This window comes from Suricata suricatta, chromosome 15 (assembly GCF_006229205.1).
Source record: "Suricata suricatta isolate VVHF042 chromosome 15, meerkat_22Aug2017_6uvM2_HiC, whole genome shotgun sequence".
Taxonomy (NCBI): Eukaryota; Metazoa; Chordata; class Mammalia; order Carnivora; family Herpestidae; genus Suricata; species Suricata suricatta.
Genome location: NC_043714.1, coordinates 38,068,514 through 38,140,602, shown reverse-complemented (window position 1 = coordinate 38,140,602; position 72,089 = coordinate 38,068,514). Strand labels below are relative to the sequence as shown.

The 72,089-nt window shown below is 43.2% G+C and overlaps 1 protein-coding gene and 1 long non-coding RNA gene across 4 annotated transcripts; one reads left to right on the top strand and one right to left on the bottom strand.

The window, feature by feature from the left end:
• Positions 1-28,675: 28,675 nt before the first annotated feature.
• PDP1 (pyruvate dehyrogenase phosphatase catalytic subunit 1) lies at positions 28,676-35,260 on the bottom strand. Of its 3 annotated transcripts, XM_029923422.1 has the most exons (3): positions 35,113-35,172; positions 30,584-30,738; positions 28,676-30,442 (listed from the first exon to the last, which is right to left on the bottom strand). In XM_029923422.1, exon 3 carries the CDS (start codon positions 30,396-30,398, stop codon positions 28,785-28,787), a length of 1,614 nt encoding a protein of 537 aa, XP_029779282.1. In that variant the 5' UTR covers positions 30,399-30,442; positions 30,584-30,738; positions 35,113-35,172; the 3' UTR covers positions 28,676-28,784. The 3 variants fall into 3 exon arrangements, with proteins under 3 accessions (XP_029779282.1, XP_029779283.1, XP_029779281.1); XM_029923423.1 differs by lacking the exon at positions 30,584-30,738 and having other exon boundaries at positions 35,113-35,260; XM_029923421.1 differs by lacking the exons at positions 30,584-30,738; positions 35,113-35,172 and adding an exon at positions 34,244-34,467.
• An 18,419-nt stretch (positions 35,261-53,679) lies between these two features.
• Positions 53,680-57,809, top strand: LOC115278675. Its single transcript, XR_003903024.1, has 3 exons — positions 53,680-53,736; positions 56,234-56,352; positions 57,748-57,809. It is a non-coding gene; the product is annotated as an uncharacterized LOC115278675 (long non-coding RNA).
• Positions 57,810-72,089: the final 14,280 nt, after the last annotated feature.

The window sequence follows — 72,089 nt, the reverse complement described above, 5'->3', positions numbered from 1 at the left end:
TTGCCGCAGTCCATCTTCTCAATTCAATTAGTTTTAGTGCTGAGTGTAATGTAAGCATTTTTAAAAATTGGGGCCAGAGTCTTTTACTGGTTTTCTTTTCTTTCCTTTTTTCTTTTTCGAATAAGTAGTAAAGTAAAACATCAATGCTAACTTCCAAATCCTTTAATGGAAAAACTCATCAACTAGGGAGTGTGGTACAAAAAATTCCTCTGGTAGTGCTCTTTTTTTTTTTTTTTTGGTAGTGCTTATTTTTAAAATTATTTTTTAACTATATGAATCATACATAAATCCATTCTCCTTATGAAAGAGAGAAATTACAGGCCTCTTTGAACAACACCACAGTCCTAAACCCCTCCATCTTCTCAGAGATAATCATGATTTCCTAATAGTGTGTCTTCTTCCACACTTCTCTTTAATTAATTAGGTAGGTGAGGATACTCCGTCTGAAGGGCACATTTCTATTACACTCGTCTGAACATCCAGGCCCAGGTCAGGCCTTATGAGACACTGCAAAGAGTGCTGTAAAACCTCCTTCAGACATTTGTTCCTTTATTTATTCTGCAGTATTTACTGAATTCTTTGTAAGTTCTAGGCACGTGGGCAAAGCTCTAGGCTAAGATGGCTTGCAAAGACATAAGCAGACAATTACAACACAGTATGATAAGGAGCCTGTCACAGAAGTGCCAGGTGCTCTGGGATCGTGGCACTCAGGAGTCAGGGATGGTTTCTTGGAGGAGGTAACAGGAAGCTACAATCTGAGTGATTAGAAGGAATTAATCGGGATGTCGCACCAGGGTGGCTCAGTTGGTTGAGAGTCAGACTCTTGGTTTTGGCTCAGGTCATGATCACACAGTTTCATGAGTTCAAGCCTCTTGTCGGACTCTGTGGTGGCAGCACAGAGCCTGCCCGGGACTCTCTGTTCCTCTCTCTCTGGACTTCCCTCACTTGCATTGTCTCTGTTGCTCTCAAAATAAATAAACTTTAAAAAGGCGGGGAGGGATTGACTGGGCAAATAGGGGCTTGGGGGTAGGTCAATGTGTGGGGTGTTTGGTGAAGCAGAAGTAGTTTCCAAGGCAAAGAAAAAGGTCCACTGGCTCAAATGAATAAAATACATTTTTTTAAAGTTCCATAAGCTAAAGTACGGTTGAGTAGAAAATCTGAAGGGGGTGTAACCAGATGTGAGGTGAGAGAGCTTGACAGGAACCATCATGTACCATGTGATGCTGTCTGGACTGGATCCCAGGACAGTGGGGAACCCCTCAATTTCGCTGGGTCCATGCTGTGTTTAGATTTGCCCCAGACATGGGTAAGTGTTAATAATATTAGCTACTGCTTCCATACTGCATTTCTTTAGCCAACATAGCTCACACTGTTATCAATAGTGATTGCTATCTAAGAACCAAGTTCCAAGAGAAGAAGAGAAGGCTGGCTGCAGTGGGCAATGTGACACTTGCCAGCCGACATGAAAGCCAATGCTCCTTCACCGAACCCTCCATCCCAGTCAGACCTGTGGAGTGCAACTGTGACTTTCATCCTTTTTCTTCTCGACCACCGGAGAACTGAGAAATGAGTTCAGGAGAAAAGACAGAGAAATCTACCCAGAAGCACAGAATCCAGACACTGAGGTCATCACTGGTCCTGTCCTGTCACGTGCACTTCTATTGCCCAGGTAAACCCCTGGACGTCAAGTGAGCAGAGATGTCAGGCGAGAGAGGCCAAGCTCCATGAAGCTCGTACATGATGCCCAGAGCCTTGCTGCTTTCGGGGTCTGCTTCAGCCCGTGAGCAGGAAGTGAGAGGGGAAAAAGGACTCCAGTTTTTACTGTGTGCTCTTGACTAGGCCACTCCTAATTTTTCCATTACATCTTCCTTTCCACATCTTATATTTCACATCTTCATTGTTAAAGTGGAGGGAGGATGGGAGAGCGTGAAGGAGACGTCACCGTTTTTTCTAGCTCAAACATCCAATGATCCCTGCCTTTGGCAAACTAGCCCCAAAACAGCCCCAGAGGAGCCTGGGTCTCTTTGACTCCCTCTGGGAAAATCACTGCCTCCGTAGGGTGTTAGAGAGAGCACTGCACCAGTCCCAGCCTGATCTCTACCTGGGGATGAAGCCACACAAGCAACTAGCAAGAAGACAGAGATAAAGTGAATGAGACCTTTTGAAATATTAATTGAGGCACTTTTTCCCCTCATTGTTAAAATCAGACCACACTTACCATGCTAGGGAAAGGAAGACATAACAGAACCCTGTGAGAACAGTTCCATTCTTGGGTTTGAGTTCCAAGTGTCTTGGCTTCAAATGCAAGAACAAATCAATAGGGGTGTTGGAGTAGATTTCTTTGGATTCTGAAAGCCTAGCTTTAAATATCCGGTGCCAAACCCAGAGGATTTGGAGCCTAGAACAGGGGTCAGCAAACTTCTCTGTAAAGGGTCCTTGTCTCGACTGCTCAACCCTGTGTTATAACAGGGAGGTCACAGACAGTACGCAAGCAAATGGGTGTGGTCTTGTTCCAATACAACTTTATTTATAAAAAAAAAAAAAGGCTGTTGCCAGATTTGCCACACAAATCAGAGTTTGCCCACTCTGCCCTAGAGTGTATTCGGGTAACCACAGACCAAGGAAGAGTAAGATCCTTTTGCGGTCTAGGAAGAAAGTCTTTGAAGGGATTGGAAAAGGAAAGGGAGAAAATTTAAATTTTAGTGTTGTGTTCAACTCTTTGCCCTCATGTCTGTGTTGAACTTGAGTGGGAGGGAGAATGGGTAATAAATCCTGGATAGTCTTAAGATTTGGGGACAGAGGGCCTTCACTGGGGCCAAGTGGATACTTGGTCCGCAGAGGAAGCCCACCCAGTTCCCAGAGCAGTCCCCAAGATTGGCCTCACCAAGAGAATGGACAAGCGACATCAATTTTGGGTGCCCAGGGAAAAGAGCCTGTGGAGGACAAAACCGTCTTCCCTGACACCATCAGTGTGTTTTGTTTGTGCAGGTGTCATTGCTTCCAAGCAGGCATTGACATCATGGGGACAGAGGTGGAGAAGTCCTGAGTATATGGGCCTAAGGTTTCTGATATATTTCTTTTCACGGCTGCTGCTTATTCTCAGGGTAAGTGATCATCCAACATCTGACACAGTGCTTGCATGTAGTCATTTGAATTAATTAATTAGTTAATGAATACCTCTACCATTTCCTCTTGGTTCAGTTCCTTGCTCATCTCACATTGCCCCATAACAATTACCATGCCGCATTGTAATTATGTGTTGAGCTGTTTGTCTCCCCTGATGAGCTCAAGAGAAAGGACTGTGTCTTCTTTGTTTTTATAGCTTCAAATGTATGTAAATAGATAAAGCGGAAAATGAATCTCAAAGCTGGAGCATGGGGGGGGGGGGGTGTCGTGCTTTGCTCAGGGCTGGCAGAGTCCAGGCAGGCGGTGAGAGTAAGTCTTCTGCCCGCCGCACGGTGCCCCCCGGCAACATGGTTTCCCGGCACTCTCTCACACCCCATTTAAATACCTAGACCGCAAACTAAACCGTTGAAGACATCTTTTTCGATGGAATATTATAGCGCTTTAAGGTATTTTTGTGTTTTCATCTACCCCAGTTTATTTCCACACAGGGACTCTCCAAGTTTAGGCTGGTGAATTAACATGAAATTTTGCACAGAAAATGCATGACGGACACAAATTGGTTGGGGATAAAGAACCTGCTCCATCACCAGAGGAGGGAGCGACTCTTTCGTGCTCAGAGAAGACACTACAAACCCTGAAAAAGACAGGGCAGTTTTCACATGACGATGAGACGCACACACCAAAAAGGCAGCAACAGCATAATGGTGTAGAAAAAGACAAAACTCAACCTTCATCAAAAGTTATGGCAATTTCTGTTCAGAATATAGCGTTCACCGATCTCCAACAGCTGAAGCAGTTTTCACCAACTATAATAGCGAGTCGTAGAACCAGATGATGTGTTACATGGATGGCTCGCCCCTATTAGATTTCTATCGCTGCTGTAACACATTACCACACACTTAATGGCTTAAAACAACACACATTTATTACCTTACTCAGAAGTCTTGAAGTCAAGGTGTTGGCAGGGTTGTGTTCCTTGGGGAGGCTCTAGGGGAGAACCCATTTCTGTGCCTTTTCCTGCTTCTAGAGGCTGCCTGCATTGTCTCATGTCGCCTTCCTCAAACCACTTTAACTTCTGTTTCTACGGTCACATTTTTTCTCTCACTCTGACCTTCTCACCTTCCACTTGTTACAAAGACTTTTGTCATTACATTGGGACCACCTGTATAATCTAGAATAATCTCCCAATCTCAATGTCATTAATTTAATGACAACGGCACATTCCTTTTGCCTTGGGTGGGGACGAGTCCACAATACCACTCATGGCATGATGCCAAAAGCAGAGTGAGCCTGCCACAGGACAACTTCCCTGGATCTGCTTGACCCTGGGTGAGAAACTCAAGGTCTGGACCAACCCCCAAAATGGGCAGCTGCAGTACTTCTCATTCTTTCCTCTCCCCTTGCCCCACCTTGCTCTAAATTTGCTCAGAGACTGTCAGAACACAACTAGAAAAAAAGTGGGATTGGCACTGGGGGGCTGGCAGAGGCACACCCATGCTGGGAAATGTGTTTCCGACAAGTGAAGTGCCGGGGGCCGGGCTGGTGACCAGGGAGCCCTGGTAGAAGTGCATTCTGGGAGTTGCAGACTGGCATGTTCTGGTTCTGTTAGGGTAACTGAGAGCCGAGTAGTGGAAATGGGGATGCCGCCTGCCTCTGGCCAGGAGAGCTGCTTCAGATTGATGGCAGTTGGTCAGAGAACTGTGCACACCTCTGCCATCCATCTAAGGAGCTGAAAGGGGCTTTGGTCTTTCCTTCCTTGGTGTGGGAGTTCACATATACTGGTCAGAGGGATCTTTCCATATCGGAGCCACAACTGAGAGCTACATTCAAGTCCTATCCTTCGGCATTGTTAGGTTCAAGCAAAACAAGTGCTAAGGATTACCACTTCTGACATGGCAGCTTAGCTAAGTAGACCACTCTGCCCACTGAGGACAAGTCAAAGAGCTGGATGAGTTGCTTTTTTTTAAGCATCAAAGAACAAACAGGGTGGTGAGTAATTGCTGGGTTCAAATCTAGGAGAGGATAAGAACCCAGAGAGGTAAGCCCAGAACTCAAAGCTGCCTTTGTACTGAGAGTGTCTGCTGATCCAAAAGAAACAGTTGAAAACCAAGCCAATGGATTCCCAGGTTCAAGAAGGCAAAAGTCAAAATCTAGAACCCAGAAAAAAATATGTACTGTGTTAAAACATCTTTTTTTTTTAAAGCTGGGACCCTAAAGGGGCCACAGGCTCAGAATAAGGTGAACTGGAAGAAAACTGCAGTGACCTACAGCCTACTTTTGCCATGCCCAGGTGGTTGAGGAAAACTCAAGGCTTAAACTTAGATGAAGAGAGCCCTGGCACCCAACAAAAATAAACGAAAATACCCCCAGGATGGATATGTCTTCATCCTAGGGGTCCTCATTATTACTATACTTTTCCAAATACAATGATCAGCACATAGTGAAAGATAACTAGACATACTCAGAATCTGGAAACTGTAAGTTAAAAAGAGTAAAAAGACAAGACAACAGAAATAGACACCCAAAGACCTTACAATTTAATTCTTATATGCAAACTATAAAACAAGTATTCTCATTGCATATTTACAGAAATAAAACACAGGCAGAAAAATTTTTTAGCAGGGACCTAGAAATTACATTTAAAAAGTAATGGGGCAGAATTGAAAAAGAACCAGATACAATTTATAGAATTAAAAACTGCAGTAAACAACACTAATAGCTCAGTAGAAAGATTCAGTGGTAAGTTGTACATGGCTGAAGAGAGAATAGGCAGAGTGGAAGAAACTGTTAGAATGCAGCACAGAGAAACAAAGGTGGAAAACACAAAAGAGACTAAGAGACTCTGAGGATCCAGTGGGGAGATCTAACAAATTTTTTTGAAGTTCCACAAGAGGAGAGGGGAAAGAATGGGGCAGAGCCAATATCTGAATAAATTATTGTGATACAATTGGTAGGCACTCCCAAGTTAGGGACCTGATGAGCCCAGAGTGCAAAGAGGTCCTCTAGGGGGCGGTGTTGTCTAATGTCAAACACCAGTCTGAGCGTTTCAGACAGTGAAAAAGCCCAAATGCTCAACACCAATGGGAGAATAGGCAGTTATCTCGCTTGACTGACAAAGGTAGAGTGTTCCAACCTGAGAGAGTGGCATATGCAGAGACGGGAAGGCGAAGAAAGGGGAAGGGATGATGGGACTGAGGAGGGTTGGGGGAGGGGGAGGATTTGAATAACCCCTAAAAATATGAATGAGTTCCTCATCTGGGGTATAGACGCACATGATGAGATGATAGAGACCTCAAACAGATAGGTGAAATGGGAGGGAAGAACCTCATAGACCATACGGACATTCAAGTCCATTCTATGGGCTGTGGAAGGTATTAAAGGGTTCTAAGAAGGGAAGTGGCATGATCAGACTCAAGTGTTAGGAGAAGCACGCTAGGCAGAGTGCGGAGAATTGATCAGAGCTGGGAGAGCCATGGCTATCCTAAGTCATCCAGATGAGAGCTGAGGGTGACCTGCTTAGGTAATGGCATTTAAGACATGGCAATAGCTGGGGTGCCTGGGTGGCTCAGTGGGTTAAGCGTGGGACTCTTGATTTCAGCTCAGGTCATTCACATCAGGCTCTGTGCTGAGCGTGGAGCCTGCTTAGGATTCTCTCTCTGTCCCTTTCAACCCCTCACATCCTCTCTCTCTTTCTCAAAAAAAAAAAAAAAAAGAAAGAAAAGGAAAGGAAAGGAAAAAGAAATGGCAACAATACCTGATATTGGTGAAGGTGCAGGAAACAGGCATTCTCAAATGCTACTTGCTGAGATAGTTAATTGATGCAACTTAAGGGAAAGTAATTTAGGAATATGCAATAAAAGCTTAAAAATGAATGTAATCTTTAACCTAATAATTCCACTTCTAGGGTTGATCCTAGATAATTTAAGATGTACAGTTTATCTCAATATTAATCATAGGAGGAAAACAACCTAAATGTTCACCATTGGGGATCAATCAAACATTTGTACACACATAATATTTATAGGTATTAAGAATCATATTGTAAAAGATTCATTTTCCTCTTGGTACTTTTATCTTTTAATTTTTTTCTACAATTAACATGAATCACTTTTGTAATGAAGAATAAATCAATGAAAAATGTTTAGAGTTTGTGAAAACATCACAAGGAACATTTCTAAAGAACACAGGGAATAAGCTCCAAAAACAGAAATTATGCAAGGTGTATGCTTTGGCCTCTACATAATAAAAATTAAAAGTAGTATCATATGTATGAATGACTCCACCCAGGGGGAATGCAAGTAATACCATATTTTATTTATTTCTCAAATTAATCAGCACCAGTTTCAGTCCTCATCTTACAGCCGGGTGGAAAGTCATGGCCTTCTTTCTACCATGCGTCCCCTACAATCATCCGAGAAGTTTGTCATAGGCAGTTCAAAGCAGGATATTGGCAGGCATTTATTTCCAAGCAGAGAAGAATCCTAGTATCTTTAAGTCTACCCCAGAGCTGCTCCTTGCTTCACAAAGCATTTTTGCCAGCCTGGGTCTTTCTCTATCTGTCTGGCACGGCTGGTCCCTATGTCCCAAGGTCAGGCTGCAGTAGTCATGTCCTTCAAAGGGGAGCAGCCTTGTGAGCAATCCCACACTGATATCTGGGAGTCCAAAAGGGGAGGGTTTGTACAACTTCCCAAGTCAGATGGTCTCCAGGGGCGGCAATTCAGTGTCTTCCCACTTTTCTTCTCTGGCTCTCGGTCATCAAGTCTGCAGCCCTCAAGGTCACTTGATCAAGGCTATCCCTAAAGATATGCCAAAAGTTTCCATTTCTTGGTGGATGACAGAGCAGTGCTGTGTTCCGTGGAAGAAAAGACAATAGCTTCCTCCCTAACTCTTGCCCTGAAACAGCTCAGACTGTACCAAAAGCCCCAAAAGATTCTCTCAATTTCTTCATCTCTGGGCATAACCCTTGTCTGTGAGCCCACCAAGAGTCTCAAGAAATATAGCTAAGTTTCTGGCCTTAAACCCTGTGTAAGGAGCCAAAATAAAACAAAATAGAACAAACCCAAACAAACCAAACTAAAACCAAAACAAAATAACCTCTGCTCGTCCTTCACCTTCAACCCAAATTCCTCTTTCAACAACCAGTTACACAAATAAAGCTGCAGGTAGGTGAGCGGGTGCACAAAGAGATAGATTCTGGGCCCTGGGGATGGAGATGTTTGCTTTGTTCACGGTGTCGGAGTCCCAGCTCAGCAAGTCAAAAATGCCCAACACTTACCAAAAGTACAAAGAACAATCCTTGACCCATAAAATGCACCAATAAATGATCCTTCAAGAGCATCTTCTATCATCGGGTTAGACCTTCAACAGTGCGAATAGTGTTCAGAGTCTGGTGCTTATGACAAGGCAAAGATACGGGCTTCCCTCCTTGTTTTTTTTCCTTCCTTTGCAATCTCCTCTATTTCTCCCTTTCTTATCCATCTCCCCCATCTTTCTTTTCCTATTGATTCCTTACTAAATTCTATTATTAATTATAATAGCTTGAATGAATTCTGAGTTTTGCAGATAGAAAATGATGTAATCTGAAAACGATGATACACTTATCTCTTTTCCAATAACTCTTCCTTTCCTTTCTTATTGCACTTATCCTCAAGTTAATGTTATATATGAGAAGTGACAATGAAGAGCTCCATTTTATTCTTCATTTCAGAGGCAATAATTCTATTGTATACTTTTGTATACTGCATATATCTTCTATACCATATATACCTTCTATCTACCCTTCTATACCATATTTGGTAAATAGTCTTCTTTTTCTATTTTACTAAGACAGTTTTTGGGGGGCACCTGGTTAGCTCAGTTGGAGGATTGTGTGACTTTTGATCTGGGGCCATGAGTTCAAGCCCTGGATTGGATGTAGAAAGTACTTACATGAATAAACTTTAAAAAGAGATATTTTTTTAAAGCCAGAATTATGTTTCAAACATTATCAAATGCCATTTTGACATATATTGGTCTCTTTTTTATATGTACTAGAATTTTCATAAACCATACTGTTCTTAAGATCTACCATAGAAAATTTCCTAAATGTCCATTAATCAAGAATGGATAATTAAATGGTGGGGAATTCACACAATGGAATATTATATGGCCAGGAGTATGAGTGACTTATTCTACTATTGTGCAGAACAATATGGGTGAATCTCATAAATATACTAGTGAATAGAGGCAGCTAGGCAAAAATCTAATCTACTACACGATCCCATGTATATTAAGTACAAATGCAGGTACGGGTCATCCAAGGTTTCGGAAGTGGTAGTGATGACTGAACAGGAACAGGAAGTGGACCCCTGGAGTGCTGCTACCTTCGGTGTCTTACTCTGTGTCTGGTGCTGTGATGTGGGTGGGTTCAGTTTGTTAGAATCTGACTGCATAATGGAGGGAAGTGAGGACCGTTGCAGAGGGCAGGGGGTGAATTCCATCTAAAGGTAAAAGGTAAAAGTTCCAACTAATTGCTACAACTCAGGAATGTAATATGAAGAAGCCAGAAGTCTGTATTTTTACATGAACACTTCCTTTTAAATACTGCTTCTTAAAAATTAAAACCAAACACAAGCAAAAAACGCTGTAGCAGCCACACAGCATGTCTGAGGGCCAGGCGGAGCTTACGGAGCCCAGACTTGCAGCCTCTGTTTAGAATTTGGCAGGGTCAGGCAAAGCCCGGCTGATTAAAAGCTGATCAGTGTCTCTGGGGGGTTGGGTTTTCTCCCTGCTGGAGATTCTCTTCAGATACAGCAGAAAAGGGGCACTTACTAAAATGCCAAGCTTTCATTGTTACTTCCACGTATGCCCCTCCAAAACGTGGGAGGAACGGGTGAAAGAGAAGTTGGGGGTGCCCCTAAAGACCACCACCATCCCTTAATGTGCTATACTGTCCTCAGAAATGACTCCTCATCCATGGGTTGGTTTCTCAACGAAACGTGCCAAGAAAAAAAAAAGAGCCAGCATTTGAAACAGAATGGAATCTGCCACAGGGGGGCAGGATAACTCCATCCTGGCCGCAATCCCTAACCACCCGGGCTTCCAAAACCCCAGCCCCATCCCTGAAGGAGTCTGCAATGCAGGCCGAGGGGGAGAGGTTACAGAAGGCAGAAAATACATTTGGGACACTATGATCTCTGAAGTAGGACATAAATTGAACTAGAAAATAGCTAGACTCATATTTTGAGAAAAGATCAAGAGTGAAGTTCAACAAAAGAGGGAAATGTATTATCAAGGATCTTTCTGGTGTTTTTCCCATGGAGGTCTCAAAATGGGTAGTTTTCCTTTGTGGGTTAGCCAGGTAAATATCTTGTCACGGACTCTCCGGTGCCTGAGAACCCCAATCTAAGTGAAATCTGCTTTTATTAACAACAAACATCCAATATCTTTTTTTCTATTCAATAGAGGGGAGAACTGAATAAATAGACTAGAGCCACAAAAAGATCATTTACAAAAGTGTTCTGTTGGGTGAATTTTTTGGAAGTTAAGATGCATTTTTGCACAGAAACAAAGTGATATCTAAGGATTAAGTTAAACAAGTCAAAAGAAGCTATTTGGCCCATAATGAAACTAAAATATTATTTTTGCAATTAAGAATAGAAGATAACACGTCCTAAGAAAGAATCACTAAGGAAACATCAAACAAGTTGAACAATTCAGCAATCATTTATTAAATATTTGCTTTGTACAAGATGCAGTTGATTTGAATTCGATGTTTGGAAGATCAGCATTAGCTGATTAGTGGGGAGAGGAGAACAAAAGCCCCATGAAAGTGGGTGAAGAGGAAAAGGAAATGAGAAAGTAGAGCCAGGTGAGTTTGTTCTTTCTAGAACCTTGATGGGGGAAAAGGGAGAATGTTGTCATGATAAGCGGGGAAAGGACTCAGGACCAAGCAAGACAGAGGGAGAGGCAAAAATACAAGTTAAAGGGGGTAGAATTAATGGACCTACCTATGTTCTTGTGGCAAACGTTATTAGTTGCTCTCTGCTAATCAATCTTTGTCTATCTTAGTAAAAGCACCTTGGTGTTTTTAATGTTTATTTATTTGGGGGGAGGGTAGAGAGGGAGACAGAGTGGGAGAGAGAGAAGTGGGGAAGGTGCAGAGAAAAAAGGAGAGAGAGTGCCAAGCAGGCTCTGTGCGGTGCTCAAACTCACAGACCATGAGATCATGACCTGAGCCAAAATCAAGAGTCAGATACTTAACCAACTAAGCCACCCAGCACCCCAAGAGCACCTTGATTTTCATCAGGAGACCAATCACTTAGCTAAAAGACTGTATTTTCCATCATCCCTTGCAGCCAGATGTGGCGTTATTGATAAGTCTGGCCACTGAGACAGAAGTAGAAATTTTCGGCGGGACACTTAGGGAGATTGCTGATTCAGCTAGGAGAAAGCCCTCTGTCCTTCCTACAGCTGAAACATACAAATGTGAAACACTTAATTCTCACACATTATCTGAGCACACGCCAAAGTGTAATTGAGTCATTAATGAGGGGAGCCAGCAAGATGACAAAGCTAGTTCAGCCGGGAAAAGAAATCCTGAAATGGGAGTGCTAAGTTGGATAAAAGTGGCAAATGTTCCTCAAGGTAATATAACCATCTCTCCTGAGAAAAACTCATTTGCATCTTCCCCATTTTTAACAAATTAATGTCTAACTTTAGACTCTGAACCCTCATCAGCAGTAATGAAAGAGTAAGTTATTCACCGAATGAGAAGACCCTAGGGGGAGCGTGACAATGCTCTAGTATGACATCGACAGGACACACACCCTTTTGCTTTATTTCCAAGTTTTGGACAATTCTCCTCAACACCACCTTCTCTGTGCCTGCTGTCTGGAATGTGGGTGTAGTGGCCGGAGCTGCAGCAGCCATGTGGAGGAAGCCAGGAAGTACAGTGACAGGGCAGAAAGGGAAGAGGGGCCTGGGTCCCTGATGACTGTGTAGTCACTGCAATATCCCTGCACCACCTACTCCTGACTTCTTTTGGGGGGGAGGGCAATAAACTTCTCTCTCATTTAAGCCATTGCTATTTTTTATTTTTCTTATTTGTGGCCAAACTTTATCTTCTAAAGCAACAGAAGACAGACATCTAGAGAGAGAAAGAGTATTTAAATCACGCTGGGATCCTGTGGACCACTGCACTCTGAGGTTGCCTTCGGGCAGGGAAGCCTCTTAGTAAAATGTGCCAAAAAAGGTCTGGATGACTTAGGGGTTTCCAAAACACACACAAATAGTGAAATGCATTGTTTATCCCAGTGGGTAGTGATGACCTTCCTATAACCTGGAAGAAGAAACTGAAGATCTAACTCAGGACTAGAGAGGAACTAATATTCACAAAACTTGGATGGTGACACCCAATGAGAAGTCAGAATATTCATAAATTTGCTTAAATGTCCCCAAAAGCTTACTGAATTAAATTTCTCAGTACAATCCCACTTTGGACTTTCATGCTTTATTACTATATACCTTGTATGCTATATATCAAGGTATATTACTATTTACCTTGTGCAGTACACATGCCTTATACCTATGCATTAGTATTTCTTGATACACTCACACTTCTATATTACCCTACAGAACTGTATTCCCACAGCCACATCTGACATTCTGTTATACGTGACTTGAGAAATCTGCTAGAATAATTTTGACTCTGTGACTCTGTTTGCCTATGTGCTGACTTAACAATCTAAACTCCACCTTAAGATGTGATTCTACTCTGGAAAAGCTGAAAGGGGCTCTGATCAAGATTGATAGAGAGACAAGCTTTAAAACTGGAGAGGAGGTGGAGCACCTTGGTGACTCAGTCGATAAGCATCCAACGTCAGCTCAGGTCATGATCTCATAGTCCGTGGGTTTGAGACCCTCGTCGGGTTCTGTGCTGACAGATCAGAGCCTGGAGCCTGCTTCAGATTCTGTGTCTCCCTCTCTCTCTTCCCCTTCCCCACTCACTCTCTGTCTCTGTCTCTCAAAATAAAATAATAAAGACATAAAAAAACATTTAAAAAAACTGGAGAAGAGGTGGGAAATGTAGACACAGATAAATTTGTAGTCAAGGAAGTAGAAAATGAAGCAAGCTGTTCTAGATGGGTTTGGGAACTGAGTGAGGAACGCAAGACCATAAGCCTAAACCTCACAGGTGACTTGGCTTCGGCTTGGTATCCTCCTCCTCTTCCTCGGTTTCCTGCCGGTCCCAGTGCGGGGGAGGGGGGATGGGGGAGGAGGCGTGGGGAGGAGACGGGGAGGAGAAAGATCAGGCGGTTGTGCCTTAAGCCTCTACGCAGAGTAAATACAGTCCAATCCATAAATAAGATAACATTTAGCAAGTCGTGCAATCTTTGGCTAAGAGCCTAAAGCTTTAGTCACTTATTTTAAACTTATTTTAGATGAAATTCTGTTCCTGGTGCATGGTAGGCACTTAATACATGTTGAATGACTGGCCGAATACAAGGATTTGTTCTGTAACTTCCTTAATTCTGCAGAAGGTGCTGTTCAGAAGAAAAAACGGTCAAGTAAAGCGCCCCTTTAATGGCAAAGAATTTAAGCGTACCGCACCTGTGAAGCCCTGCGGAGCCTGCGTGTCCACGGCTCCTGTTTCCTCTCTTCGGAGGGTATACCTTCCACTTTCTTTAACAATACCTCCTTTTAAGTCAAAAAGAGCCAGAGAATGGTGTCCTGACAGAAAAGGATTGAGCATGAATGTCAGCATCTTACATAACATGTATTTTTATTCCACAACTTAAACTAATACCATTTTCCTTTAGTGTCTATATTTACTTTTGAGGACACCATATTTTTAAATAGCACGCTGTGCTGACTTGCTCTCTACTGTCCGGGCCACGCTGGGACTTTCTGATACCATCAGAGTGGCTGACCGTGCTTCTGTGTTTGGTGTTCATAAACACTAATGAGGTGATGTGGCATCTCTTGTGGAGAGACAGTGGGACGTACCCTTTGTCTCCCTCTGGATGTTAGACAATGATCAAATAAAAAAGAAGGCAGGAGGTAGGTTCTGGCGGCAGCCTCCCAGCCCTGGCCGCCTCTTCTCCTGAACAGGAAGCTCAATTTCTTGGTTGCTAAGGGAGGTTAAGCTCAGTTTGCCTTAAGAGGAGGGAAATCATTTCTTTCAGCAGCGAGTAAGTTTCTCTAGTATCTAAAGGAATGTAAGTGAGCCAAGGTAGGGAAAGACTTCTTCCTTAGGACATGGACAGAGGTGACCCTAAATGGAGAACAGACTGGATTTAGGACAGAGATGTCAGACCCAGTGAACTTAGAGTTTGAACTGCCTTGTAAAGTGACCAAATATAAACTTTGTACCCAGCTTCTGTCATGGTAGCCAGCGATCTCTCCGTTACCTTCCCTGCTGTTGTAAGAGCTGCTCACGCAGCGGACCCCAGATGAGTTACGTGTGTGGCTCAGATGTAGACCCAGCTCATCTCTGCAGAGATCCTACTGTGTGCAGACCTAGAGGCGGGCTTTCGAAGGGAGGTTCCATCTTCCTGAGTTAATTACCTCCACGCAGGCCCAAGTCCTGGAGAAGTGGGGACAACGTCAGGAAGTGGCTGTCCCCTCACCGCCCAAGTGGGCATGGCTGCCAGTCCATGGCTCTGCCTGTGGCCTCGGGTCAGAAAGCTTGAAGTGGGAGGTGGCGGGCAGTCCTCTTCCTCAGAAAGGGAAGTGATACAAATGAACAAATGAACGCGATGGAGGAAAGGGTGACGCAATGACGCTCCATCTCACATGTGGATGAGGAACCGAGCAAGGCACCACTGGCAAGCCACACCCAGCCACTGTCCACAGAAAGAAGATGATTTGCTAAAGGACCATAACATACTTTTTAAAGACTCCTTTTTACAAGCCCTAATTAAAATATATATATACACACATAAGCGCACAAACAACCCCACTAAGATAAAACCCCAAACCTGAGAAGCTTGATGTGGCTGAAAGGCAACTGGACAAAATCCTTTGGGATTCCGTTCTGTTAGCTTCTTCCTTTGCTGCCGGGGCAAGAGACGGGAGAGAGGGTTGTAAGGTGTTGGATCAGACTCACTCAAGGAGAGGCAAAGGGAAGGACTGTGGGGTGAGCAGGGCAGGAGAGAGCGAGGTCCCTAGGATTTACTGGGGTGTTTAAAGGTTAACCACGCATTATGACCTCGATGATGAGAGATTCTTAGAGATGTGAGTAGAACAGAAATACCTGTTTGAGCAGCAGTGCTTCTTCGAATATGAGGCTATACTGGGGGTCTTGTAACTGCAAGTATCCTCCGAACAAGAGAATGAAGCTGTCTTATCGCCCTTTTGTAAGCAGGTTAAATTGAGGAAAATGGAGTCATTCTCTTTGACTGTTTCAAGTCATTTCTTTGCCACTCCAGACTAATCATGCACCAACTTCTTCATAGTCTACAAATTATAGCAGGAGAATACTTCCACTTTTTTTTATTATTCAATTGAAATTAAGAGTTGTTATGTGAGGCGGCTTTCCAAGAATATAATCAGAGTGAATATAAAACTCGGCTACAAGAGCTGAATTCCAAGAGTTTAACAAGTGACAGCCCAAAGAGGTAGAAACTGTGCCGCAAATAAACCAGATGTGCATGTGTACATCATCTCTCAAAAATGCTGCTGGTGAAATGAAGACATGAATAGCCTCAACTTCAATGTGTAAAAAGTTTTAAACAACAAAACAAGATCATGTAACCTGCCTGCTGGAAGCTGTTCTGCTGCAGCACAGAGTTTGTTGAAAGGGCCTCATGGAAATAGAGTTTTCAAGGGTTCATAGGGGGGAACACAAAAAAACTAATCAGCCTGTCGACCCTGTCATATCAGCAGCAAAGAGGGGAAGACATCATTCTCAAGGTGGGTAATGAGAGGAAGAAATCAGCTACGTAAAAGAAATAAATATTCCATTTGCTGAGTATTTCAGTATGTGCTTTCGACGTAAAGGAAACAGAACCAGGTGGTTTGAAAGCAGAGACCGGGGGAGAAGGACACATTTTCAGTTTTGTGCTTTTTCAATTTCAGAGTATCTTTTAGCTATCCTCTTTCTAGAAGACTAGTACTTTTTTTAATTTAACAGATTTATTAAGGTATGATTCATATACCGTACAATTCACCCACTTAAAGCGTACAATTCGGTGTGTTTTAGTATATTCCGTGTTGTGCCGCCATCAGTGTAAGAACATTTCTTCACCCACCCCACCCCCAAGTCACCCTTACCCATTAGCAGTCACACTTCAGTTCCCCCTAACCCTCTCCCCAAACCTAGACAATCATTAATCTACTGTGTCTATAGGTTTCCCTATTCTGGACACTTCATAGAAATAGAACCATACAATATATGGCCTTTTGTAACTGGCTTTTTTAACTTAGTATAATGTTTTCCAGTTTCTCACACACACACACACACACACACACACACACACACACACAAATTCATCCTTTTTGTCAAATGATATCCTTTTTTAAAAATGTTTGTTTATGAGAGATGATTGTGCACAATCAGGCAAGGGACAGAGAGGGAAGGAGACACAGAATCCGAAGGAGGTTCCAGGCTCTGAGCCATCAGCACAGAGCCTGATGCGGGGCTCGAACTCACAAACTGCAAGATCATGACCTGAGCCAAAGTCAGACACTTAACTGACTGAGCCACCCTGGAGTCCCATCAAATGATATTCTATTATATGGATATACCACATTTAATTTATCCATTCATCACTTGATTGACATTTGAGTCATTTCCACTTTTTGGTTATTATAAATGCTGTGAAGATTTATGTACCAGTTTTGTGTGATATACATTTTCATTTATCTTGGGTATATACTTAGGTGTGGAATTGCTGGGTACTTTGGTAACTGTATATTTTAATCTTTTGAGGAACTACCTTGAAGAAATATCTATCCAAATCCTCTCCCTATTTTTAAATCGGATTAGTTGTCTTTTATTGAGTTGAGGGAACTCATTATATACTCTGGATACAAAGTCTGGATACTCTGGATAAGTCCCTTATCAGATGTATGATTTGCAAACATTTCCTTACTAGATTTATGTTCCATGTTGGGTCACTTTGGGGGTATAGTGTACAAGGAAGGTGTCCAGTGGCGTTGTATTGCATGTGCCTCTACAGTTGTACTAGCACCATTTGTTGAAAAGACACTGCATTGTCTTGAACCCTTGCTGAAAATCAGCGATGGCCAAGAGCAGTAGCTTCTGGTCTTCGGAGACTTTCCTCTATTAGGAAGCTAGAGCAAGGGCAATTAGGGCCCGATGTTCTTTTACTTTTTAATATTTTTAAATATTTTATTTTAGACAGACAGCAAGTACAAGCAGGGGAGAGGGACAGAGGAGGAGAGAGGAGAGAGAGAGAATCTTAAGTAGGCTCTATGCTCAGTGTAGAGTTGGACTCGGGGCTCGATCCTATGCCCCCAGGATCATGTCCTGAGCCGAAATCAAGAGTCAGACATTCAACCAACTGAACCTCCCAGGTGTCCGGGGCCCAATATTCTTGGCCTGCCACATCTAGGGTAGAGCCTATATCTTAGGTGTCAGGGCTGAGTGAAGGAAGGGGGCCCCCAATCCCTTGGCTGCACTCACCTGGAATTTTCGCCCCTGCACCACTGAGCTGAGGCGGATGAGAAATGCTGGCAGCCAGCACTCCAGGAGGGTTACCACAGTCCTTGGCTGGGAGCCAGGGCGATAGGAGGTCTTCGCAACTGGAACCGGCATGGAGGCTCCTCCACACTGAACTGGGGGTGGGGAGAGGCAAGGAGCAGTTCAGAGCTTAAGTGGCATAGAATCTCACGGTTCTTATTGAGATATATTAGATTTTCTTGGATAAATGATAAAGATTTTTTTTTTATCTGCCCTCAGGACACTCTCCAGAGACTTTCTTATTTTACATAGTTTTTACCAGTTACAGTTGTTTCACTGGTCTGAGAAGCTCCTCCTAACACCATCCAGAAACTGTCCTGGTATTTGCATTCAATATCTTAGCACAGAGGGAGAAAATAGTTCAAGTTAAGGTGAGAGCCAGAGAGCTCGGAAGCCAAAAAGAATCAGCTGGTCACGGTTACTTACCTCCGGGGGGTTTGTGGTGCAGCTCACTCGGGAGTTAGACCTCTCTCTGCGGAATCAGGGCTGGCAGAGCTGTGGGCAGTCATGTGTGACAGCCCAGCACCACTATGAGGCATGTGATGTTTCAGCCAGCTTGCCTCTCTGACCAGAGACCAGAAAGGATGTGGGTTGGAGAGATACGGTGAAAGTGGGGCGGGGCTGGGGCCTCAGCGGGCCAGGAAGCAGAGAAGTGGGAAGTGAACAGCCAAGATCAGGGACCGGCTCAAGCAGGGGGTTTTTGTTTGTAAAATATTTACCTATTTAAGGACTCTGTAAAGCAGTATCACAGTCACATTCTACTAACTTCCACTAAGGAATGGAAGTGCTCTCTGCTACTAAGTCAAAGGTGAAGGAAAAAGAATAAAAACAGTCCAAGTCTAATGACTTAATTTATCTTTTAATATGGAAATTAATCCGGTAAAAAAGAAACCAGACAACTAAATATTAGCATGTGTTCTATGTAATAGAAAAAAAATGAAGACATCAGTTATACATTTTTTGGCATGTCCAGAAAATAGATTACTATGTGATTATTTTAAAAAGATATTTTTCATATGTCTATTTTATTTTACTTATATATTTAAGGTCTACAAAATAATGATTTGGCATATGCACATACTGTGAAATGACCATCACAATCAAGCTAATTAACACATCCCTTACTTCACTGTTAAGCTCTTTGTGTGTGTGTGGGGAGAACACTTAAGATCTCTCTCAACACATTTCAAGTATACAATACAGTATTATTATAGTCCGCAAGCTCTATATTAGATTATCAGAACTTATTAATTCTGCAGAACTGAAACTTTGTACGCTTTGACAAGCATCTCCATTTTTTCTTCACTCCTTAGCCTTGGTAACCACAATTCTACTCTTTGCTCTTAGGAGTTTGAATTTTTTAGATTCCACATATGAAATTATTCAGTATTTGCCTTTCTGTCTCTAGCTTATTACACTTAGCATAATGTCCAGATTCTCCTGTTACTGCAAATGGCAGAATTTCCTTTCCTCTATGTGTGTGTGTGTGTGTGTGATATTTTCTTTCTCTGTTCATCTGTCAATGGACACTGGGCTACTGTGAGTAATGATATGACAGACATGGGAGTGCAGATATCTCTTTGGGATCCTGATTTTACTTCCTTTAGATATACACCTACAAGTGGGATTGCTGGATCATAAGGTAGTTCCATTTTTAATCCTTTGAGGAAACTCTATACTATTTTCCATATTGGCTGCACCCATTTACATTCCCACCAACATATAGAGTTCCCTTTCCTCTGCATCCTTGCCAACAGTTGTTTGTCTTTTTGATAATATCCCTTCTAATAGGTATGAGGTAATGTCTTGTGGTTTTGATTTGCATTTCCCTGATGACTAGTGATTTTGAGCACCTTTTCATATACTGTTGGCCTTTTATATGTTTTCTTTTGAGAAATGTCTATTTGGATCCTTTGCCCATTTTTTAACCAAGTTGTTTTTTGCCCAAATAACTCAAATGAGTTACTTATGTTTTGGATACTAACCCTTATCAGGTACATGGTTTGCAAATATTATCTCCAATTTTTTAGCTTATATCTTCACTCTGATGATTGTTTCTTTTGCTGTGCAGAAGCTTTTCAGTTTGATGCAATCTCACTGGTCTATTTTTGCTTCGGTTGCTTGTACTTTTGGCAACATATATCCAAAAAAAGTATTGCTCAGACCAATGTCAAGAAAAGCTTTCCCCGTGTTTTATCACATTCATAGTTCCAAGTCTTCTGCTTAAAATTTTAAACAATTTTTAGTTGATTTTTGTATATGTTGTGAAACAGGATCAATTTAATTTTCCACATGTAGATATCTAATTTTCCCATCACCATTTATTGAAGAGACTATCTTTTCTATATTGTGTGTTCTTCGCACCCTGTTGAAGATCAGTTGACTGATGACTGCATGCATTTGCTTCTGGCCTCTATTCTGTTTCATTAGTTTATGTTTTTATGTCAGCACAGTACTGTTCTGCTTACTAGCTTTGTAACACATATTGAAATCAGGAAATGTGATGCCTCCAGCTTTGTTCTTGCTCAAGATTGCTTTGGCTTTGTGGGTCTTTTGTTGGTTCCATAACTATTTGGGGATAGTTTTTTTCTATTTCTAAAATATTTTTTTAATGTTTTATTTAGTCTTGATACAGAGAGAGACAGAGCACGAGCAGGGGAGGGGCAGAAAGAGAGAGGAGACACAGATTCTGAAGCAGGCTCCAGGTTCTAAGCCGTCAGCACAGAGCCTGACGTGGGGCTCGAACCCAGGAACGTGAGATCATGACCTGAGCCAAAGTCAGAAATTTAACCAACTGAGCCACCCAGGCACCCTAGTTTTTTTCTATTTCTAGACAAAATGTCATTGGAATTTTGATAGGGATTACATTAATCTGTAGATTGCTTTGGGTAGTCTGGACATTTTAACAATATTAATCTTTCCAATTCATGAACATGGAATATCCAAAAAGATATATCATATTATTATTGAGTGGACAAACAGGCTACAAATCAATGTGTATAATCTGATTTTATTTTAAATGCATATATGCATATCAAAAGAGCAAAAGAAAGTTGTCTATATGATAGAAATAAAGCCTTAAATTTATTTTGAATTAGGCTTAAAATAATCAAACGTAAGTGGGATCATATTACAGAACTTGATTTTTTTTCACTCATTATATCTCAGAAATCTTTTCATAAGACTGCATGTAGATAGAGCTCCTTTTTTTTTGGTATTTATTTATTTATTTATTATTTATTATTTATTTTTGTAGCCCAAGTGACTTTTAAACATATGACATCATTGATCATTGCACATCTTGTTTACTAGAAAATATTCAAGTTACAGACATGGCCTTTTCAGGGAAAAGCTGAGTGAGCAATGTCTCTATGTCCAAATGTATGATTCTCAAGATTATAACAAGTTACTTCAAATCTTAGCATCTAAAACAATCAATAATTATTTCTTTTTTAAAATTTTAATGTTTATTTATTTTTGAGAGAAAGAGAGAGAACATGAGCAGGCAAGGGCAGAGAGAAGGAGACATAGAATCCAAAGCAGGCTCCAGGCTTTGAGTTGTCAGTACAGAGATGCAGGCCTTCAATCCACAATCCATGAGATCATGACCTGAGCTGAAGTTGGACACTAACAGACTGAGCCACCTAGGTGCCCCTGAACAGTTATTTCTTACAGCTTTGGAGGGGCTGGGATTTGAGAGCAGAAGTTCTAGCCCAGGGTCTCTCATGAGGTTGTAGTCATGGTGTCAGCCAGGGTTGTAGCCCTTGGAGACTTGACTGGGAACTGCAGGACGTGCTCTCAAGTTCACTCATATGACTGTTGGCAAGAGGCTGCAGTATCTTCCCACTAGCCCTCTATAAGGCTGCTCTCATCGCGGCTCCTTGCAGTGAGTGATCCAAAAGAAAGACAGTGAGGATGACAAGACAGAAGCTTCAGTGCCTTTTGTAATCTAATCTCAGGAGGGACATCACATTGCATCTGCTGTGTTCTATTGGTCACACAAACCAGTAGTTGGAGGCAGGGATCTCAGGAAGCCATCTTACAGATGGGTTACCAAATATACCAAGTGTCCTACACAATGAAGAAAGCCAATAAACAATTGCTAGATTTCACTGAACCAATTGGTGGCTGGCAATTCAATCCATATACAATGGTCTAAGACTTTGAAGAGGTGCTGTTTAGGTCACCCAAATCCAGTTGTCAAGTTGCCCCAAAACTGAGTAGAATTCAGTGATCCTGTGCTATGTTTACCAAGGAATTGAGAGAAATAAAAGTGGAACTGTTTAAACATACTAAGTTTGCATATGAGGTTACTAAATGTCACTGTAGACCCTGAATGACTAATGGCAGTATGGAAATTACACAGATGTTCTCTTGCTTAACTACCTATCCTACCTGATTTAGAATTCGTTGAGTCACCCACCTACAAGTGGCTAGAAGCCAGATTTGAGCCTGGCATGGCTCTGCTGACCTTGTTTTATACTTCCCCTTACTGCTGCTCCCAGCAACCCTTGCATCCATCCCATAATTGTCTTGGCCAGTATCTGCCTTCCCAAGTAGTTCTGTCTTTAAACTTATACTGGTAGAGGATGCTGCAGTCACTGTGGATTTACTTACAGCCTTTTTTCTGAAACTCCTGTCTTTCTACCTCTTCTCCCACCATGGTTCTTCCTCACACTGAATGTTCTAGTCATACTGTCACTCAGGATCTTCAGACAGATAGTATGATTTCATGTTTCTGTGTACTACTTCTCCCAGGAGTGTCATTCCAGGTCCGTTTCTGCCTAGCACACTTGTTTTCACCTTTCAATTCTCTGCTCAAGCATTGTCCTTTCTAATGAAATTTCCCTGACTCTCCAGGGAGGGAGGGAGGGAAATTTGTACCCGAGGCATACCAGGACAGAGTTAGTTACTCTCTTTTCTGGATTATTGTTGGAACTTTTACTTGTTTTAATTTCAGAACCATTCTTACTTAAGGGTAGTAATTTATTTTTACACATGCATCTTCCCAAGCAAACTGTGAACTCCTTGAAGGCAGATTCTACCTTTTACCCTCAACATCTATCCTCAGCACCTAGATTTCTGTAAAGATTTCAATGAATATTTCAACATATAAACTTAGGAACTAAGGAACTGCATGCCTGGATGCTGCAATGCACTGCAAAGTGAGAGACATCTCTGGTCTAACCAATAAAATAATTTTGTTTATACCCTCCGTCTGTCTGTGGGTGGCCCCATTCCTTATGTACTAGACTAACTGCTGGGATACATCAGTCTTTGTTTCTTCTGAGGATCTTTGCCTCTGCTTCTCAAGGGGTCACCTGCTTATGGCCCCTCAAGAGCCCTCAGGTCTTCTCAATCCTGAAGAGATCGTTCTGGTTATAGGGAGAGGCCAGGTGGTGTGACAGCTTAGAAGCTAAGAGGCCAAACAGACTAGCCAGCACAAGAATTAAATAAGAAAATGTATATGGTATACTTTCCACAGGACCTGACACAGAGACACATAGTAGGTGCTCAGGAAACAGTAGCTGTGGTTACTGTTAGCACTACTACAGCTGCAAGGTCAGTGCGCTTTCTGGTTATACCTGATGTCCTCTGAGCCGAAGAGCGAGCCACAGGCATCTGACATAGGATCACAAGTGGTGCTCTAAGAATGTGCTCTCTCTGGTCTGTTCAGTCTCACAGCTCTGTTTCTCCTGACACCAGGACTCAATGATTCAGTCTTGTCATCAGGCTAAATTAGGCTATTTAACCTGTGCCCAGGTTTAGAGCAAGGAAGACAACCTCTAAGCAAAGTTCTTTTGAGAAAATGTCCATCTAGGCAGCACAGATCCCTTTGCATACGGTCAGTTTCAAAGACTTTTCTTTTTCCGTCCTATCTAATGAGCCTAGACAGAACGGCCATGCTAATGGAAACTGTTTTGCATCCAACTGCTGCTGTCCTAGTATAAAACACACAATTTCATAAAGGCTCAAAGATGTTTAAAATCTTTAGCTTACCATTATTCAGCTCACTGCTGCCTTTCCTCTGTTTTGCTTTTGTCCCTGTCACTGGTCCAAGGTGTCAGAGGATCTGATGTTCCCTGCCTCCATTACCGCCTCTAATCACTACTGAGACTGCTGACACCATTCTCTCACCTTTTATTTTTTTTTTTTTCCCTTCCCTCTCAGGTCTCTTGTCAGGTTTCCCATTCTTCTCAGCTTTCCTTGAAGAAGGCTGGCCTCCTAGTCAACACTGCCAGCCAATTACAGTTCCTGTCCCTCAAGGAGACAAACCGAGTAATCCTCACAGACAAGATAAAATCTCACTTCTTTGACGCTCCCTGGCTGCTTGCCTTTGCTCAGTGCCCAAGGTTTGAGGTTTCTGAAAGGCTGAATGTGCTCACTAAACTTGCACTGAAGAAAAATTTGGTTGTACAGTTCGATCGTGGGTAGCAGACAAGTCTGTGAATTGGGTATGACTTAGAAAAAGCAGGGAAGTGTGCCTGAGGACAAGGTATTGGAAAACCTTTTCTTCCCACCAGCCCATGGCGTAGTCATGTGGACTAAGAGGAAATACCTGGTCCTTTTGGGGCTTGGTGCCCAATACTTTCAAATAGTAGCTACAGTTCTTGGCTTGGCGGGCCATCACGGGAACGCTTCTCCCATTCTGTGCCCACGGAGCAACCGGGGTCAAGGGTTGGATGCGGAACATTTAGCAAAGTAATGGAGGATCTGAATAACATTTTGAGTCAAACGGACTCATATGACAACTGAGCCTTTGAGTTCTCTACCAATGAATACAGAAGCCACCTCCCCTGAAGGACCCAACCTGTGAGGGGCCAATTTGTATACTGGCACCTTCTTTCTTTCAGTTCTTTGCAAAAAGAAACTAAATCAAGTTTTAGAAATCATTGAATCTTAACTATAAATGAAACTATAGCTACAGGAATAAATTATTTCTCTGCATTTGAGAAGTTAACTTTTGATGAATTGAAGAACTTCAAGTTTTGATTGTATATCACTAATGTAAAGTGCATGCTGAACACCCACTTTATATTCCTACTGTGTTGGCTCAAAGAGCCAAGGAAACCCAGGGCCCTGCCCTTGAAACACTGAAAATCTTGATGGATAAAGAAGATAAAGTTCAAAAATTATTAGACCAATTTAGAAACAGGTATGTGTATATTTTATGAACCTAAATATTGGTTAATTAAGCGAGCCTAAATTGTGTGGCCCTTAAAATATGGGCATTGGATAATCATTATTAATGGCACATGAAATGCATGATTTTTATCATCCTTAATATATCAGCTTAGCAGACTTGTAACTTGAGAGTTATTTGGAAAACAATGCTGTTTATTGTTAGGATTCCATCTGAGGTATAAATTTTGTCATAAGGACTGGGTAGAAAGGATTTAGTAGGATTAAGCTTGGTTCTCAAAGTAGATTCTGAAAAGAACAAAGGAAAAAACCTGCCTACGGTAACAAGTCAATTTAGATGCCGTTAAGATGTCTTCATTTACCAGGCTTGTCCAGGACTCAGCTTTTGCAGTTATTATTTATGAAAAAGGTAAGTAAACTACTGACCAAGGATAATTTACTTCCACATTTTTGCTAGACCTGAGGGCAAAATGAATAGTAACGCATATTCAAGCATATGCATTAACTGAAAAACCAAGGCCATCAAAAACCAAGACATTTTGTCTTTTCTTCTAGAATAGTCATTAACTCAATCACTTAATGAACTTAGAATTAACTCAACAAAATTCTCAGTGGGAGAGGAACACAGAGGTCAACAGCAAAGGACCACTCCTTAATCCCTTCAAACTTTTCACCATGAAAAATTTTCATCACTTGTTTATGGGGCGTTAAAAATTTTTTTTTAAGTTTGAGAGACAGACAGAAAGAGTGAGAAGGGGAGGGGCACAGAGAGGGAGAGAATTCCAAGCAGGATGTCAACTTGTCAACCCTTGTGGGGCTCAAACTCAAAGTGTGAGGTCATCACCAGAGCTGAAACCAAGAGTCGGACACTTAACTGAGCCACCCAGGCACCTGAGGGCATTTTTTTTTTAAGTCCTGACTTTGAGATACAGAGCCTAACACTCACCTGTAATTGTACTTGCAAAGTTACAGCTACACTTCCTGAGTGCTCCTGACGATTACTAATCTAAAGGTTGGCTTTAGAAGGGGAAAGGGAGGGGCTAATTATTGGGGTTGTGGTCATCAAATCTCAAACTACACATTTAAATTCTGTGCAGTTTATTGAATGTCAATTATTTTTTTAAAGTACTAATTATCTACTGGATTCTAAAGTTAAATATAATCTATGACTGTAGGAAGCATCTAATAAATCTTACTATGATTAAAAACCAACACAGGCATTCAGAAAGCAGATAGGAAGCTTTAATTCACTGTGGGCATTTCTCTGACCAATATTATAAACTTTACACGTCTTCATACAGATACATCTTTTATAAGACACAGGTTTTTTACCAAGTACTGTGAAACATACCACCATTCCACTTAGTTAAGGGAGTATTATAATTATCATGAGCCACTGATTAAATATAAATACAGAGGCTGATACATGTTAGAAAGTTTCCATAAAAAAAAAGTTTAAGGCTAAACTATGAAAGTTTACATGTGTTTTTTACTTTAAATTTCACATCACAGTGACAGCCAATTACAATAAAATTACAACTGCTTTTAGATGATAGTACATCCAGACTGCTAACATCCAGTTATTTTCATTTCCACAATGCCAACTCCACATTGCATTTTTGTTTCTAAAGAGTAGACCAGCTTTTGGACTGCAGACCAAGTTTCTTGTGCAAGAATAAGAATTACTATCTTGATTGTGACTACTGGAAACTAAAGTTATACACACTGTACTAAATAGAGACGAGACTATTAAGTATATAATAACATGGAACTCTTCAGTAGCCGTGTTCAAGAGAAATTCAAATAGTAGCCTGAAAATGGGTTTTTTCTTAATGTTTATTTATTTTTGAGAGAGACAGAGTAGTGTGGGGAAGGGGCAGAAAGAGAGGGAGATACAGAATCTGAAGCAGGCTCCAGACTCTGAGCTGTCAGTACAGAGCCTGACACGGGGCTCGAACTCATGAGCAGTAAGATCATGACCTGAGCTGAAGTCAGATGCTTAACCGACTGAGACACCCAGGAGCCCCTGAAAGTGGGTTTTAATCGTTACAGCCGTCTACATATATCTCATTAAAAAGATGACGTCACTGTCAAAACATTTAGAAATAATATATGGTAGAGTCTTCCCTCTACCAAGATGCTGCCTGGAAATGTTCCAAGCTGAATTAAGGGGGAAAAATGGGGAGGAAAAAAAACCCTCAGAAGATAAACATTATATGATGCTCTGAACTACAATCTTCCTGAGTCTGTTTTTCAACTGGAACAAGTTTTAGTCAGTTCTACATTGGTTTAGTGTCCACAGTCCAGAGGGAGTCCCTGAACGGCCAGTTCATATTCTACAGAAATTGGAAGGACTCCTAAACACCCCTCAACTAATTATACAAGGGAAAGCTGATCAGGTATTGTATTAAAATCTATGTGAATATCAAACATAGTCCTAGCCATTCTTTTACCAGTGATGCTAGAATAAGTGATGAAAATATATGCACAGCTGTACACAGATCACCATTAAACACAGGAACAAATGCCACTGATGCATACCAAATAAGCTCCCAAAAAGCCAATGTGAAGGTTTATTTTCATATATTTTGATACAGCATTAGAAGGGACTGCATTAATTACAGGGACTGCTGCATTAACACTTGATGCTACTAAGTGTTCTATTAAGCATCAGGCATGCACCACAGTTGCCTTTTAAAATGTCTCACATATATACCTTAAGATTCCTATTTATAAGCTACAATATGTTTAAAGCATCTAGTGATTTTTAAACCAAGTATTTTAACTGACCTATGGCTACATGGAGGAAAAACAAAACCTCCCTCCCTGGTCTCAACAACTGAAAGTAATATTAAATCTTACTCGCCTATTTGATATTTAAACTTAATTCCAAAGGTGGGAAACGTTCTCAGCACGACTAAATTGGAAGTATGATTTCCTGCAACGGTCCACCCACCACACACAGAATGTTAAGCCGTTGGGGGCTACGAGATAGGCATGACGTGCTGGTGGCTACAGATGACAATAATTGAATGGTCTCTTCTTTTTATTCTGGATCTTTTTATTTCACACATGAAACCATTTCATCAATACAACCTAAAAATAATTTTTTCTGTATTTAACTTCAATATAAGCATGGACCAAATTAAAAACACTGTCTTCAAGTGTGTGGCAAAACCGAAAAAGTTTGAATTACATTAGGTCGCCAGGGGTGGTAAAGAGAGTAGTTTGTTTTTCCATTTAAGAAGCATTCTGGTCAGATAATCACAAACAAAAATTCAGACTGCTTGGTTCTCAGTCATTTATGGCTTAAAGTACTGGATTTGAAAACCACTTCAAGCTAAAATAAATTTACATGAATAATGCATAGATTGTATATCTAGGAACTCATGCAATAAATAAATGTTCTCATGTACACGGGAATCTTAGTGACGAAAAGGGTCTGCAGGTATGAACAGAATGTTTCCTCCCTTTTACCAAGAGAATTCGCCCAGCAAGATCCTGGCTTTTGGTCTACTGAAGATCCTACTTGCCAGGTCATCTTGATTTTCTCGGATAGATAAAAAAAGCCAACGTCACAAGACATGTGCAACAAGGAACTGGCTCGACTCAACTGCAGGTGCCGTGAGGTCCGCACTTGGCAGAATGAGACTCTGGTGATCCTGCCACCCTGCCACAAAGTCAGTTTGGAGGACTTGACCAGCTAGAGTATCAAATGGGTAAATGTTTAGTGACGCACTGGAAACCTTTATTATATTAGTAGCTCTTACAAATTTATCTGCCTTTTAAATCTATTTCATTTGAGAACTTACAGGGTAGGATGCACCCGCTATTCCTGGTTTTGATATGCCCCGACAACGTGAGAATTGAACTGAACCACAATGATCGTTATGTCGTCTCTGTACATCCGAGCAAGCTCCTCAGGAAGGCTCAGCATTTTGGAGAGGCGTTCATGATCTACAGTTCCAAACTCGTTGTTGCCCACGGCGTGACGAATGAGGTGGGTTGCCGCATTCTGATCCTCGAATACCGAGGACATCTTGGCTCTCCTCTCTGTTAAAAGGCCATGCATCTGTCCTAGAGTCACCTTGTAGCCTCCAACAGCTATCGGCTGTTGGTGATGCATGCCCGTCAGGTACTCGCCCACAATCCTAACCACATCCTGCCTATGCATTGTCTCCCACAACCCATCAGTAGCCAACACCAGAAACTTATCCTGTGGCCTTAACCGGTGGTAAGTCACCTCTGGCTCAGCAGTGAGATAAGGAGGTGTGTAGTAATTAGGAGGGATAAACTTGGTATATTCATTGTCATTCAACTGATCGGGGCCAGATTCTATCACTCTCTTTTGCAAGTCAATGCTCCATTTGAACTTTACGTCTCCAAAAGCCCTAAAGGGCATCAGCAAGCCAAGCAGCCGATCCTGTTTCACCACACTCTTGGCCTCGTTCTTCGGGTGTTCCAGTTTCAGCCGTTCCAGTTCTCTTTCATTCTGAGCATTGTGGTCATTAGAGAGAGTGACTGCTGACCAAGAGCCGTCCTCTTCCTGCACACCCAGCATGGCTCTGCTATCACCGGTGTTGGCCACGTGAAGGTCAACACCATCCACATGGGCCACGCAAGCAGTGGCCCCTGAGAATGCCACTCGGAGCACCAGGTAATTGAGGAAAGAATTGGGATCACCGACTTGAGCCTCCAAAGAGATGTCGTTGTCAAGCCTCTTGAAAGCATTGATTAAAGCCTCCTTCACATCAATATCAGTGGACTCGCCGGTGTTGAGGTCTATAAGCTCTTGCCAGTAAGTCCTTAAGCTGTTGAAGTACAATTTGGACGCCTCCTTGCTGAAGTAATCATTGGGGTGCTTGTGCCACTGGAGAATGGGCAGCAGTGCCCGGCCACTCTCGACCGCATTTTCAATCTCCAGCAAAGTCTCATGGGGTAACAAGGAGACGGCAATGTAATAGAAGAGTCTCTCGCTGACCGCCTGGGAGCAAGCACAGCCAGCGTGGCCGTCAAAAACCCCCAAAAGCATCCCTCTGGTCTGCAGGCAAGTAGCTGCGCTTCTCCGGTCCTCGATGGGTGCATTTGCAGGCAGCTGATTGCTGTCAAATCCAAGGACGGAACTGACGTTTTTGCCATCGAATTCTGGCACTTTGAAGCTGTATTCATTGGCTTTCAGGATGCTGTTGACCTGCGGAGGCGTGAGGTAAAACCTCTGCGGCGTGGAGGCGTATCTCCTTCCCTGGGTGTACTGCCACCAGCTCTCCTTCGGCCTGCAGAAGGTGGCGTAGGCCGGGTGGGGTGCATATCGCAGGCGACTCTGGGGGACGTAGGGCGACGGACAGCAGAGGTGCTTGTGGTGGCAGTAGCACGCGGTGCCATAGACTCTGCTCAGCTCACAGTTCCGGATCAGAGGGAAAAAGAGTTGAGTTGGTGCTGGCATTGCATCAGAGAACAGCGGCAGGCTGGAGCTTCTGACGGGGATTCCTAGACAGCGATCACACAGACACACACACAGAGAAGAGTTATGTTCCAGAGCACTTCGTCCATCTCTGCTTTTACAACAAATATTTAGCAGGCGAAGCTACATGCTAAGCCCTGCGCGAGAAAGCACTTTATTTTATACACCTCGCCTGTATGATTTCCACAGGGGATATTCGGCGAAGCACAATTCTCAGTCACTTATGGAGCCAAGACTGTAGTCCAGCTTCACTTTTCTCTTTTCCTCATATTTGTGCAGCACAGACTGTGCGGAACGCACAGCAGATCTGGCTGGGAAAAAGCTGAGGAGATGAAGATTATATAACCATATGCAGTGGCAGTTCACCTGGCCAAACACTCTTCTCCCTCTCTATCCTTAAAAAGGCCCTGGATCGCCCATGATGAAAATCCCATTTCTAGATTTGTGGTCAGTTGTAACATTTGATTACACACGGTTATCCCCAACATGGTGTTAGAGCACAGCCCCAACACATGTATGTTTATGAATTATTCGCTAAGTTATATACATACACTCTCGAATTAATATAATGTTCATATATAGTATGAACATATATATGAAACATGATAGGAGAAAATTACATAATGAATAAAAACAGAAATTCCAGTATTCCTTTCCTGCAGCTCAGTGGACAGCCTTGCAAACTACGCTTCTCTAAACCACTGCACCAATTCGGTGAGCTTAGGGGCATAGGTCTGTCACCAACTTGCCAAATAATCCTAGAAATATGAGCTTACCTCTTTGGGCCTCACTTCCCTAGGCTGTAAGTGAACACATAGAAGCAGATGCTATCAAAGGCCTCTTCTGGGACACTATGCCTTTATAAGTGTTTGTTGAAGTGAGGCTTTGAAATCAAATGCAGGTTTCATTTATTCATTGTTTAATTACTATATGCTTTGTGATAAAAAGAAGCTTAAGTGTGCTAGTAGCTCTAAGGCTTTGCTACTAATGTAAATGGTCTCAGTCTGTAATTTAATTTACTTGCTAGCATTTCCCCCTGCTAATCAGCCAGAAGGGAAATCTACAGAAATACTATTTCCATCCATCATGGATCGAAGTAGAATTCAATCCCTAGAAAAATGTTTTCTCTTACATTTGAAATAAAAGTATGTATTTGCCCTAAGGAAGCAATAAAGAATAGTGAAATAATAGTCCTATAGTCTAAGGTTTGTATAAAAAATATATTAATCATGAATAAAAATCATTAACACTATGTGACACCGAAAATATTTTGCTGAACATTTATCTAGAAAATTTATTGAATGTGTATCATTAATCCAGACAATTTGTGCAAAGGGAAAAAAAACCCCTCTTCCTTCTCACTAACACTTATTTCCCCCAAATCCTTGAGGTATTGCTTCAAATAATTCATTTGGCCTATAAAGGAATAGATTTTAGAATGCTTTAAGGAAACAAATACAGTAAACAAAAAAGAATACCGAAAACAAAACCATTTGGGTTTTAAAGTCAGCAATTCCTTCTTAAAGTTGAATCCATTAAGGAAAAAAAATTTACAAATATCAGAGATTGTTAGCTATACATTACATTATTTTCAGGTATTCCCTTTTGTAGAGTAATTGGAGAAGTGGTAAGTGGGATGTGTGAGAGCAGAAAAAACCAAGCACCCTATCTATAATAACTTATTCTTATTTGCTTCTGTAATAAGCACTGCATAAGCAAGGCACACAGGACCCTTTGGCAAGTGACAGAAAGCACCATTATTTTACATGCACTATTTCAGAAAAGATTTGTTTTAAAAACTGAAGACTAGATTAGACGATAGAAGGTAAGGATTAGAAGTTTGGAAAGAAGATCAATAACTGGATAAGCATTCTGAAAATGCAGTAATGAGAAACACAAATTCCAGAAGAATAGGAATCTAGCAAGACTATCCGCTTAAATCACCGCACTTCAAACTGAATACCTGAAAGTTATCCAAAGGTTAAGGGTACATGATTGAGCCAGGAGATGGGCTCAAACGTTGTGCCACATGACGCTGGCTTCCAGACATAAACCATACCTCATTAGAGTTGCATGCAGAAAGCACGTTAACTCATTTCATGCTTTGTATACAGATGTTCTATTATTAAAAATATAAACAGATGCCCATTTTAAGAGAAATTTTCTCTGTAATTATATATTTTTTTAAGATTTTGTTTTTAAGTAATCTCTACACCCAGCATGGGGCTTGAACTCACAACCCTGAGAACAAGAGTCGCATGCTCCAGTGACTGAGCCAGCCAGGACCCCCCTCTCCATAACTTTAGATAAGTTTTAAAAGAAGCACAAATACAAACTTAACACTCTTACAGGAAGAAGAAATGTCTGCCTCTGTATGGAATGCAGACTGAATCAAAGTACTATTCTGTGTGTGTGAGTGTATGTATGTGTTTGCAAGAGGGGTTTGATAGATGAGGATCATCAAGGTTTCGTTGCATGTCTAATCAAGGAATAACAAGTTCAAGAAACCCGCACGTTTCTTAAATTCTTCCGTTTTGACAATTTTTCTGCTTTGTAGCAAAATGAATGAAGGATTGTGGCAAAAGAACTGATTCATGCAGCAGATGCTTTGAATATGTAAAATCAAACAGCAAGCACTCAGATAATATACTACATTTTTCCATCAAGGCGAAAGTTCTCGAGATTAAAAAAAAAAAAGGCAGAGTGGATTTTATCAACTGTATGTTTCAGTTACTCAGGAGCTTAGCATATGGACTGAGGCTGTATCCCAATTCCCCAACTCCCAGCATGCCTTCAAGAGACAAATTCTTAGAGAATACGGCATTCATGAAAACCCTGCTTTGTGATTCATGAGTGTTCTATCATCACCAGTGCACATGATAGAGTCTCTCCATCAGACCAATATCCTTAGAAGTCAAAGTACTCTCAAATGCTGTTTCAAACCATAAGTGGGCATTCAAAAACTCTGAGTATCTTTCTGAATATCCTGTGATTCAACAACAAAACCCCATGAAATCAAAACTTTTGCTGACAAACTCACTAATGAAGTAGAAAGCTCTTGATTAGGCAATTAAGAACAGCAACAAGGTACAGCATTGGCAAACTGGAGGAATATCGTATTTTCAAGTGATTTCTGACCACAATTTCACTGAAAAGTTCCTATCCCATGATCCACGTTAGATGCAGCATCTTAGTCCTAGGCAAATTTGACCCATTTTGCCAATGACTAATAAGAAAAGATGCACTGCAATCCAAAACAGGAGAGAGACCAGACCCATCCATTCTTACTGATGGGTTCGACAGAGCTTGTGCCAAGAAATTATTCCACTTCATTCAATAAACCCACGAACCATATTAATTAGAAAATACTGTTATACCGCATCGACTCGGGAGCTCTTTAGCTTTCAAAGCTTTTGGTGTAAATGAAAAAAAAAATAAAAAGCTATACTAGTCATTGAGTATGTCAGAACCTCAGTTTATGTAATCCAATTGCATTAAACACCCTGTACAAAGACTTTTCAATTTTTCAGCATTTTCTGGAATTGCCCAGCTATTTCACAGCTCTTGTTATCTCTGCCTGAATGAAGAAACCGTTTTCCCTCGGAAGACACAAAGCCCCACGCCAGCACTTGTTTGATTAGTTTCCTTTGTCCCCACCGCAAAACTGCACTAAGGTATCAAAGCTATCCGGGTCCAGGACGCCTTTGTTCCCTTTTTCTATCTACCTCACCCCTAATTCCACGGCGACCCAGCTAAGACCATCCACACACAAAATCAGTCACCATCCTTTCTGGGTACCCGACGCAGGTAGTTAGGTGAATACCTACCAATTCGTCTGGGCCCGGGACACACACACATTCTCCTGTCATCACAACACGGAGCCGACAACATCCACAACCCGCGCGGACAGCAGCAGCGACAGCAGCAGCGGCCCATTGAAAGCAAGGCAGAGATGCTCATTAGAGGAGGCGGCGGCGGGGGAGGCGGGCACGGAGGAGGGGCGAGCTCGCGCTCCAGCCCCGAGCACGGGGCTGGGAGGGGGGAAAGGATGGAGCAGGGAGAAAGGGGTGGGGAGAAGAAGGAAACCAAACAAACAAACCCACCCCGCTGGAGAGGCAGGAACGGAGCCTGAGGCGGCGGGGACCCAGCCGCGAGCAGGGGCGCGCCCCAGGACCGGTCCCTCCATCCTGCCCCGGCGCGGAGCCCACCGGCCGCCGGCATCCTCCGCCCGTTACCCACCCCGCCCGGCCCACGCAGCGCCCGCTTCGGTCCAGAAGCCTAAGGCAGGCTGCCTTGGGGTCACCCCTGACTCCGGGGTGCGTACGGGGGACCCTGAGGCAGAGAGACGCCACCTAGCCAGCGTCGCACCCTCCCGGGAGCTCGCCCTCGCCTAGGTTCTCCACGACGCCGCAGGCGCTGACAGCCACCGCAGCCGGCCCGCCCCCCATCCAGAGTCCGCGGCTGCCCCTCGGCGCCGCCACGCCCGTCCGCGGCACCGACGCCCCCGCGCGCACCTAGCGCTCCAGGGCTCGTCCCTCCTCCGCCCCGGCCGCCGCCCGCCAGCTCTTTGCACGCCCGCGGCCGCTGCCCGCCAGCCCCGCTTCCCACGCGTGCCGGGCAACCTCCTCACAACTTTGGGCGTGTAGAGGAGGATTCCGGACTGGGCGACTCGGGGCACGGGGCAGGGAATACGAACCGGGCACACAGGAGAGGGGCTGTTTCTTCCCGACGAGGAAGCGGCCGGAGCAGGAGCGGCACCACCAGGCACGCCCTCCAAGCCGCCCAGCGTAACTCCCCGGAGTGCGGCCCCTGGCCCCCAGCTGGCCCACTCCCTGCCCCGCCGGGCCGCCACCCTGCCCCGCCCGAACGTCCGGGCCGAAGCACTTCCCGCCCCCCGATTGGCTGCGCACCGGAGAGTGGGCGGGGAGGAGACTTGAGGGCCAGGCCCGAGTCGAGAAGGGAGGGGCGGAAAAGCAGCGCGCGGCAAGCCAGCTTTGTGACGTCATGGGGGTCAGACAATCCCTTCCATTCCGAGCGAGCCGCTCATTGGTTCTACTGGCGCGCATCACGTGACCGCGCCCGGTAGCCGGGTGGTAGGTGGGACTTCTAGGCGCTGGGAACAGCTATCGGCTGGGTGGGGAGGCGTTCTAGCGGTTGGAGACGCGCTGGTTCGGAAAGAAGTGCTTGGGCCCGCCTGTGCATCCCCATGCGCTGGGATCCCCGAGGGCCGGCTGCTCCCGGCCGGAAGGGCCTTCGCGAATTCCTGGCTCCTCGTCGGGTGGCTGGCCTTGGCAAGTTTCTTAAGATAGGTTGTGGGGCCGGCTCTCAGCCCAAAAGGGAACCGAATTCCCTGCATTTCGCCGCGGCCTAGAATATAAGGCATGGCAAACTGTTGCCTCATTCGTTTGATACTTCGCAAATTTTAGGAACAGTAACTCGGATAATGTTTCCCACTGTTTTCTAGACATCTCTTGAGCCCTAGAGAGAGGCAGCGGGTCTAAACAGCAGCAAGAAGTGATTAAGGAATTCTTTACCCTCTAGAATAGGTGTGCTCTTGATACCAGTGTTGTCTCCTTTTCCCGGGATGGTTAAACCTGTAGAAGTGGAAAGAGTACTCGACTTGGAGCAGATCAGAGCACTTTCATCCAAGTCATTTCTGCTCCGTAAGACTCTTTCAGTGAGATGTGGTCAGGCTTGGGGTGGCTTTGGTATTTTGTGATAAAACAGAAGAGATCCTGAAGGCTTCTTTTGCCTCCATCCACACATACCCTATCTTTATGGGAAGTGAGTCATCGATAGTGGCCTCTAAAAACTTCCTTGGGGATATTAGATCATTGCACTCATCCTGCCTAGTGTGAAACTTTGATTTATTAAGCATATCTGCTTCCTAGCCAATAAAGTTTGCAAAGTGATATGGGCTGAATATAAAAACTGTCGTGTTAACAGTATTGTGGGGTTTTGTTTTTATTAATCTTGCATTTTATTTTTGTGTAATAAAGGAAAAACTATATACGCAAAACTCCCACGAACTGGTTCTTCGTAATTCCTGGATGTTTTCAGCTGCCTCCTCTAGTCTCTAAAAAGAGGAGAGCTTTTTTGTCCAGGTCCAAGCAGCCCATGAAGCTCCCGTGGCTCGCTAAGGGGCCTTGATCCCCCATTAAACAGCCCATCTGCCTCACTTTCCCCCTTTTACCTCTCAAATACACTTCCCATAATTTTGTAAGTATTTTCCATCATCCTTTTCCCTCTTAGTATATGATTCATTTGTCTAGTTTTCTCTTGTTTCCTAGAGGCAGTGTAGGGTGGCTTAGCACAGTGAGGAAGAGGATAGCTGGAGGCAGGCTGCCTGGGTTCCAGCCCCGCTCCGCAGCTTACTATGTCGTGTTGGGCAACCCTTTTTTGTCTCAGGTCTCTCATATTTAAGATAGGAATAAAAACAGTAATAACTCACAGGGTTGTATTAAGTAGGCTGATACAAATATATATTGTGCTAAATAAGTACATATTAGTGAGTAAGGCCTATATAAGTATTAACTATTATTGGTGCACCTGGCTGGCTCCGTTGGTCGAGCATACGACTCTTGATCTTGGGGCTGTGAGTTTGAGCCCTACATTGGGTCTAGAGATTACTTAAAATAAAATCTAAAAAAATATTAGCTTTATTAATATTACAGACACATGTCCAGGTAAGTGTGCCTCTTTTAGATCTAGGACTCCTAAAGAGTAGGAGTTCCAGATCCGTAAGTGCAGTGTGTTCTTAGTTCTACAGTTAAATACTAAGAAGTTATTAATAGAGGTGCCTGGGTGGCTCACTTGGGTACGTATCTGACTCGATTTCAGTTCAAGTCACTATCTCATGGTTTGTGAGATCAATCCCTGCATCAGGCCCTGTGCTGACAGCACAAGGCCTGCTCAGGATTCTCCCCCCGCCCGCCCCCACACCCCCACTAATGCTCTCTCCTGCTCCCTGACTAATGCTCCCCTCAAAATAAATAACTAAACATCAAGAAAAGATGTTATTAATATACTGGAAAGTCTTAGAACTTTAGAATATCAGTTTAAGTTATGTGAAGAGTGTCACTGTCTCTTAGCCCCTACTTTGCAGACATGGTAACCAGTAAACTGAAGCAAAGAGTAGATTTTTACAAGTTTCTGCCTAAGGCTTCAGAAATGAAGTCTATGTTAGGCTTGCCTGTTGTCTATAACGTTTTCCCATGGACTGTGGAAGTAGAAGGCTGAGACTCTGGGATGTATATATCTAATATGAATGACCTCTTCAAATTGCCAGCTTGGTAATGTACACCTTTGTTCCACACCAACATTGCCATTACGCAGAGCACTTTTTAAATTACCTTTTCACATTGTTTTTGTCTGCACAGGAAACTCCAACTTCTTTTACTATAACTAGCACCTTGTTTTTTGACCCAAAATAGCATTGATTTCCCCTCGCTTACTATTCTTGGTTCTAAATGACCTGGCTATTTCTGAAAACCTATTCTCAAAAAACTAGTATTTGCCACCACTAAATATAGTCAAAAGCATTCGTCATGGGTATTGAAAGGCAACATCAAGGTGTTTCTTGAGTCAGAATAAAGGTTCCTGAAAGTAATGGCTATAAAATAAACTCATTTAGAGGCGCAAGTTTGTTTCCTAGCTGCAAAGTTGTAGGATTGAGTGATATGTGTATTACAAGTCAAGTCATAGTCTTGTGCAGGAATACTTGTACCACTGGGAGAGATTCTTTAGTATCTCAACCTTGTCTCCTCTCTGCCTTGGCTTTCTCCCTGTCTCCATACACAGCTCCATTGAGCCACTCAGGAGGCTTGCTTCTGAAGTGTGTTATCACGTGGTCACCTGGCCAGGCAAGGGCACATCGTTGGGTGTGCTGCTCTGACCCCACAGACTGCTTTAGCCACCAGAACACCTGCTAGACACTTCGACATTGGAAGGGCCAGCGAAGAGAGAGGAAGGGATTTCAAAAATCGTACAAAAATAGTACCAAAAAAGGTACAAAGGGGCCGTGCAAAAATACCTATTTTGTCGACTCATGTCCTTTCTGTGATACCAATAATGCAAAGACAGTTCATGAATGAGACCTTTGACAGTCATTTTCTTGCCCTAGAATAAACCTGGAAATGAGCGAGTGCTGACCCAGATTGGCCTGTTGTTCTCTTGGGTGGATGATAAAACCCTTGGGAGTATTGGAGGTTAGCTGTGACAACACGAGATGGCCCAGCGGAGTCATGGTACCGTCCAAGAAGCTTAAAATAGACCAGCATGTAGGTCTGAGGTATCAGCCTGATGGCTAGTGACTTACCTTTGCCTTTGCCAAAATCAGCAATTAGAGGGAAGAGAGGCTGGATTTAATACACTCCTCTCTAAATCCTACCTCCCTACAGGACTTGGATAGGAAATTAGCAAGAATTTATTAAGTGCTTCAGCAATAGGTACCCCTGGTATTACCTTCCCAGGGTTGAGAGTTCCTTTTTGGAAATTACTTGGAGTTGTGCAGTGAGATCAGCAAATCATCTATAAGAAACAGAATATGCATTGTAGCTCATCTCTTGTACACTGAGAGGCTGTTAAAGGTGTTTTCACATTATCTCATTTAATATTTTAAAAGTAATTTGTTGTCCTAAGAATTCATGTGGCAATGGTATATTTGAGGGGGAAGAATAAAGCTTTATTCTCTTGCAAAACTAGGGACAAAAGTCTTCTGACTAGTAGGCAGGAAGTTTCTGCATTTATTTAACATGATGAAGAATATGACTGGTATGTATCTGGGGTTGCTGAATTAGGGTGCTTTGGTAAGAAGACTGCAGGTCTGTGGACCTCACTGGCACATATTTCAACAGTCCCTGTTAACAGGGTGTCTTAGAATACTAAGGATGACACGCATGGGGGGATCGGTATTGTCTAGTCATCAGACAATCTGGCAAATTAATTTTCCACTCAGTGTAATTCTAGAGATGGATTCCCCAGAACAGAATACAGAGGGGAAAGGGAAAGGAAGGGCTTCAGGGAAACAGAGAAGTTGGGGCGAGTCTAGAGCACATTGTACAACAGGTGCTGATTAATGGTGCCTATGAAGCAAGTCAGGCCCTTGTGCAGACTTCAGCAGAAGCACCCAAAAACAGAAGCTGCAGATTTGCATACTTCTTAAAAGCTATAACTCTTCACTTAGCTGTACACCTTAACTATGAAACTGTAAACCTCTTTTTTTTAATTTTTTAAATGTTTTATCTATTTTTGAGAGAGAGAGAGAGAGAGACAGCGTGAGTACGGAGTGTCAGAGAGAGGGAGACACAGAATCCAAAGCAGGCTCCAGGCTCTGAGCTGTCAGCAGAGTCCAACGCGGGGCTTGAACCCACGAGCCGTGAGATCATGACCTGAGCTGAAGCCGATGCTTAACCGACTGAGCCACCCAGGCACCCCTGTTTTTTTGTTTTTGAGAGATAGAGACAGAGCACGAGCCGAGGGAGGGGCAGAGAGAGAAAGCAAGACACAGAATTCGAAGCAGGCTCCAGGCTCTGAGCTGCCAGCACAGAGCCCAGCGCAGGGCTCTAACCCACGAACCACGAGATCATGACCTGAGCCAAAGCTGGACACTCAACCGACTGAGTCACCCAGGAGCCCCTAGAATGTAAACTTCTTAAGGGCAGAGACCATATCCCCTTTATGGACCGACACAAACCCACAGCTTGGCATATAGTGAAAACTAATGGGTAGCGAGAGCTTAACTTTATATTATCCTCTGTTCTAACTGCATTGTCTCAGTATATCCTCATAACACTCATGTGAGGTAGGTGCTATTATATCCATTTCACAGGACAGGAAACTGTCTCAACAAGGGTAATTTGCCCAGGGTTTACGTAAGTAGAAAATGGTAGAACCATCTACTTCAGAGCTTGTACTGTAAGGCACTATACTCTAAGGTCCACTACATATAATAGGTACTCAATGAGGCGCCTGGGTGGCTCAGGTGGTTAAGCATCTGACTCCTGGTTTCAGCACAAGTCATGGGTTTGAGCTCCACATCGGGCTCTGCTGACAGCAAGGAGCCTGCTTGGGATTCTCTTGTCTCCTCTCTCTCTGCCCCTCCCCCACTCATGCTGTCTCTGTCTCTCTCAAAATAAATAGACTTTAAAAAAAAAAAGGTGCTCAATAATGAATGAATGGACTTCTTTCAAATGAAAAAGGTGGCATGTTGCAATAGATGAATGCATTGTGATAAAGAACTAAAGAAACTTTCCCATTTTAATTTTGCATTTGAGGGCAAACTGTATATTTGCAGAATTTTCACCCATGCTTATTGTGTCTGTGACCAGCAGTAACCTTTGTACAGCTAAGTATATCCCCACTGACAGACCTCTGTTGTCAGAGTGCTGCAGGGTTTGGTTATGGTTTTTCAAGAGAACCAGCTGTGGCTATAAAAGCATATTTTCCTTGGAAACCAGACATTATTTGTGGATGATACTTAATGTGTTTGGTTCATATCCTAGTAATAAAACTATAGATGATTATATGATATGAAGTGAACAGTTTAATCTGTTGAAAGCTATAAATTATGTTCGTTTGAAAGTGTTACTTTTAATTTGAAGCAGCATCAGGCATAGAGAGAAAAGTTCAAGGAGAGAAAGAAGACAGATGAAGTGGAATGTTAGTAATAGCTATGGAACTATGTATCCAGTTTCTGCCAGGAACAATGGGCTCTGGAACACCCATCAGAATATTCAGATACTACTAAGTACGACATCTGGGTTTTTAAGGTATCATGGCTTTGTGAAATGAGTATAGATTGGAGTCAGAGAGTCCTGAGTTCAAATCCTAGCTCTGCTTCATAAGAACTGGGTACTTTTTCAAAATTTACCCAAGAGCTTTAGCTTTTAAAACCTTTAAGGCGTGTTGTTAAGATTAATGATGATGTCCATAAAAGTACCAAATGATGGCTGGCAGGTAGTACCAAGGGATAGTACTTAACTGAGTCTTTATTGCTGCTGAAAGAGTTGGCCACAAATTTAGTGGGAACAGCACACATATCTTACAGTTCTGGAGGTCCAAAGTCTGAAATGGGCTTCAGAGGGCTAATGTCAAGGTGCCCGCAGATCTCCATTCCCTCCTGGAGTCTTCAGGGGAGAAGCTGTTTTCTTACCTTAGCTGCCTGCATTCCCAGGCTAATGGCCCCTTTGTCCACCTTGAAGGCAAGCAGTGACATCTTCAGATCACTATCTCTGATCTCCTCCACTGCCTTCCTTTCTTAAGGACCCTTGCAATTACATGAGGCCCAAGGTGATAATCCAAGATGATCTCTTTATTTTAAAGTCAGCTGATTCACAACCTAGTTTCCCCTGGCATTGGCCTGAGCCGCCTCAAAGGCACCATTAATCAGCACCTGTTGTACAAAGTGCTCCAGACTCACCCTGATGTCCCAGTTTCCCTGAAGCTCTTCCTTTACCAATTCACAGGTTCTGGGGATTATGATATGCACACAGGGAGGGGCATTATTCTGCATACCACAGAGCCTTTCTTCCTTAACACCTGTTCATTCATTCATGCACTTATTAAAGGAAAATATGAATAATAAAAGTATCTTTTGGGGTGCCTGGGTGGCTCAGTTGGTTAAGCATCCAACTTTTGGTTTTCCACTCAGGTCATGATCTCAAGGTTCATGAGTTCAAGTCCCACATCAGGCTATGCGCTGCCAGTGCAGAGCCTGCTTGGAATTTTCTCTCTCTGCGCCTCCCCTGCTCTCTCTATCTCAAAATCAATAAATAAACTTTAAAAAAAGTATCTTTCACCCTCCAGAGATCTGTTTAGTTAGCTTAGATTTTAAAAAATTAAAAAATGTACTGACAATTCTATTTAACTGACACTTTATTAAAAATCTCTTTAAAAAATTAACTGATCAGACAATATGCAACAGGTCCTGATATGAACCACTCAAGTTAGTGCTACAGACTTTTGGAGGAAAGAATCAGTTAGGTGTATGGAAGGGAAAAATAGAATTGCTGGAAATTTTGATTGTCTGTGAGAAGTAATATAATAAGGGTGTTCTGTTCCCTCCCCAAAAGATAAATGTGATCTTAGTTCGCATTAAAATAAGAACAATGGAGGTGTTAGCCTCCTTCCATTCTGCCATGGTGACTCTCCACCAGACTTTGACGGGTATAAAACAATCTTTAGTGGAGCCAGAGGAAGGCAGTCAGCAGGGTGAAGCAGAAATAGGAGAAGTCTAGGGATATTCATGGTGTGATCTTCAAATACTTAAACGATAGTCATGTGAAAAGAAAGCTAGATTTATCTTTGAAAATTCTGGAGTTTGAAAACACTAGAATAAATGTGTGTAAGTTAGATTTAAACTTGTTATTACCACTTTTTGTGTTATAGTTTTCTGAAAATGGAACGAGCTACCCCTTAAGATAATGAGTTTTCTGTTACTGAAGATATTCAAATAAAGCCCAGACGATAGTGGCAAAGAATGTGCTCCCAAAGCATTTTGTTCATGTCTCAAACATTGTATTAACATTGTAATCATTTACATTCCAGTCTCCCTGTATTGTTACCTTATCTAGGGTGAAGCTATCATATTCATTTATACTTGGTTTAGAACGTGGGATGGGAGAATGGATGTTGCATGGATGAGGTAGAGATTGCACAGAGTGACCTTTGGAGTCTCTCCAGCTCAGAGACGGTCAGTTCTCTGAGCCAGGATCTGACTAGGTTTAAAGAGCAGAACTGGAATCCAGAAAGGAGGTGGTGGTGGTACCTTCTAGACTTCACAGCATGGGAAGGCCCAGAGAGGGGATGGAACAGACCTGAGTGGAGGTGCTGCGCTGAGTGAAGAATAGGAGTTAGAGTTGGGGCAAAACACTCGGTCTAGATTTCCTGCAGTGTGGACCCAGGTTGACACTTGACTACATTGTCCTCTGACAATCATATGCATCATGGCTGGATGGGGGATGACTAGGAGCTTACTATGGACTTAATTATGTCCCTCCCCAATTAATATGTTGAAGCCTCAAACCCCAATGTGGTATTATTGGGAAGTGGGGTCTTTGGAAAATGACTAGGTTTAGATGAGGTCAGGAGGGCCCTCAGGATGCGTGGGATTAGTTTTCTAGTAAGAAGAGGCAGCAGAGAGGCACCTGGGTGGCTCAGTTGGTTGAGTATCTGACTTTATTCAGCTCAGGTCATGATCTCATGGCTTGTGAGTTTGAGCCCTGCACTGGGCTCTGTGCTGACAGCTGTTTCAGATTCTGTGTCTCCCTCTCTTTCTGCCCCTCCCATGCTCATGCTCATGCTCATGCTCTGTCCCTCTCTCAAAAATAAATAAACATTAAAAGAGAAAAAAAAAAGGCAGCAGGAACCTTGCTTTCCCCACCGTCTCTCCATGGGAGTGAATGTAGAGAAAGGTGTCATCTGGAAGCCAGGGAAGCACCCTCACCAGAGAGGAGACTCCAGCCTAAGACAGGCTGTTGCCTAATATGGCAGTAAAGAGTTAAAACTCTGAGCTAGGCAATGGCAGCAGAAATATAAAGGAGGGGGAAATGGGATGTTTTTACTAAAAACATCAGGACTTGATGGCAAGGTAAATAAGAAAGGAAAGAAAGGAAAGGGTATCAGAGGCCCCATGCTTAATGCCTGAGTGACTATGAAGCTGGATTTTTATGCCCACTGAGTTTCTTTCTTATTCAGATGGAAGGAATGTGGAAAGATATTCAGAATATTCAGGATTCCCACAACTGTTTCTGTGAAGTTCTGGCTGAAATGGGCTGTAATATTTAGGAGGATGAAAAAGTCAAGTCGGTGAAGGGCAAAAGTTTCAGAGGGGAGCCGCAAGATGGGGTAAGACTTTGCCCCGAACGGTGGTAGCAATGGCAGGCTGGGCCGTAGGGGGGCCTGTCCTGGGCCTGCGCAAGAGCGGACCCTCTGTTGGCTCACCCCGTGTCATTGAACGCGGTGGGTGAGTGTGATGGCCTCAGCTGGCCCTGCCAGTGTCTGCGCTAGGGCAGTGGCCAGGGAAACCTCTCAGCCGTGTTAGTACTCAGGATACTTACATGTTTCTTAAGTAATTGGATTTTCTTCTAAAAAATGTTTGGACTCTGAATTGAATAAATCCCTGACTGTGTCTGTGTGTACGTGACAGGGTGAGGGAGGTGGATGGAGGCGGACTCAACGTTTCAGAGCCAGAACTGTGGTCCAGTTATAGCATATGTGTCATATATTGTTCTTTTAGCCTCCTTTCCATTTCTTTTTATATCCCCACCCTTGTTTTTCTATCCTCTCTCTTAATTTATGCTGCCTTATATTTTATGCATCCCTGAAAGTAGTCCTAAATTCCTTCTAGAACAAAGGAGAATAGGTATAAATATAATTCTATGGGATACCTGGTGGCTGAGTTGGTTAAGCATCTGACTCTTGATCTTGACTCAGGTCATGATCTCCTGGTTTGTGAGATTGAGCCTCGTGTTGGGCTCTAGGCTGACAGCTAGATTCTCTCTGTGTGCCCCTCCCCTGCTCACATGCATGTGCACACACTCTCTTTCAAAAATAAATAAATAAACATATATATCTATATATGTACATTAGTTACCACTTCATACATGAGAAAGCAGAGGCTCAATTAATTTATCTAACTTACCCAAGATTATAGTGGGTATATTAGTTACCTATTGCCAGGTAACAAGTCACCCTCAAAATGAGCAACTAAAACAGAACGAACACTGAGTTTCTCACTCGATTTCTGAGAGTCAGGAATCTGGGAGCAGCACAGCTGAGTGGTTCAAGCTCAGAGTTTGATGAGGCTGCAGCCAAGCCTCAGGTGTGTTGTCATCATCTGGAGGCTTGACAGGGGCGGGAGGGTCTGCCTCCAGCTCACTCCCCTGGCTGTTGGCAGCACATTTCTGTTTCTTGCCTCATGGGCCTCTGCGTGGGGCTGTTCACAACAGAGGGGCTGGCTTTCCCGAGAGGCAGTGATCTGAGGGAGACACGGAGATGAAGCTGCAATATGTTATATAATTTGACCTCAGAAACGATATACAGTCATTTCCTTGCATTCTGTTGGTCACACAAACAAGCCCTGGTACCATGTGGGAGAGAACTCTACAAGAGTATGACTTCCAGGGCTGGGGATGCCTGGGGGCCATCCTGGAGGCTGCCAACCACACTGAGTGAGTAAGGTAGCTGAGCCCGCATCCTGCTGCTTATGCAAACTCGTGGGACTCATGCTCAGGTTGGGCCCCCAAAGCTGTTTCCGTTCCTTGCATCTTGAACATTAGATGAACGAGCACCAGAGAGCAGTGCTGGCCCGGGTTCCTAGTTTTCTTCCTCGGACGCTGCTTACAAAGGGCAGTGCTGCCACGATTTCAGCCATAAAGCTTTGTGTAGACTCATGACTCTGTTTAATCACTGCTAAAGGTAAAGCCAAATTTGATCCTTATCCTTAAGATAACACTAAATGATTTACTTTGGGGATACTAAGGAGTTAAAATTAATAACTCAAGTAACACTGTTATACTTACATGCTATGCATTTGGTTATGCAATAAATGATTATAATTTTAATTCCTTTCACTTTTTATGTTCTTTGCTTCATGGGAGGTATGTGTGGATAGAGGATAAAAGGTTTTGGTGATCCCTCCCCCCAGAAGATGGCTCCACCCCCCATTTGTCACTGTAATGAGAAAATCCATAAAAATACCTTTATGGAACATATTTTCACTGCATTGTTGAACTGTGGCCAAATTTTATCAGGAAAAGAAATGAGATGCTGTTTTCCTGGAGCCAGGGAGCTGCTGGCTCAGTGTTCAGTGTTCAGACCACAGATCCATGAGTTACCAATCAACCACCTGGATAAATGAACGCAAAGATTTCATTTGCTGCTGGCTATTACCCTACGTTTTGATGATTCTTACTCTATTCTGCATCTCCAAATTCCATTTCCATTTGGAGTATGTATAAACTGATGCCACTATCAGTGTTCAAACACAACCCCAACCCAATTTCTTAGCCAAGATTATTTTTCAGAACCATGGTGTTGACTAATTATTTTAACTTTAAATTATTGCAGTTTTAAAATTGTAAGCCATTTCTATGTGCTAAGGGTATTTCACTGTTCTTATAACTTTCTCTGCCTCTGGGATTTACCTTCAAGGCTTGGTGTGATATGCTAGCTTACAAATAAGATAATCCATTTTGTCTAGGGATAGCAGTTTCTCTCTCTTTTTTTTTTAATGTTTTTTATTTATTGTTTTTTTGAGAGAGAGAGACAGTGCGAGCAGGGGAGGGTCAGAGAGAGAGGGAGACACAGAATCTGAAGCAGGCTCCAGGCTCTGAGCTAGCTGTCAGCACAGAGCCCAACGCGGGGCTTGAACCCAGGAACCGTGAGATCATGACCTGAGCCGAAGCCGGACACTTAACCGACTGAGCCACCCAAGCACCCTGAGAAGTTTCTCTTTATATTTGACTTACGTATGAATTATTTTGATAAATTCTCTTAGAATGCTTACAGGATTCTAAGCTTTGTGCTATGTTCTATAAATGGATAAAAGGGTAAGACACAATCTTTGTGCCTTTAAGAACTTGTAGTCTAGCTGCTAGGTGAACATTAACAGGAATAATTATGAGACCATGTGATATAGCAGAAGTATTCACAAAATGCTTCAAGAGAAGGTAGAAGAGGTTTAGTTCTGCCTGATGGAGGAAGGAGCTATCAGGAAAGACTCTTAGATTGGTGGTCCCCAAATTTTGGTCACAGGACAGTGCTAGTCTCTAATAGAATTTTTACTGATTTGTGGCAGAGTGACAAAAAGGAAGGAAAAAAACAGAAAATAAAAAAGAAAAGAATGACACCATGATTTAATATAAATGAACTAGATTACATAAGCAAACTTTATGATTTTTAAACATTCTTCAGCCTAAAATGATGGATTTATGTTTCTTTTCTGTTAAATTATCCTTAATGAAGTCATGATGATAGGCCGTGTTGCTTTCTTTAACTGCAAAACGAAACTTGGCAACCTCACATCAATCTGCATTTTCATGCATTCTTTCATTTATTGGTCGGTGAAATCCAAAAGGTTAGGAGCTCTTAATACCGATGGTTACATGCGAGCTGGAGTTGGGAAGGAGGTACGCTCCTGTGAAAAGGAATTTCTGCTATTTGCCTGTAAGTGATTTAACTACATCTGCATTAAGGGTAAATACATTTATGAGGAAGAAAAATATATATATTCTTGCTTTTTTAAGACTGGTTTTGAATGTTTTTCTTGATTGTCTGGGGGAGTGTGTGGGGAGGAGATTGAGAGGAAACCTGTGTTCACAGGGGTACAGAATTTAAACTATAGCTTTGAAAAGCTGCTGTTACCAGCATGAACACTGGCTATAGAAGGATTCTTCCCTGCCTCCATAAAGGCTTCTGAAGTTTAGATAAAATTAGGCTTGATGATTGTAAACCTTCTACGTCTTTCTGGGTATTACGTTAAAAATGCAAACTTTAGTATATATAGGTTTTTTATTCCCCCTAATTTGTTTGCAACAAGACCAGAGAAAGAGTGAGCCATTGGTTCCGTCTGAGCAGGTCAAGGGTAACAAGCCTCAGCGCAGCCATGCTGCAGACCCGCGGGCCCAAGGCCTCCCGTTCCTCTCACCTTGGGTAGCAGAGTTTTCCATCTCTTTGCAAATCAATACCTGGGAGGAATTGCGCTTAAGCCATAATTTTAAGGAATGTGTCATCTTTGAAGAGAGATTCAAGGAGAATGACAAAGATGATAAAAGGACTGAATAATATCAAAAGATATTTAAGAAAAGTATAGGGATTCCCCTGTCTGAACCCTGGGGCAGTTCTCACAAGAGTTTACCCTGAGTGCCTTCCAGCAAAAGTACTTTAAGAATGATCAAAGATTTCCTTGAAAACTTGCCAGACAGTACTTGTAAATAACAGGCTCTCATTGTACTGTGCACTTGGAAGCAATCCCTGCAAAGTAAGAGCACTCTCAGGACAGACATGCTCCCTGCTTCATCCTCCTGGACCTGTCAGGTCATAACACTGCTAAGCCCCACGTTTCTCCTCTCTACCAAGGGAATAATAGTTCTTACTACATAAGGTTGTTGTGCACAGAAGTAATAGCAGGCAATAAGCACAAATGAAAGCTGTTCCTATTTTTATTCTCGCTATTTCCTTCCTAGAGGATACCCTCTCTCCTGCACCCTCTCCTTCTCTACTGTGCCCTGTCTTCCATCTTTGAATCTGGAGGGTCCTGATTCAAGTGCACATGCATACTGTTGATTCTTTCAGCTTCCTTGAATCTAGAACATTTGCACATGAATAGAAAAACTATTCTCATGCTTATAGGACAGATTGTTTATTGTGGTCATATACATAAGCAAATGAATCAAACATTTATATCACAGTATTTCTAAACAAAATCATGTAGAGAAAAAATGCTAAGTATTTAAGCAAATTGTATATATTTTTAAGTTTATTTATTTTGAGAGAGTAAGTGAGTAGAGGAGGAGCAGAGAGGGGGAGAGATAATCCCAAACAGGCTCCATACTGTCACTGCAGAACCCGATGCAGAGCTCGATCTCAAAAACGGTGAGTTCATGACTTGAGCCGAAACTGAGAGCCGGACGTATAACCAACTGAACCACCCAAACGCCCCTAAGCAAATTATATTTTCTATTAACAATCATCAGACTTTTCTCTCTCCATGACCTTTACCAACCCAGCAATGGAAATGTTGGCAGGAGGTAAACATACCAGTGATGATGGGATAATGGAATATTACATGTCCTTCCTGGTTCCTGCTTTGCAAGAGAGAGATAGAGAGAGAGAGAGAGAGAGAGAGGGGAAGGGAGGAGAAAGATAAGGATACGTGGTCTCGAGGGGGTTGAATCATGACCAGATCTGATGCACAGAGGAGTTCCTGGAAGCCTGTCTCCCTAACATGACTAGCTGAGCTGTTGGAGGTTAAGGTAGAGAAGCTCAGAAGCCCCTCTTTACTCACACACTCCCAGGAAACAAATTTTGTAATTAAATTAAAAGGTGTGGCGGGGGTTCGCCTGGGTGGCTCAGTTGGTTGAGCGTCCAGCTTTGGCTCAGGTCATGATCTCACGGTCTGTGGGTTCAAGCCCTGCGTCGGGCTCTGTGCTGACAGCTCAGAACCTGGAGCCTGCTTCGGATTCTGTGCCTCCCTCTCTCTCTGACCCTCCCCTGCTCGTGCTGTCTCTCAAAGATAAATAAAAAAACATTTAAAAAATTAAAAAAGAAAAAAGAAATGTTGACCTGACCTAAACTTAAAGAACACTATTTTGAGTCATTAATTCATTCAACCCATAGTTCATGGTCACCCACCATGTGCCAGACACTGTTCTGGGCACTGGAGATCAAACAGGACCAAGGCCCTCCTCTCCTGGACCTTGCAGTCCAGTGGGGAAAACAATTCAGAAAGAACTCAGGAATTCCACAGAGCACACCCTCCTGAGGCGTGGGAGCACCTTGGGAGTGGGCCTGGCGGCTGAGGGACCATGCCCGACATGTTTAATATTCACTCAGAACCTCAGGTATGTGTTTTCATGTTGTGATACTAATTACCAAAGCGCTCACTTCCAATTAAAGCAGTGAGTATTTTTGACCTCTCAAAAATGACTGACATGGCTTTGCAGATAGATCTATTTTTGTTCTGCTTTCTCAAGTTCATGCTCTTTGTGGGAGCCAACAAGGAAAATGCCACCCAGCCACAGTGTAATAGAATGAGCTCTGTGTTACCCGTGATACTGGCATGCTGAGAAGCCAAACTTTGATTTTATCAAATGCAGTTTTGTGCTTTAAGTATTGGGGTTACCTACCTAGGGTTTTACTCTTTGATAGATTTAACTTTTTGTGTATATTTTTTAAGTTTCAATGTAAATTTTATGTAAAAAATTTTTTAAATGTTTTTTTAAAATTATTTACTGAGAGAGAGAGAGAGAGCGAGCAAGAGCGTGAATAGGATAGTGTCAGAGAGAGAGGGAGACATAGAATCAGAAGACAGGCGCCAGGCTCTGAGCTGTCAGCACAGAGCCTGACGCAGGGCTTGAACCCACGAACTGTGAGATCATGACCTGAGCCAAAGTCGGACGCTTAACCGACTGAGCCACCCAGGTGCCCCTCAATGTAAATTTTAGTAAGAGTCAAGAATCTTGGCTGAGGCCGAAGGCTGGATCATATTATACGTGCTGGTAAAGCCATGAGAATGACCTTCAGATTTCTGGAGGCGAGTGGTTTGTAAAAGAGAACAGTCTGTTCTAACCTTAACCCTCCTCCAGCCCTAGCAAAAAACATGAGGTAAATCAAGCAGGACATGGTGGATGCTGTATTACAGCTATGCAGTGATACCTAATACCAAGTCAATATTTGTTTTTAACTTTGGATGTTCTGTGTTAAGTAGTTAAGAACGAGTCTTCTCTCAAGTATCTCCCACAGATTATTCATGAATTACGGTGGGGAAGCGGTACCTTTATAATGAGGAGATCTGGCAGATGCTACCGTCATCAATGAATCTAACATTGTCAGTGGTTGTGATTACGGACTCACATGCTCTCCCTGATCAAGTACACAGCATCACCTAGCTAATAAGTATTCACACCAGACAGTGTGTAATTTGACCAGGAGGAAACAGGCAGACAAATCTGGACTGTGGACCAGTGGCTTCAAACACATCAACGCTGTGTAAATACAACCACAACCTCGAAGTGAAGGAATGCTCCAAATTAAAAGACACTGAGTCGACATGACGGCCGGGTGATGGTGTGTTGGATCCAAAAACAGAGAGGAGAGGGGATGGGAGCAGGGGCAAGAAGGAAAATATCTGTGAAGGTTATTTGGGGCAAAACTGGAAAAAGTGGAATAGCGTCTTTTTATTATGCAATTCTTTTGCATTGGTGTTAAATTTCTTGAATCTGATTGTTATGAAGAGGAATGTCTTTATTTTTTGGAGCTACATGCCAAAAACTTTTAGTGTGAAGTGTCAGAAGATCTGCAGCTTTCAAATGATTTCAGACAAAAATAAGAGAGAAACAAACATGGCAAAATGGTAAGTGGTGGATTTAGGTGAAGGGAATAGGTGTGTTCATTGTATTTTTCTTTCAACTTACCTACCTGTAGGTTTCGATTTTTTTTTTTTAACGGAGAGTGGGGAGATAAAGAAAGTCTATTTGAGGGAAATTATTATAGAAATGTGAACAAAATCAGAAAATGTAGGAAAGCACACATACATACAACTTAGGCATGAAGCCTAAGACAATGGGCGGAACTCTGCGGTGGGAATCACAGGGCTGATGTTCTGTGTTCTCTGTCATCACCAGCCATGGGATTGTAGGCAGTTTGCCTAAACTCTCTGTGTTCAGACTTCACAAAGTCCCGCAAACAATGTGGCTTAAAACAACAGAAATGTATTGTCTCGCAGTTCTGGAGGCCGGGAATCTGGAATCAAGGGGTCAGCAAGGCCATGAACCCTCTGAAACCTACAGGGGAGAAGCCTCCCTTGCCTCTTCCTCGCTTCTGGTGGTTTGCCAGAAATCCTTGGCGCTCCTGGCCTGGCAGCCACCACACATTCATCTCTCCCTGTGCAGTACGTGGTGTTCTCCCCTCATGTGTCTGTCCCAGCACCTCATCTCCTAAGGACAGCAGTTATATTGAATTAGGGCTCTAATGACCCTAATGACCTCATCTTAACCTTTATTATATCTGCAAAGACCTTAGGTCCAAATAAGGTTGCATTCACAGGTACTGGGGTTAGGGCTTTGATGTAGCTTGTGGGGTAGGGTGGGGGAGACACAAACAACCTACAAGACTCTGTATTCTTATTTCTCCACTTATTTCTCAAACATGCATGGTGGACATGGGGGGAACTGGTGAACCAAAATGATGTCTGAGGTCCCTTCTGCTCCCAGAGCATGAAGCTCTGTGTGTCCAACTGTTCTGAGTGGTGACATCAGTCAGCCTTGGGCAACGAAGGAGCCCAAGAGAGATTTGGTGAGAAGATTCCAGGTCATCACTGAACAGAGAAGAAACGAGGTCTTTGGAAAATACGGTCATTGCACATTCTTGGCAGAGCAGGCCATTTTAGTTTGCTGCCACAGGCATCCTCTTTGTCTTCATGTTTATTTGTCTCAGTGGTTGTTGGTCCAAAGTTTTCTAAGTCGAATTCTCCTCTTGTTACCCATAAAACTACCTAAAATGAGATGCTAGTGTTAAAAAATAAATAATTGTCACATCGCAAGTGATTTCAGATGTCGGACAGGCCACCAACTGGAGCAGATTAATGAGGAAAATCGACACTCCTCTCTCTGTCTTTGTCCTTCAGGCTAAAAAAAGGCAAGCTAAGAGAGGACGTTCTGTAATGAGTAAGGGCAACCTCACCTCCACACGGCCTCCGCCCCTCTTGCTGGGCCAGCTCTGGGCAGCTAGAGGAGGAGACCTTTGAGGCCCTTAGCTCTCCCTTTGCAAGTAGAGGAGGCAGGGGGCCGCATAAATGGATATGAGAACTGTCGGGGCTCTTTCCTGATGTCCCCGCGCTTCAAAGAGAAAACTGTGTCAAAGCTGGGGAGGGGACAGCACTGAACACCGAGTTGAAAGAGGACATGTTCCCAGAACTCCAGGCTCACAGTTCTCAGTGACATATTGTATACAAAGATGCGACTGCACCCTCCTCCATCTCCCTCCATGTGACCTGATGTGGACACCAGGTGTCTGTAAACCAGGACAGGGCGGTACCCCGTTGAGCAATCTCCAACTTGGGGCAGAAGCAAAAACCTCAGGGAAATGAAATCTTATCCCAAATTAAATAGCGTTTATTTTGCCTGATTTCAGAAATTATTTAGGTAGACAATTGGTAATTTAATTTTAATGTTGTTATGAAAGCCTGGCATTTGCAGCCAATGCTAGGTAAAAACACTGGAGATTCACACTGTGTCATTATTATTCTGGTCTTTCTCTGCCATTTCTTCAGCAGTGGGAGTTATGGGTTTGTCAGCATTTCCATTATTACTTCTTATTTTCAAGGCTTCTGTCTTAGTTGCTGAAAATTGCATTGTATTGGATGGAAGCCTAGAGATGATTTCCTTTAGTGTTATAGCAGCTGCATTTTTTTATGGGTGTGTGTGACTTTGCAAGTGATTTCAATTTCTTTTTTATTAAAAAATTAATTCATACATAAATCTCAACTCTTTTTTATATGCAGATAGCTCTTATTCAAGATTATGGTGTGAATCGTATGAGAAAACATTTACAAACCCTACACAACTCAAGAAAGACACTGCCCTGGCAGTGGCAGAACAAGGTATGGTCAAGAAGTAAGGAGACGGATGTGGTGGTAATCAGTCACACATTGTGTGTCTCTAGGATTTATAATATAAAACCGAGGAGAAAAGAAGATAGTGTATTAAATTATAAATTTAAGTTATAATTATTATACTTGCTATAGACATTGGGATCTTCTTATCAAATCATAGAATTTCAGTATCTGCAGAAGACCTTAGGTTTTATCTTACCAATTATAGATACTTATTCCATCAATTCCACCTTCCTTCTTCCTCTTTTCCAACAGTGTATCAGTTATCTGTTGCTGGGTAACAGACATCTCCAAAACTGAGTGACTTAAAAAACAATCATTGAGTAACTCACAATTCTGAGTGTTGGCAATTTGAATTGAGCTCAGCTAGGTGGTTCTACTGTTCATCCCAACTGGGCTCACCATGTAGCTACACAAACACTTTTTAAGTTCTGTTTGTGTTACATTTGTGAACGTGTCATTGGCGAAAGCAAATCCTATGGCCAAGCTCACATGCAAGGAAGTGAAGAGATAAGACTCTACCCATCATTCATTTATTTCCATAAATGGAAGCATGCTTCAATTTTTTTTTTGTTTTATTTGGAAAAAAAGATCCCATCCCACAGATTTAGCTGGTATCTCCTTAGTATTCAGTTTTGCCTGAAAAGAAAGAAAAGGAGAGATAGTTATGAGCTTATGTACAAAAATCAAAAACCTCCTGAGGGAAGTGAGAATTCATCATAAGAGAGAGTGAGGAGAGTGACATGATTGTCCAAGGACATTGAGTCAGTGATAGAGGTGGAGACACTTCAGCACAGTCCCGATCTATCCTCAGATGGCCCCAGCTCTAGGCTTATGATTTATTCCCAAGACCTGAGAAGAGACTGCAATAAAAAGAGCAAAACAGGGTTTCAGTGAGATTTCTAGGGAAGACATGGGATTTAGAGGGTGAAGGGAGTATGTGGTTCAGGATAGATGGGAAGTGGGTTGCTGAACCCAGCCTGCTTCTGGACCAGAACTGATACCGGGAGAAGAAATCACCTGGCTCAGGCACCCAGGCTTCAGGGGAATGTCCAGGAAGAATCACAGCCTCAGCAGGTCAAGGCAGGAGAGAGGACTCCTTCTCAAGCACAGACGAGACACCCACTCAGGACTGCCAGACAAACTGGAAGACATCGAGGGAACTAAGTGTCCTATAGAGCAAGTAAGGCTGGAGTCAGAGAAACCTTTTTTGGTGACCCTTACCTTGACCGTATTTCTAGCATCTGGCCGCTGTGGCCTGAGGAACAGGAACGAGAGCTGTCCCCCACTGATGAGCCCTACCTTCTCAGCGCGGCCCAGGCGAAGCTACATTGTCCTTTGTTCTTAATCTGTCTTCGCCTCCCACACAGCTTCTCTGTGTCCTCTCTTGTCCTCATCTCTTCTGTAGTTATTCACCATAACAAAAAAGCTCTGCTTTCTGTTATTTGACAAGTAATTCTCCCCAGGCTTAAATCACTTCCCCAGCCTGGGGAATCCTTGCATCTTCCTAGGAGATTTCTGGTGACCCCAAACTCCCTCTGGATCTAAAGGAATACATCTTTTTTTGTTTTTGAGAAGAAAAACTGCTGTTAGTCTAAGACATTTTCACATAGAAATTCCCAAGGAATCTATAAAAGGATTATTAGCTCTAATCAGTAAATTTATCAAGATCTAAAGGAAAAAACTCTTTAATAGAAAATTCAGTTGTGACAGGGGAGATGCTGATCAAAGAAGGCTTCCCGGGTGTCTCAAATCACATCACATGGGGAGCTTGGGTTTTGAGGCTGTGTCTGTGCCTCCAGGGACTCTGAGGACTGAAGGAAACATGAAAAGGACAATGTACTACTTTTGGAAGATGAGAGAAGCTAGTGAGTTTTTAGTCAACATTGTATTATGCAAATTTTCAAACATACAGAAAATTTGAAGGAATTTGTACCCTACATCCATGCATTTGCTGCCCAGATTTTATCATAATGTTAATATACTTATTTTATCACACCTGCACCCACCTGTCCATCCCTATCCATTCATCCATCAAATATTTTGATACATTTCAAAGAAAGCTGCAGGCATCACTTCCCCGTAAATGCTTCAGCATGCATTCCATTATCTCGAGTTTCATTTTGTTTACAGCTTTTTATTTAAAGGAATGCACAATGATAGATGCACATTTCAAGCTACCATTCTCTGAGTTTTCACAAATGTGCACAGTAGTATAGTGGTGACCCCCTGTCAAAATCACATTACTATTACCCCAAAATGCCTCATGTGTCACCCCCAGAGACAACCACTGCTCTGATTTTTTCCACCCAGGGTTAGTTTTGACTGTTCTAGAACTTCATGTAGTTGGAATCATACAGTGTATGCTCCATTATCCAAGGCTCCTTTCATGCAGCGTGTTTTAGAGATTCATCCATGGTGTTGCTTGAATCACTAGTTTGTTCCTCTTTGTGTTGAGCAGTATTCCATTTGTTACATTTACCAGAGTTTGTGTATCCATTGTTCAAGATGAATACCTGGAATAAAGCTGCCATGAGCACTCTTAAAAATGCGGTTTCATTTTTCTTGGGTAAATACCTATGGGTCAACTTGCTGGATCATAAGGTAGGTATATGTTCAGTTTTGTAAAGACTGTAGCTGACTCATTTTACAATGATTGATCGCTTTATATCCTCATCAACATTTTATATTGCCAGTCATGCTTAATTTTAGCCATTCTGGTCAGGGGGTAATGAAAGAAATTAGTGAACACTTTATTTTTATTTTATTTAATGTTTATTCATTTTTGAGAGACAGACACAGCACACGAGCAGGGGAGGGACAGAGAGAGAGGGAGACACAGAATCTGAAGCACGTTCCAGGCGCTGAGCTGTCAGCACAGAACCCGATGTGGGGCTCGAACCCATGAACCGTGAGATCATGACCTGAGCTGAAGTCAGATGCTTAAATGACTGAGCTACTCAGGCACCCCAATTAATGAACACTTTAAAAAAGTGAGGTTAAAAAACCTGATAGGGCAATGAAATAAACCATTATGATATTTATAGTTTTCTACTTTTATAGTTTTTTATTTAGTCTCAGGGCATATTCTGGATATTGTAAAAGTTAAAAATATTAGTCAATGAAAAAGTATGTGAAGGTTTTCTTTTTTACATATAACATGGTCATGAAGACAAGAGAAGTAACATAGTTATTGGCGGCTGTTATTTTTAAAAGACAAACCAAGAAGGAATTTAGAATAATTAATTAGAAATTTATATTTCCAGAAAGATAAGCTATTGAGTTCTAAAGCATAAAAAACCCAAAAACTATTGTTTCTAGAAATTTATTTGTTCTTTTTTCAACTGTTATTTAACATCAAAGCCAATCAGTTCTTATTGTTCGTGGCCAAATAGACTCAAATATCAATCATAGTTCCAATTCTTAAGCTACTATGTGAGTACATATGTACTACTCCATGATGGTATATAAGTATCAACTGACATATAAGCACCAAGTGCTAGGGAAGGGGATCCAGGAGCCCACACCAGAGAGGGACTTTAGGGAAGGGATAAGAAATGAAGGTGAATCAGCAAATAAGGGAGGATCAGGTGAAGGTTAAGATGGAAAATATTCCAAAGAGTAATCAAGAGTATACACATGAGGGTTGATTAATACTTTCCTGAGAAATCGGCTTCTCTATTAAAAGATACTTCGTCTTTGATCACTGTGGTAGAGACATGAAAAATTGTAGGGTCGGAGGAATTAGGGAGGAACAATGCTTCCATATGTCCCTAGAATCTCAATATTCAGAATCACTACTGAAATCAAGTTTCTTTGGCAACGGTGTTGGTGAACTACTGCCAGAGAGTAAATGAGTGATTGTGTGTGCGCATGCGCACATTTAAAATAGATGCAAGAGGAAGCAGAAAGAATATGCACGTCTTAGGTAAAACGATAAATGATGTATAACACATTTACTGATCTGTATTTCTTTATATACGCTCTATTCTGTTGCAGAAGAAAGCCAGGATAACTTGAATGGAGACATATAACTTGAAGGCATAAATTTAAAATAAGGGTGAAATAATCTTTGCATGATTTTTTCCTGCCTCACTGTATACATAGATTTGCACTTGTGGAGACAGTTGAATGGCACTTGTATCTTTCAACCTACCTCCAAAAAGGAGTCGCACTGTTGTGCAAGTTGGATCCCTCTGGGTCACCACCTGTTGTGAGTCAGGTTTGGAATGAATTCTACAGCCGTACCCAGTTTAGGTTAAGAAATATACTTTATTGAGGAAAGGGAAAGCCTATAAGGCAGATCACATAGAAAGAGAAGGTATGGATTCACTGCCTCCCATGGGCTCACAGGCAGCGGTCCCCTGCAAGACATGTAGTCAAGCTTGATACTCCAAGAGGAGACCAATACACCCCCTGCTCCATTTTTCCTAGAAAGCCGGTATAAGAAAGCTGCTTTGCCCCTGGGGGAGCACTCAGGTCCCTGGTCCAGGCAGTCTGGGTTTGGGGGTCCAGCTGTTTACAGCAGTTGCTGGGAAGGCCACCTGCCTAGCACCTGAGGAACTTGGGGGCCATAGGATATTGCAGTCTTCCTGTGGGGGAGAGCTGTCCTATGGGAAGCTGAGCTTAGATGCAGCCCTTCCACCATAACAAGGAGTCTCAGGTCCCCTGCTAGCTCCTCGTCCTGGTCACCAGAACGAGCTTCCAAGGTCATCCTCGGACTATTTGCTCATCACAGCATACTTAACGGGAAGTCTGTAGCAAGGAAGCCTAAAACTTGCTAGGGTGACCTTGCAAAAGACCTTTTACCTTTCTGACCCTAATTAGAGGCCCTGGTACATCCTGCTCTCTGGGTTGTTAGGGAATTAAATAAGAGTGATCAAACAACCAAAATGGGAGGAACTGGCAGAAGGCGGTCAGAAAGTACAAACTTCCAGCTGAAGGTCAGTACCAGGGACAGAATGGGTATCAGGGTGACTAGAGCTCATGATACTGTATGGGAAATAGGGAAGCTGTTAAGAGAGTAATCCTAAGAGGTCCCATCACAAGGACAAATTTTTTTTCTTTCCTTTTTATTGTATTTGCATGAGAAGGTGGTTACTAACTAAACCTTACTGTGGTAGTCACTTCAGAATACATGTAAATCAGACCATCATGCTGAATGCCTTAAACTTACACAATGATGTATGTCAATTATCTCTCAATAAAACGGGGCGGGGGGTTAAAATTTTTTAATGTTTATTTTTGAGGAAGAGAGAGAGAGAGAGAGAGAGATGGGAGGGTCAGAGAGAGAGAGAGAGAGAGAGACAGAATCTGAAGCAGGCTCTAGGCTCTGAGCTGTGCACAGAGCCTGAAGGTGGGATCATGATCTGAGCTGAGATCATGACCTGAGTCCAAGCCCAACCAACTGAGCCACCAACTGAGCCACCTAGGTGTCCCTGGGGAAAAAGTTTTTTAAAAACAGGTATGAGCCAGGCACCTGGGTGGCTCAGTCAGTTGAGCCTCAGGCTTTGGCTCAAGTCATGATCTCACAGTTAGTGAGTGTGAGCCCCACATGGGGCTCTCTGTTGTCAGGGCAGAGCTCTCTCAGAATCCTCTGTCTCCCTGTCTCTCTGCCCTTCCCCTGCGCTCTCTCCCTCTCTCTCTTTCTCAAAGATAAATAAACATTAAGAAAAAAAGGTTATGAGCAACAGAAAACATTGAGAGGTTCAATACAGTTGAGTCACTGCTTAGAAATCTTGGGAGAGGGAGAATGTGGAAACAGTGGAGGCCCCAGTTATATTAAAAAGAAAGCCAAAGGCAGAGGGGGCTTCTGCCTCACCTCCGGTTTGGAATTCTGAGGGGAGTCCCCCTCACCAGGGGAGGCTGCAGAGGAGCAGAAATGGCGGTGAGGTGTGGTCAGGCAGTGAGAGGGCCTGCAACATGGCGGCGGGTGATTCAATATCCCACGTCTCACTAGGGGAAGACAGGGGTCTGAGTGGGCCAAAGGGACCCAGGTTTCGAATGAAGAGGCTGTGCAGCACATAGGCAGATGATGTTGGTGCACACTCCAAAGCTGGATGGACCATTGAAGTCACATGGATGCTACTGTAAATGGGATTGTTGTCCTAACATCTTTTTCAGATAGTTCATTATTAGTGTGTACAGACACAACTGATTTTTGTATGTTGATTTTGCATCCTCTAGTTTTTTCTTTTGTTGCTTGCTTTTGGTGACAAGTAACCGTCACCTAATTTAAGATCATGAAAATTTACACCCACACTTCCTCCTAAGTGTTTTACACTTTCAGCTCTTACATTTAGGTCTATGATCTATTTTGAGGTCATTACTATATATGGTGTGTGGTAGGAGTCCAATATAAAAGATATCCTCGTAATTAACTGCATAGGGGCACATGTACCCCAATGTTCATAGCAGCACTCTCAACAACTGACAAATGGATCAACAACTGACGAATGTATATATACAATGGAATACTACATGGCAATGAGAAAGAATGAAATCTGGCCATTTGTAGCAACATGGATAGAACTCAAGGGTATTATGCTAAGTGAAATAAGTTAGGCAGAGAAATACAAATACCATATGTTTTCACTCATATGTGGAACAGTAGAAACTTAAGAGGACCATGAGGGAGGGAAAGGGGAAAAAATAGTTAAGGAGAGGGAGGAAAGCAAACCATAAGAGACTCTTAAGTACTGAGAACAAACTGAGGATTGATGGGGGCTGGGGGAGAGGGGAAAATGGGTGATGGGTATTGAGAAGGGCACTTGTTGGGATGAGCACTGGTGTTACATGGAAACTAAGTTGACAGTAAACTATATTTTAAAAAGTAATGTGACTTACATTACTTTTCTATTGGACAACACTGAATTATGCAAGTGGCAATATTGAGATCATAGCTGTAAGTGCTACAAAAATGTGTTGCCAGGCACCATTCTAAGCACTAGGGATACGGAGACAACGAGGCACAAACTCTCCTCTCAAAGAGTTACAAATATCGTGTGGGAAACAGACACACAAACAAATCCGTCATGGTGGGGGGTTTGGTTGTCAGCTTCATAGTTGTAGAAACAATCTTAGCGGGCGCCTGGGTGGCTCAGTCGGTTAAGTGTCTGGCTTCAGCTCAGGGCATGATCTCATGGATCATGGGTTCGAGCTCCGCATTGGGCTCTGAGCTGACAGCTAGCTCAGAGCCTGGAGGCTGCTCTGGATCCTGTATCTCCCTTTCTCTCTCTGACCCTCCTCTGCTCATGCTGTCTCTCTCTGTCTCTCAAAAATAAAAAACATTAAAAAAATTTTAGAAACAATTTTATCGGTTCCATAGGAAAAGGCACACTGGAAAACTAGCTCGCAGTTATCATCCTCAAGAGACTGATGCATAAATCACAGCACCATCATTTATCAGTTTTCAAGGAGATCTGTAATAGTAGCAGTTATGACTTCTTGAGCATCTACTCCATACAGGCCCCGTTCTAGACACCTACATGCAATCTGTCATTAGCTTTAACAGTGATACTCTGACGAAGTACCATCATCATCTCCATTGTACAGATAGGGAAATTGAGATGTAGAGCTTTGAAGTAGTTTGCACAAAATCACACAGCTGGGAAGTTATAAACTCAGGAACCAATGCTCTTTAACCACTACACTCTATTGCCTCCTGCCAAATGTCCTGATATTCATGTTGGTCCCTCGGTGGTTTGTCCTTCTGTAGGAGGACTTATGTGCAAAGCAGAATTATAATCCGGAGTTGTCTTGGTGAGTGTTGAGTCAAAACAGGAGAGTTGGGGACAAATTGAAAGGCTAATGGCATCAAGACCCACTGTAGGGTCAAATATACCCAGTGCAGCGGTGGGGAATTGAATTGGGGGGGGTCATGGAATCCCTTCCTCTGGATACTTGCCAACAACATCTGCCTCTCCAGGCTTGTGTTTCTTTTCTTTTTAATTGTTTCTGGAATGGCAGGTCCCCTTTCATTAATTCAGTCTGCTTTCGACAGCGTAATACCTAGAGTTATGTTCTTCCTCTTCCTGTTTTGAGTCTAGGAAATCTTTCATGTTTAAGTTGACTGATTTGCTGCACTCCTTCACTGGATGTTGGCTTGATTGGTCAAAGCAACAGAGCTGGGACTGACCACACTCCACCTTCCTTTCTCAGTTCTAATCTGAGTCCTGATATTTTTATGCCACCGCCACCATCTCTGTCATAGTAAACGAGACAAACCTGGTTTAAAATGATAGACCTTCTTGATCTTCCTGCCTAAAACTTTCCTTTCCCCGTCCAGCCTCTATACACATGCTGCCGCCCAGAATAACTCCAGTGTTGACCTACCGCTTAGGTGACTCCCTTTTGATTTTAAAATAAGCTCCTCAGCTGGATGCTTTAGGCTCCTCATGATCTAGCTTCACTCTTACCATCCCCCCCACCATGAATCCTCTGTCCTTCAGGCCTCTGTCTTTGTTCGTTCCTTCCTCTGAAACCTGGCTCTAATAAAACGACTTACTCTTCTAGGATCTACCTACTTACATCTTACAGTAGGTAGTGGGCTTAGCATATACTGGGCTCCATTGCTCCCTCCCATGTCAGAATTCTCTTTCTCTCCTCCAGAACATGGTCTGGCTTATGTTATATTTAGCTCTGAGGTGATGGGAAAACCAGGGGCTCTGGAGCCCTGCCACCGGGGTAAGGGACATGTCAAGTAATTATGACAAAATTAATAATAGATAGGACTTTTTCATTAGCTGTCACAAACTGAGTGTTTTATAGCATTATCTCAGGAACTACTTCCAACTCTTTGAGGGAGGGATCACCGTACCCATCATACAGATAACAAAACCGAGGCTCAGGAAGTTAAGCAGGAGCCAGATGGTGGGGCTGGGATTCAGAGCATGTTGTAGAGGTCAAGCATTGTCATTTCAGTGCCCATCTCAGGGGCGAGAGGGGAGCTGCCTCCAGAGAGGCGTCACGCAGGAAGACCTAGTCGAGGCTGTCCTCAGTCACCTTCTATTCTTAATAACTTGGAAGGGAGCAGGCACAGTGGGAACTGCACAGATCAGGGGAGGAAGTCACAGCAGACATCCCAGGGAGCCAGTGCAGAGCAGGAGAGAGGAACTGGGATTCGGTCTAAGGAAGTGCACAGATCACACCAATCACAGGGAGCTAATCCGCATGCCAAGCTGGGGAGGTCAGCAGAGAAAGGAGAGCCGGGAAGGTGGAAAGTGCTGGGAGGGCTTAGGGACAGTCATGGACGTGTCACTCTGTAATGGGATGAGGCGACAGCCGGGCCAGCGCTATTCTGGGCAGCTCTCAGTGGAGGTGTCAAAATACAGAGAGGCCTGCTCTTGTCTTCATGTTTACAGGGATGAGTCCGTGTCACAGACTCAGTGGGGGCGTGTGTGTGTGCCCTCGCACACATACGAGCACACACATGCTGACACTGAGCCCCATCACACCCTGTGAATCTTTACAGCTTTCTTCCTTTCCAGGTTCTGCCTGTACATTTCCTATGCTTCTGAGCAACCTTGGGCTATCGCATCTACAGAACTCGGGGTATAGTTCAGAGTGGATGGGGAGGCAGCGAGTATGTAGCTAAATAAAATAGCCCTCAGCCACAGTGAGGAGCTCATGCCAGGTTCCAGAAGATCTGTGTTTAGTTGGAAGGTTTGCTCTTTCTAGCCCATCCAGAGGCAACGTTTTTTCGCGTCGAAGGCAGGAGCCTGAGTTTGCATTTGGCTCCACCTTTGACTACATACACTTAATTATTCCACCATTGATGAGCTGATTTCCTCATCTGTGATGTGCAAATAGTCATACCACCTACCTCATGGGTCTGCAGGGAAGGTTAAGTGCAAAGGGACTGCCCTGTTTGGTGGTCCTTGGTAAGTGGACCTCGGTGTTCTCTTTAAATATCCCCAGAGGTTAACAGTGTGATGCATTTACAATTTGTCTATAATCTTTATTCAGGTGATTTTGGATTCTGATATGCCAGGCTTTGCAAAGATTAACAGATAGAAAGCCACCATGAAAAACAAACCAAAACAAAAAAGCCAATTTGAGGCCTTTCTTCTCGGGCTGGAATAAAGCGATCCCAATTTTTGGAAAGTTGGCTAAATGGGTTCAGGGATAGACGAGGCTTTAGAAACATATTTTCATGTACCTCTGGCACCCTTCTTGGCCTGGCACCGTCAAGAGGGTGCTCACACCTGGGTACCTTGGGAAACAAAGCTCTGTGGTGATTCTGTCATCCCCAAACCTCACTGCTGGCCGTGTCTTCTAAGGCTTAAGAGCACAATTCAAATCCAAAGTAGCCTACACGTCAGGGCTGCGGGCTTGCCCATGCCACAGTAAGGAGGAGATGGAGTGAGGCCTTCTGAGAGATTCATTTCTCTCCTCCTTTATCTGGGGGACATTTTTGGTGCCTGTCAGTTCTGGGTACTCTCAGCTGGCTGAGTCCAGGAGGGGGAAAGGGACATCTCTGGCTTTCCAACTGGACGACCCTTCTGGGGTCCATTTGGTTGAGCCTCTCAAAGGCTCGAGAACCCACAATGCTTGTCTGTCATCCCCTGTCCGAGTCAGTGATAAGCACCCTCCACCCCCTACCCCGCTGACACCCTGAGGACCTCTCGACAAGGGCTGCTCCATTAAAAGTCCTGGGTGAACAGGTGTGTCCAGAGAGAAGCCATAAGAAGATTCTTTCACTTTCCAACCAAAGCAAGGAAAATCAGAGAGACAAATCCTCTGTCACTGTCTTCTATCTGCAGAATTGACTAAGCAAAATCATGAACAGGCCAAGACTGTTCTGTCTCCTGATTCATGAACCTGAATTTGTTTTTGTATTTGATTGATTCAATTAATAAAGTGCTTACATTCTCTGTTTCCTCTATAATAAGCAGAAAAATTTTCTCTGTAAAATGTCCTCAATGACTGTGCTTTTGAACGGAGTATGACCCTCCGTGGGTGATTTTTGGGTATCCTGGAATATGAATAGTTTGACAGCTCTTCTAAAAATGTTTATTAACAAGGATTATAAGGATATCTCTTAATAGAGAATGAGGACAGCGCCTGCCCTCCTCTTATCCCACACACGCATCCAGCAGGCCTGCTTGGGAAGCTGACCTGCTAAATCCTTCTTTGAAAACTTTGCTTGGCTTCATTTTATCTGACAGAGATGCTGAATGTTTTGTCAGTTTTCAAGGAAACCAGTGGGGAAGACAGCACTGCTGCTGCTCAGATGCTGTATAAGAAGGTGTCTAGAGGGCATCTGGGTGGCTCAGTCGGTGAAGCGTCCGACTTTGGCTCAGGTCATGATCTCACGGTTTGTAGGTTCAAGCCTTGTATCAGGCTCTGTGCTGACAGCTAGCTCAGAGCCTGGAGCCTGTCTTCGGATTCTGTGTCTCCCTCTCTCTCTGACCCTCCCCTGCTTGCGCTGTCTCTGCCTCTCAAAAATAAATAAAAAATATTTTTTAAAAATTTAAAAAGAAGGTGTCTAGATGCCCCACACGGCCAGCAAGCCATGGCTCTCTCTGGCGTAACACATGCCCCATGAACTGCGTAATTTCAGGTGGGTCACACCTCTCTCGATATCGGCCTCCTTATTTCCGCTGTGGGCATACCCACAGCTTCCCTACCTGCCTCACATGGTTGCTGTGGGGAGTGAAACGGCATACTATATGACAAAAGGCTTTGTAGAGGCAAGGGGTCGTTATTGTACTGTTATCACTGCCACCCTGAACTGGAGTCAGCCTGGAGAATTTTATTTCCCCAGGTGATGCCTTCTTGTTTCCAAGTTAATATGGTTAAAATCCATCAAGGACTATAGGACAAAGTCATCAATTCTCTGCTCTCGCTGGATGATGGAACAGTATCTCTTGGAGACAAGTCTGAATGTTATTTGTGTACCCGCTAGTATTAAAATGTGCTTCTAGACATTATGTCCTTGAACTTAAAAATTATTACCCTAGAGAGTCTTTTCCTCTGAAATTCTTCAGAGCCGGCCAGCACCAAACACAGAGCCGGCCAGCGCCTGTGCACAGAGCCGGCCAGCATGGAGTCAGACATAAGAGCTCCATGGACTCTGGATACAAGTCTTGCTTGTGGTTGAAGACTGTGCCAGGAAAAGTGCACGGACACCAGGGGATGGAGATGAAGAACTTCACTGTGCTGACCGATTTATTTGTAGACTCCTAAGTACTAAAGTAGGGAAGTTATCCGGGCCCAACTTTTTAAGATGAGAAAATTACGGTTCAGAATTGCTTAAATAAACAAAATAGGCTGAGTAGTAGGTTAAGTAGTTATTTTTTGAAAACTCAGTTTTTCTTTTTATTCCTTAAAACATTTTTTTCAATGTTTGTTTATTTTTGAAAGAGAGGGAGAGAATGAGAGAGAATGGGGGAAGGGCAGAGAGAGAGGGAGACAGAGAATCTAAAAATCTAAAGCAGACTCTGTGTATCAGTGCAAAGCCTGATGTGGGGCTTGAACTCATGAATGGTGAGATCATGACCTGAGCTGAAGTCCAACCCTTAACTGACTGAGCCACCCAGGTGCCCCGAAACTTAGATTTTCTGATTTCCAGGCCAATGTTCTTTCTATTAAATCAATAATAATATGAACAGTATCAACAATCACAACAGCAGCTACTGTTTGTTGAACAATGAGTATGTGTTAGACATTGTGGTAAGCTATTTACATATATTCACTTATTTAACTTATGCAACAAACCAGTGAGGCCATATTTATCCCATTTTACAAATGAAGAAAATGAAGCTCAGAAATATTAATTACTTGCCCAAGATCAGGGTTTGATATTTATAACCAATTGACATATAGAGAGCAAGAAGGGGCAGAGCGTTGAGGTTGTTGGTGTTGTTTACATACAACATTGTGTCTACATTCTTAAAAATTTTTTAAATGAGGGGCGCCTGGGTGGCTCAGTCGCTTAAGCATTCGACTTCAGCTCAGGTCATGATCTCACGGTTTGTGAGCGGGAGCCTCACGTCTGGGTCTGTGCTGACAGCTCGGAGCCTGGAGCCTGCTTCGGATTCTTTGTCTCTCTTCCTCTCTTCTCCTCCCCTGCTCCCGCTCTGTCTCTCAAAACTAAATGAGCATTTTAAAAAATTCAAAAAAATTTAGAGATGAAAAATCACTTCTTACCCCAAATATCAAGGCCCCTAGAAAATACATCCCGAATGGAATTGTCACACAGAACTCCTCCTGAAGCACAGCCCGGACTTTGTAGAGACAGGGATTAGCTGGAAATGAGCGCAGAGCCTCGCTTCTTCCGCAAACCAAGCTTTTAGAATTCAGATACAAGATGAGTCATACGAAAAATGTGCTGGCTGGTGGCTGCAGTGGAAATACTCATTTCCCCAATTGCTCAGCACACCAAAACATTGAGGCTGACGATTTTTATGTGCTAGGAATATTAAAAAACAGCTTTTCGTCTTAGAGCTGCTTTTACAATGATTGAACGAACCTCTGTTGGCCCCCGCTGCTGTTCCATTCTAAAGATCTTCCACTCTGGCTTTTTCTCCGCTTGAACTCTGAACGTGTATTTAATTATAACTCAAAAATCAAAAAACATTTTTTTAGACATTCTGTCTTCCCTAAAAACTTAACTTTCCATTAAACAATGATAAGAACAAATGTCCTAAAAGCACCAAAATTAATTTCTGAAATTTGTCCATTATAAAATAAAAGCATAACAAGAGAGGGAGAACAGCAGTCTCTGAAATCAGCCCAGGCTCTTTCAGCCCAAGGAGAAACAGGATGAAACTTGACAAGAATAAAAGAAAAAAAAAACTTATGAAAATAATCCTGTATTTGATTATCGGCTGGTAATGGAAGGTGGTGGGTGGTGTGTAACGTTGATGGGCTCAAAGAGGATTGTGATGTTTATTTAATAAGATGTTTAATGAGGAGAGACGCTGGGCATGGACAGATTTATGAATGCATGCGTACATGGATGAAAGAGACAAAAAAGAAAGGTAGGAGTGGTAGACTATACTTATCAAGCTCATTCTCTCTTTAAAATTTTTTTTTAATGTTTATTTATTTTTGAGAGACAGAGCACAGGCAAGAGAGGGGCAGAGAGGGAGGGAGATACAGAATCGGAAGCAGGGTCCCGGCTCTGAACGGTCAGCAGAGCTGACAAATCCATGAACCGTGAGAGCATGACCTGGGCACTAGTCTGACGCTTAACCAGTTGAGCCACTCGGGCACTCCTAGCTCATTCTCCTCTTTCAATCTCTCACCTTACACCCCAGCCACACCACCTAGATTGCTCCAGAAGGGCTGTGTGCCCTCTCCTAGTTTCCACTGGCAGTGAGTGCCCTGTACCTAAACCATCCTTTTCCATGCCCCCCACTGTAATGTGACAGCAACAGAAACTGCTCACTAGTATTAAAGAGCTACCACCTGCAAGGTTCTGGACCAAATGCTGTATGCACTTACCTTGTATAATCCTTACACCAACCTTTGACAGCAGGTGCTATGATGAACCCCATTACGCTAAGAGAACTAAAGCTCGGAGGAGAGGTGGAGTAACTTGCCCAAGGCCGTGGCTGGTAAGTAGGAGAGACGATTTCAAACCATTGAAATCCTGAACCCGTGCTCTTCATCAGTGTGCTTTACCACTTGAGTTTCTTTGCCCTAAACCACGTGCATTTAAGGAGAGAAACGCTCCTTATCTTTGGATCCATCGCACCTAGAATAACGCCGGGTGTATAAGAAAAAAAAGTTTGTTGAATGAATGCGAATGAATGAATGGTGGAGACGAGGAGAGAGGAGGTGAGAGATTGGGCAGGGTGATTGCAGAGTGTTCCTCCATGAACTATGGTTAAGGGGGAACAAGAGAGAAAAGGACCCAGTGGGGCAATGATTACAGGGACACACGAAATGAGGGAAGTGTGTGTGTGTGTGTGTGTGTGTGTGTGTGTGCAGATGGAAGGGACTTAATGACTTCTAGGCTGAAGAAAAGGAGCCAGTGAAAATGGAAAGACTGAAGACATAGAAGAAAAAGGGATCTGGTGATAGAGCGTGTTCCCGGAGCTCATGAGAGGAGATGAAATCGAGCAAGAGCTTGGGTCATGTGTGTCAGCTCCTAGGAGCCTCGCACATTCTCAGTTCCAACTGTTCTCTTATACTGTTTCTCAAAGGATGTATCTCCTTGAGGCTTCTATTTAGAAACTGTTTTGTTTATTTTTTTAAATGTTCTTTCTTTATTTTTGAGAGACAGTGGGAACAGGGGAGGGTCAGAGAGAGAGAGGGAGACACAGAATCCGAAGCAGGCTCCAGGCTCTGAGCTAGCAGCACAGAGCCCGACTCGGGGCTCAAACTCATGAACTGTGAGATCATGACCTGAGCTGAAGCCGGATGCTTAACTGAGCCACCCAGGTGCCCCTAGAAACTGTTTTAAAAGTATTTGTTATGATTGCATAAATGAAGGAAGTAAGGTCACCCAGCTAATCTAACTGGTAAGTAATTAATTAGTTAATCTAATGAACCTATTCCAAACACACCTGTGGCTGTTCTAACGCAGTTAGGAGAGAGGATCTGGAAAGTCTAATCAGAAGAAAACCTTTCCGTAATTGTATGGGGAGGGATGTGAACAGGATTTACAGAGGCGGTCATTTTGCAATTTATACAAGCATTGAATCATTGCATTGTATACCTGAAAATAATAAGTATAATGTTGTGTCAGCTATATCTCAAAAATAAAAGAATTTAAACAAATAAGAAGGAGCACATGAAATTGCCCTGGACACTACATCTTTCTAAGCTGGACTATGTCCTCCATAATGGAACTTTGTTATTCAGGAGGTAAAAAGTGAAACATACCTTCTACTAAAATAGAAGGCCTGGAGTTATATTACCAGTGATTTTTTTTGTTAGACCAGCTGGTGTTTGCCGAGCATTTTAGGTTAAAACAGGGGGGCAGCACAGAGTACACTCAAAAGCCAGTGACCTAAGGTTGGGTGGGAGTTATAAATCCCTTCCCCCAACATCTGCTTCTCCCCTTATAAATGGGAAGAATAATACCTTTCTTTCAAAGATTGTATGAGATTTAAATGGGGAAAAATGTGAAAAGGCTTTCAATTTTCGAAGAACATCACTGTTATAAGTCTTTTAGGCAGTGAGCACATATCAAACCATTTGATGTCGAAGATAAAATTAAACACAGCAGCAGTCGTGTTAGAGCTAACAGAAAGGGAGCCGTAAAAATAGAAAAGCCATGGGGGCACCTGGGTGGTTCAGTTGGCTAAGCGTCGGACTCTTGATCTTGGCTCAGGTCATGATCTCACTGTTCGTGAGTTCCGGCCCTGAGTTGGGCTCTATGCTGACAGTGTGGAGCCTGCTTGGGATTCTGTCTCTCTCTCTCTCTGTGTCTCAAAATAAGTAAATAAACTAAAAGAAAAAAATTAAAAAAAAATAGAACAGCCTCTCACATATTGCTTGAATCTCCGGGTTCGACAGACTTCACAGAGACTTCATTTCCCATATGCCAGGCCACGAGCAAGGCTTTTAGGAGTTCTACGCCACTTCAGCACCTCTGGGAGATGATCTGTGTGCATCTCCTGCCCTGGAGGGAAGAGAACAGAAAGGGGAGCCACTCGGGGTGGGTTGGCCAGCCCCTCGCTGAGTGGCCTGGAGCTGGGTTTGGACTGTGGAAGCTGAGAAAGTTCCTGCCGCTGGCTAATGGGTCCTGCCACAGACTCCTGGAGCCAGCGTCAGGCCCCAAATCAGGATCTATGCCAAGCTTAGGGGGGCCAACTGAAGGGGTCACCCACCGAGAGGTGGGAATTGAAGAGGAACAAAACGAAAGCAAAAGGAGATGAACAATTACCCGGGTGAAAGAGGCCAGTTCTGGGGAACCTCCTGGAACACCAGAGGGCCCACAGAGGACAGAGGAACAGCCTGGCTTAAATCCCATCTGGCCAGTGCAAGAAAACCTTGAAGTAGAAGCGTATCTACCCTGGCAGCCCTCCCTTTGCCATAATTCTATTACTGAAACAGGACTTGCTGTTACGTGGAGCGACCTCTTTTTTCCAGATCCCGGCATTTTACAGTCTGTGCCTGGATGCAGTTTGTATGATTCATGTACTGCACAAATGCGCCCTAGAGGTGGAGGGGGGAGCTGGACTCCAGTCCACGCCTGGCTCCCCAGGCCATGCCCAGGTGTGGGCTGCATCTGCCCTGAGGAAAGAGGAGACCCATTCTCCGCTCAAAGGCAATTCTATGGATTGAATTTTGTAACCCACCCCCACCCCCATGAGTCCCCATGTCGAAGCCCCACCCCTCACTGTGACAGTATATGGAGATGGGGCCGATGGGAGGTAATTAGGTTTAGATGAGGCCCTGAAGGTGAGCCCTCATGGAGGGGTTAGTGCCCTGATGAGAAGAGACCCCACAGAGCTGGCTTCCCCCACCCCCGTCTCTACCTGATCTGTCCCAGGGAAGGTTATGTGAGGTCACAACCAGCAGGCAGGATCTGCAAGGAGGTCGCCCTTGCCAGACACCAGTCCGGATGTCGTTCTGACCTCAGACTTCTGGCCTCCAGAACGGTGGGAAATCAATTCCTGCTTTCCCCCAGGCTGTGGCACCTTGTTACGGCAGGTGAGTCGACTGCAACAGGCACCTGCGGGGCTTCTTCGTCACAGAGCCACATTATGCCACTGTGGCAGCCCTGGCCCTACCTTTGGCGGCTGCAGGTTCCGGAAAATGATGATTTGGTTTCATTTGTAAAACATTGGAATTGGGGGCACCTTGTTGGCTCAGTCGGTTAAGCATTCAACTCTTGATGTAGGCTCAGGTCATGATCTCACAGTTCATGGGTTCGAGCCCCATGATGGGTTCTGCTTGGGATTTTCTCTCTCTCCCTCTCTCTCTGCTCCTCCCTTGCTCTCACTCATGTGCTCTCTCTCACAAATAAATAAATAAACTTAAAAAAAAAGCATTGAGGGGCGCCTGGGTGGCTCAGTTGGTTCAGCATCTGACTTCGGCTCAGGTCATGATCTCACGGTTTGTGGGTTCAAGCCCCTCTTTGGCGTTTGTGCTGACAACTCAGAGCCTGGAGTTTGCTTCAGATTCTGTATCTGTCTCTCTGTCGTGACCCCCCCCCATTCCGTGCTGCTCATGCTCTATTTCTCTCTCTTAAATATAAAATAAAACATAAAAAAATTAAAAAACATAAAAATTAAATTTAAAAGTATATTTCCCAAATGCACTCAAGTGTGTTATGTATTATTTTTATGGATATTTTATTTATTTGAAGACCATCAAACCAGGTTATCTTGTTTGGGAACAAAATTTTTAAAATATGGTTTCTTGCACATACCTGAATT

Bases quoted from the DNA above. Each gene is read 5' to 3' on its own strand.
- PDP1 (XM_029923421.1), bottom strand. From the start codon at position 34,376: ATGAGCATCTCTGCCTTGCTTTCAATGGGCCGCTGCTGCTGTCGCTGC. The intron at 30,443-34,243 runs GTAGGTATTCAC...ATCGCTGTCTAG, and splicing joins TCCCGGGCCCAGACGAATTG to GAATCCCCGTCAGAAGCTCC.